Here is a 52,500-nt window from a genome sequence, read left to right as displayed (position 1 = left end):
GCACAGACACTAGATCAAATAGTGAAATGGGTCAGTTATGAAGGACAGTAGAGTAGAGAAGACTTTCCAAGAAAATAGAAAGGACAGACACTATCTGTGTCTGACAGCATTTGACCAGCAGTGACCAGAAGGACGGCTGGAAGACAAACTAATGATTGCAGCGAATTGAAGCAGTGTGTGTGTGTGTGTGTGTGTGTGTGTGTGTGTGTGTGTGTGTGTGTGTGCATGCTTGCGTGCGTGCGTGTGTGTGTGTGTGTCAGTGGGGGGTGGCTTGGTTTTGCTTTAATCTCACGATGTAATGACAGTTTAAGGTTTTGGTATTTTGATGAATTCTGGGATTGGGTTTAAAACTGCTTTCATTTTGTTTGCTGGTCGGTAATCTCCTAACCCTGGTGGTTCTTAATCAAAACTGGCGAGCAGGTTTTTAATCTGGCATGAATGAGGCCGCGGATTACGCTCCCCTGACCTTGCCACGCTGCACAGCTGCCTCTGTCTCCGATCAGTCCTTACTCTTCCTGTGTGTGTGTGTGTGTGTGTGTGTGCGCGCGTGCACGCTTGCGTGTCTCTGTGTATATGTGCGTGCATGCTTCTGTATGTGTTTGATAGTTTTCATGTAAAAGTGTGTTTGAGTGCTTGCATGCGTGTGTGTGTGTGTGTGTGTGTGTGCGCGCGCACGTCTGTCTCTGTGTGCATGTGTGTGCATGCGTGTGTGAGAGAGAGCTGTCTGTATGTGTGTGCTTATGTGTGTGTGTTTGCATGCTTGCTTGTGTGTGTGTGTGCTGCATTGACATCGATCAGAATACATCAGTCAAGCTGAATCAGACTTCACTGCAAATGTATTTTACAGTGCCACTTGTGTCATGCTTAATAATGTTATACACAGGTGTATGAGCACAGTATAAACAATGTGATACAAACAACTCCCTCTGAAAAGGATTATACTTGTTTAGCCACTGTTCTCCACCACCAGTTCTCATTCTACAGTACAGTAGGCCCTACAACTGAGCTTGAGATATATTCATAACACGAGTCACTTGGGGTTAAGTGAAGATTTGTATAAAATCCTTATAAGAGATGGAATTTAAGGCACACAGGTAAACAATGAAAAAACAGTTCTTTTTGTGTGTCCGCCATGTACTAAAATACATCGTACATATATTGTACACTGCATGATAATTCCTGTATCGTCAGTGCTGATGGTTGTATACAGACCAAATGGGAGACTATAAAAACCTCCACAAATGAAGACCACACTACTGTATGTAATTGCAAATGTGAATACATGGCAATGGGGGCAGCCATGGGCTAATGTTTAGGGTGTTGGCCTATCAATCTGGGGGTTTTAGGTTCAAATCCCACCTGACCTCTCCCTCTACCTCCACCAATGGCTGAAGTTTCCTTGGGCAAGGCACCAAAGCCCACATTACTCCAGGCACTGTAACCAATAACCTGAAAAATAATATCTGTAAGTTGCTTTGGATAAAAGCATCAGCTACTAAGTGTAATGTAATGTCATGATGGAATTCCAGCCGCCCCACAGTACTGAATGTCCTCAAACCCCCCGTCCCACATACATACAAACCACCTCTAGGGGGTGCAAGAACCTCAGCAGTGACCTGTGTAACTGTGCTCAACTCTGAACATTGCATGCGTCCCTATTGCTCATATAGACATTTCACTGCTGATTGCGCTTTCAATTGTGAGCCATGCAATATAATCAAATAGCAGCAGATCATTTTGTAATCTATGATTTTTCTAATGTTTGCTTTAGTACAATGATTGCCAATACCAATATGCCTACAAATGCAAAGGAAATGTGTTTTGATAAGACTTCCACTTTTTAAGTTGAGTAATATTTGGTAAAAATCACAAAATGGTGTCATATTCATTTGTCAATACCCATTACCCAATGCCCATATGTCCAACAGCTCTTTCACTTATAGTTCCCTGTAGACAACATGGATAATTGAGGACAAATACCATGGCTTGAGTGCCCTCATGTGGATCATTCCAGTCATGACACTTCACACTATACAAGCACTAAGTACCAGACATGTATGTTTCTTTGATGATGTAGAGAGATATACTACATAAGTATAACTATTTTATTAAATTTCCCCATGTGCTGTTCCTGTATGATTGATGATGCTATATAACAGTCGGGCGTGAGAAAAAAAAACAAAAACAAAAAGAGGCTATAATATTCCCCTTAAGAACTGCGTTATAATAAACTATTACATCTCTGATGGAGGATGCAACTTTCTTGTTTGCAATGTATTCTTAATGTTTCCTGTTGCCCTTTGGTGGGTTTTGGGATGCACCAACTCCATAGAGTTTTGACAGGAGTGCACAGAAAAAATAGTGTGAAACGGCACAGGTCAGGAAGGCCTTGGCTAGAATCTACCGGTATATGGTGGGGCCTTGTCATGGTTAAGTTTGGGAAACCCTGGTATACAAGTATAAACATTCGACGGCATCAGGCCAAGGTTTTCTTTTGCAAATGTTTCCATGGCTTTTTGTGTGGTGAAGCTCTTTACTTCTATTCGGAACTACTACTACAGTACTGCTACTCCATTTACTAACACAACTACGGCACTCGGTAATCACCTTTTTCACCTGTGGGAGGTATGCGAATGTCAAAGTGAACCTGACGAAGCGCAATGCGAAACACGTTGTTCACCTAAATAAAAACAACAAAAACTAAGTCCACCAGTGTGCGGTGATCCTTCTTTTTTTTTTTTACCATGGACTGATAACTGCACTTCACCAGCACCTGGAACCTGGCTGTGCATAGGAGTTCCAGATCCTTAACAACTACGGCACTGCTTATAACAACAAGCTAAAGCACCTGCTCCGTTGCAAAAAAATGACAAAATGCCTGTTTTTAAAGTTCCTTTTTTGTATTTTGTCACAATGTACTTTGATCCATGTTGACATGATCATCTTCTAATGGTTGACAATCAAAAGCATGTGACAGTAATTCCTGGATATGGCATAGTCTCTATAGCTTAGTAAGGCAGCCAGAAATTCCACATATCCCTGGCAACCCCTCGAGCACCTGTCCGCTAAATGTGCACGCCACTGGTGGGCACTGGTAGGGCCTACTACCGGCACTACGCAACCACAACTACTACACTGTTTATTACAATGGCACTTTCCCTTCAGACCTAAAAAAAGGCAAGACTGACATATCTGAATCACTAGAGAATGAAATGTCACAATACTGTCTTTGATCGGATTAGACTTCACGAGTCAACACACTAGTGAAAACTTAGTGCACAATTATAAGCCTTTCCATGGATATACGAGGTAAGTGATTTTGACAGGCAGTGTCATCTGTGATATTACAGGAATCTAGAGAGACCGCGTTCCAATTCAAGGACTTAAATTCTCTCTCCCCTGAGCCATTAGAGACACTGAATGCTCAATCAATTAAGATGCCTCAAAGCTAATCTCTCTTGTTGTCAAATATGCAACACCAGACACCAATTTAAGTTCAGTATTACAAAACTCTGAAGGGCAAGTTCTACAGGGTCTAAGAGTAATGCACCTGAAATGTTCACTTCAACGTTCAGTGTGCACATAGACCATGTAGTGAGTTAAACACATAAAAAAGTGTCTCAACATACTCAACGTATCATCCTGTAAATATATTGCTATGTTGTAAGGTGTCTGCTGATGTTGCACATCATTTGGGATAATATTTGGACCATGTCAAGGCATTTAAAAACATGTCCTGATTAGAATGGTTAGGATTTCAGAAAGGGCTTAACAAAACAAGACAAAACAAGCAAACAAGGTAGGCTATTGACAAGTTAAGGCTAGTGTAATACAACTGCATTTGGAAATTGGCAGGAATTCTCCCTTAATCCATTGTACAAAGTATAATTTAGATAATAGAAATGACTGCTCCTGCCTCAGCAGCATCAGATGCCTGGCAGAGGTACTTTCCCTCCTCCTCCATGTAAACGAATGCAACCATGGTGATGTGGCTAATGTCAGGGTTAACACTGCCACTTGTGTTAAGCACTCGCTGTACTCTACATAAGTATTTTAATTTGTACAAACTCGGCACACTGCAGGAAGTGGAAGTGTTATGCGTTATAATTTTAAATTTATTTTTTAAAATTTAGAGCAGCACCACATCCATCAGTGCAGTAGAGCACAGCAAAGCCCTTACTGCCTTCTGAAGGACCCCACAGGATTACAGTCTACAGCCAGAGACCCTTATCTGCACCATGGGAGTCAACACCACCACTGGCGCAAGGCTTGGCTATTTCCCCTCAATCCCAAAGTACAACTGGAAAATCTCCCCGCATCCCTTCTCGCTGAGGAACTGGTACAGCTGCCCAAGGTCCATGTGATTTCCCCGGTTTCCATGGGGATCAAACATAGCCTCCTCGAACCCGGTGAACTTGCGGAGCGAGGCAATGCTCTCGTCTGGGCTGTCACAATGGCCGGTGTCCAGAGGAATATCCTCTCGATGGCGAATCATTATCCGCTTCCATGTCAGCACTTTCACTCTGGAGGGAATGAAGAGGAGTGTGACACGCTGATAAGAACGAGTGATTCAAATAAGAGTGACATACCATAAAGTAAATAGTGGACAGGGCTATATTTCTTTCTTTTTTTTCAAACAGCATATTTGGTCAAATATTCACTTTAACTCTGAAGGAATAAAGAGCAGTGTGACAGACTGATAACAGTCTGATTCAAATAAGTGTGACATAAGCGGTGGACAGGGGCTATTTATTCTTGTGTGTGTGTGTGTGTGTGTGTGTGTGTGTGTGTGTGTGTGTGTGTGTGTGTGTGTGTGTGTGTGTGTTTTTAAACAACAGAATAAGCCGTTTTCACAGAGATTCAACTTAAGTGCAAATTGAAGGCAATTCACATGCCATGACAAGTGAACTCTGCACAAGTTTGTTTCCCTATTGAGCAAGGCACTGAACCATTAGCCTGATTATCATCGACTTTCAAATCTCTTCGAGACTTGGTCTGACAAAGACCATAACAATTAGCATTTCCTAAATTGCATGGTTGACCTGCCTCCCTTGGTTTGCTAATGAAGGTATGCTTCCCGACAAAGTGGGAGGAGTTCCCGATTTTTCGGGAGCTTAGAAACTATGTTGTATTGCTCTTGGCCTGACTTGATGCAACACTGAAGGTGTTGCATCACTAGGAGGGCACGACCTGGCCACTGAACCATAACCCTGTGCCTCACAAAGTGGCTTTAGACAAAATCTAAGTACAATATTGTGAATTGTGACAGAATATCTGGCCTTCTACTAGGGAAGTAGAATACTACTACAACACGTTTGATGTGCACTATGGTATCTCTTAAAAACATACAGATTCCTTTGTGAGGCAGAACCAAGAAATGAAACAATTTCCGCAAACAACCGGGCAGATGGTTCTTTTTCACATTTGGTGTATCTGATACGGTTGTCATTACCACACATGACATTCAGTACAAGGCTCTGTATTATTTCAGACATACCTGCCCCAAAACTCGTCACAAAGTGTCCTTAGGCCCTCCACACAGACAACCCCAGGCTTGCCTGGCATGCAGAATCCCGTCAGCTTGAGTTCCTTAGACCATTCTAGAATGTTCTTCCTCTTGACCTTGTTGTAGATGTGATGGCTGTAGATCCACAGGCGAGTGAACATCTCCTGCGTGGGAACTGCTGCTGTGTCTCTCTTGGGAGGCAGTGTGGCTTGCGTGCTCCTGTCAATGTACTGGCCGGCGTTGTCTTTGACCCATTCCAATGCAGGTAACAAACACACCTCTCCACAGCAGTTCTCCAGCAGGTAGGCCTGGAGGTCGGCGTGCAGCTGCGTTTGCTGAGCTCGACTAAGCTGTGCACACCTGTCAGGTGAGAGGGTAATATGCTGAGGAAAAATTGGGAGGACACTGTAACAACTTGATAGTAACTAACTACTGTCTTCCAAAGTCAAGCCAATGTGTTCATTGCCAAATTAATTATATATTTGATATAATTTAAATATAAAGGTCTAGACAGTACACATATGCCATCATTATATCACCATATGATTATTATCAGAGTGTAACATCACACCAAGGTAGCATAAGCATTTCCATGCATTATAATTACTTGACTGTAGCCCAACACAAGATGAAACACATGACCTATTGGAATACACACCTGACAGAAATCTCAGGAAGGACTTTGGGGTAGTCTGACAAATAGGTGCACGAAATGGTCACATCCACCTGGGGACAAGGGACATACTCCATTAGGTTAAAAAATGATACCACTATAGTCAGCCTATTATCTTGCATATTGCTACAGCATGCTGTGTGCAGCATTCACCTCCTTTGTGCTTTCAGTGTCCATTCTGTGTTTGATTAAAAAGTCAGGTCTTGACTGTGGGGGTACACTGGACACCCCCTCAACATAGTCCCTGAGTTCTGCAAAAGCCAGTTGATCTGTGACAACAAATTCTTCTTCACTGGGAAACATGCTGGTCAGAAGTTCAAGCTCGGCGAGCTGTGCCTCTGCTTCTTCCAAAGCCATTTCTTCAGCGCACACAATGTACAATTGAAAGAAAATGTCTATCACACAGGCTGCAATTAGACAGTGTACAAAGTGCACATATATGCCACGACTGCATGTCCCAGTAGTGTGCTAACACCTATCATGTTTACAACTACACACCAGAAGCATGGTTTGCAATGCATTGCTATCAATGGCAACGTCAATATCAAAGCCGCATCTTATAAGTGAAATAGAGCGACACACTGCATTTGCTAGCTGTGGACATAAAATCCCAAAGTTTGAGGCAGCTGTCTTCTTCCACGAGTGTACAGTAGCCTACGATATCCAAAGAGACTTGTTGTGATCGGTAAAATATATGTTCAATATACTGCTGCAGACCATGAAAGACAGTCGATTGATCCAGATTGCATAGAAATCTGCAAAAAAATAGATCAGGAAGTAGTTCCGGTTCAAAGGGAAGTGAATTGTATCCGCGAGCCGAGCATCTGGTGATTTCACGTTAGTTACATTTCTGATTTAGTTTTTTCTTAAAATGTGTTGATTCAAGGATTTGTGAGTTCTCACACCACGTCGTGTTGTTAAAGTTAATAATATCATCCCCACGGACATGGCTAAACGCATAGAATGATGATGATCGGTCGGCAATACGCAAGTTTTGTTCAGTTTAGGCACTCACATCCACGCTTTTGACTTCAGGTAAACTGTTAGCACTACATATGACAGCAGTTCATAACATCATCAAACTGATGTTCATTGTATGATGTGCTTTGCCAGCAGAGTTGTTGGATGATATTGTTTAACCTCAAAACAATTGATTACAGCCTGTCAATTTCCCAACCATGTGAATATTTCCTCGGAAGTAGCTATTGTTGGCAGATGGTTTTTACCGGTATTTGATAACGTGATGGTAATAAAAGTCAGATAGCTACCTTACTCAGTTGACAGCTGTAAGTCGATGTTGATGTTTGCAGTGTCTGAGAGATATGATAACATATGTGATATGAATTGAAACTAAAGAGGTCCTATCCAGTGACAGAAAGTTAATTCATCAATTAAATGTTGTTAATCTAGATTTTCTCGCGAATCTGCCATTCGCGATGGGTAAGAAGAAAGGAAGAGACAGAAGTTCCAAGGAGGAGAACATCATCGATTTGACAGGTAAATAGGCCTAACTGATTAACTGAATGCGAAGATACACTAGGGATGTGAGGATGAGAATATGCCATGCTGTGCTGTAGGCCTATGGATTTAAAAAGAGCCCTGTCATTCTGTCCGTCAAGGCCCATCCTGTTCCCACATCCGCAAGGGAATAGACCACATCTTGTTCAAGAAGACCTCGCCAGAGGTCGACTGGAGCTCGTGTCAAGACTGCCAGGAGGCACCCAGCACCAATTCTGAAGATGGCATGAGCACAGAGCCACAAGTCATATGGATGTGCCTCAAGTGTGGACACAGGGTATGCATTTCTATAGCTTGACACATGTACCTACCTATGCAGTGTGCCTGAGAGTGGTACCCTGTTCTATAATCGTGATGACATGCATGTGAATGTTGTAAAATGCATTTCAGATACCTTTTCAGTTTCAACCTCAATGACATCACCTAAGAATACCCTGGTGGTATTTTATAGATCAAGTTGTGTTGTGCAATATATGTTTTTTTGCCATTTGTTAAGGGCTGTGGGAGATACTCTGAAGACCAACATGCAGTGAAGCACTATGACAAGCCTCGTTCAGATCCCCATTGCCTGGTGCTAAATTTAGACAACTGGAGTGTATGGTTAGTGATGTCTCCTCTTGTCTCACTCCCACACACATTCATAATACACTTATGGGTCTTGTGCCCGTATGATTATTGCACTGCCCCCCTCCACCCTCTGCACTTATGCACTGGTCCACTTTATACACACACACACACACACACACACACACACACACACACACACACACACACACACACACACACACACACACACACACACACACACACACACACACACACAGAGAGAGAGTACAGGTGAACATTTCTAATTTCACAACAGGTCCTAGTTTTTAGTATGCATATGACAAATAAAAACTCCCTGTACACTTGTATGATGATCTGCTCTCCCTTTTGCAGGTGTTACATCTGCGACGACAGTGTGCAGTTCTCAAGTACAGGGCAGCTCGCACAGCTGGTCACAAACCTCAAAAAGCAAGCAGGGGCAGTCGACGGAAAAAAGGGCTCCAAAACAAGTATGTCGCCTACAGTATGTCTGTGATGAAAGACATGTTTGACACACTAAAACAGTGGTTTAATCCCATGCTTTTTAGTTAGGACGACATGACTGTTAAGATTTTGTACCTGCTGAAAAGGGTGTTGAATGAGAGAGAGAGGCTTAAAATACTGTTTTATTTTATTATTATTTTTAAAGGTTGAATTGTTTAAAGATAGCATTTTTAAAAGATTGGATTTTTCACCTCATCTGGCTTTAGCCTCTTGTAAGCTTCCACTCCAATATAATTTCCCCATACCCATCACACTGGCTACGTTTGTGATGAGAGACATGTGACACACACAAATTGTGTTACAGTCATGTGCATAAAGATAAAAATCAAGGCTTCTTGTGACATGAAGTTTTTCCACCTGCTTAAAATATGCTGAATGAGAGAGAAATGTAAAAGATATGTTGGTTTTGTAACTCGTGTTGTATTTCTGAAAGTAGGAGAAAAGTAAACCGCATTATAGCATTATACTCCCGATCTCAAGCCCCTACCCAACCCTGACCAACACAATTTTTTGCTGTCACCTACACATCAGATTGAACCAAAAGAAAACAAGGAGAAAGAAACAGACCAATACAATGAAATAAAAGTATAAATAAAAATAAAAGATTGAAGGTGACCATTTTTCACCAAGTGTGGCCTTAGCTCGCTGCAGGACAAATAAAACTAATCTTGAATCTTGAAGATTCCATTCAATTGCATTTCCCTGTACCTGGTCTCCTGATCTCATATTTGTGTTTTACAGGGGCACCTGCAGAAGAGCATAGTCCCAGATGTAACGGTCCTAAGGTGGAGAAAGAAGCCAACAATGTGGTGGATGAAGAGGAGGAAGACAAGGAGAACAAGGGCAGCGGAAAGAAAAGAAATGCAAAGAAGGACGCCAGTCCTGTTGGGAAGAAGACTGAGGTGGTGGACAACACGGGTGCTGTGACAGTCAGAGGTCTCAGCAACCTGGGGAACACTTGTTTCTTCAATGCCGTTGTACAGGTAAGGGGTGGGCTCTTTCCATCATGCACTTTATAGGATTTGACTGGTTTTAGCATGAATGCATGCATCTTTATTGTTCACAAATGTGGAAACTTGTCATAGTCTGTTGCTGTGATTGTTATGGCATGCTCGAGAAAGCATGTGTGCAGTTTGAATTGTTTAAATGTACAAAATGAATATGTGACCTTGCTGAGATTCCTAATCTGCACAATAAAGGGGTTGATTTTAAGGATGCAACAAAAGGTTGTAATGAGGATGGTAATTTCTCATTTCATCTCTGAAATTGGATCCTTGAAATCTTAGTAAAAGATTGCTGGAGGACAGGATTGCTGGAGGACTCATTTTCTGGAGTTTGGGTTGGGGTGGGGAATTTATTTAGTGCATTTACAGGTATTTTTTGGCATAGTGCTGTCACAGTGCAGTGACATACATGTACTTAATAGGTGTTTTTCTGTGATACTTGAGTCCAAGTCAAAGAGATGGGGCAGTTTGTTTGTTGCTAGATATCAGGGCCTTAAATGCACAGAATAAGATGTAGTAGCTGTAGTGCCCATCAAGGAAATATGATGAACAGAGAAACACAAAATACGAGGCTATTTCCTTGACGCAAAGAAAATAAAAGGCATCCATCATCATTATGATTATATGCGAAGCATCAAGGTAATGCTCTGTCGTGGCCCGAATATAATACCACTGTCACTTCTGGGGAATTTGTATAATCTACCAATCACATTTCTGTTTTGTGAACAAATGTTTTTTTTTTTAAACAAAGAGGAGAGAGAAGGACAGGGGAGACAAGACACAATAGACACCCAAACAAACATAACAGACAAAAAAGGCTCTAGGACTCCAGCATACCAATCACATTGTTAGTGCTGAAGAAATACTAACCTTACCAATAATGTGTCTCCATAGAACCTGTCCCAGACCCAGCTCCTGCGGCAGATTCTTTGCAGTGTCACAAAGGAGAAAAGGACAGCGACTCTAACGCCCAACGTCGCCTCTGGACTGGTGAGTGAACTGAGCCTGAGAAAATGCCTCTTTCATTATAGTGTCTTAGCGGTATTGTTTCACCAGCAATATTACTTTTAAGGAAGTGTGCATGAGAATCGTCCCACTCTTCTTCAAGACGGGGTCTTCGGGGTACCAAATTTTCCCACTGACCACTACAATAAAGAGCCAGGCTTGTTGGTATGACTGTGTACAAAATCCTTACTGGGTGTGGAAAGCATGAAAGGCCAACACACCAATTATTTTACTAGTATTTTGAATGGTGTGGGATAAGGTGGTGTTTCTTGAAACCTCTGAATATCGACTTCTCTGTGTTCTCGTAAATAATTAACATCTGGAATGATCCAAACATACTGTATGTGCAATTAACAATCTGCTGTGAATGTGCAGGGCAATTGGGAACTCATTGCATTTTTAACTCTGAGTAAGTCAAGCTGACTCATGTTCGAATGTAATTTGAATGAAGCTGTCCAAGTCTTTACGGCACTAATTACTTTGGTGTGTTTCTCAGCGATGAACTCATCTGTACTGATCAATAAAACAGGGGTGACCTGCTGTTCTGTCTGTTGGAGAAAGCCCTCGTATAAACAACCCCCTTCTCCTTTCCCTTCCTCTCTTCTTCCTCTCCCTCTCCGTCTCCTTCTTCTTACATTCTCTCTATGGGGTGTTAACAAACAAATAATTCTCCTACAAGTGAAGGCACACCATCCCTTGGCACTATTATTTTCATTTCATCGAGTTTAGGTTCTTTGATTACGGTAAATCATGTATACAGTGCCCTCCATAATTATTGGCACCCCTGGTTGAGATGTGTTTTTTAGCTTCCAATTATTTTATTTTTTTTCTAAATAATATGGGACCTTAATGGAAAAAAAGAGAAAAATCCAACCTTCAGTGCATTTATTCAGTGGGGAAAAAATCCCAAATAAAGAAATAATTATTTGACATCAAATAATGTGTGTCACAATTATTAGCACCCCTGGTGTTAATATTTTGTACAACCCCCTTTTGCCAACAAAACAGCACCTAATCTTCTCCTATAATGTTTCACAAGATGGGAAAAGACAGAAAGAGGGATCTTCAGCCATTCCTCTTTGCAGAATCTCTCTAAATCATCCAGAGACCTGGGTCCTCTCCTCTGTACTCTCCTCTTCAGCTCACCCCACAGGTTCTCAATGGGGTTGAGGTCAGGGGACTGAGATGCCCATGGGAGGAGCTTGATTTTGTGTCTGGTGAACCATTTCTGTGTAGATTTGGCCATATGTTTAGGGTCATTGTCTTGCTGAAAGACCCAGTGACGACCCAGCTTCAGCTTTCGGGCAGAGGGCAACAGATTTTGATTTAAAATGTCCTGGTATTTCAAAGCATTCATGATGCCATGCACCCTAACAAGGTTCCCAGGGCCTTTGGAAGCGAAACAGCCACACAGCATCACTGACCCACCCCCATACTTCACAGTGGGTATGAGGTGCTTTTCAGCATGCGCATCTTTCGTGGTACGCCAGACCCACTTAGAGTGTTTGTTGCCAAAAAGCTCAATCTTGGTCTCATCTGACCAAAGCACACGGTCCCAGTTGAAGCCCCAATACCGCTTGGCGAACTCCAGACGCTTGCGTTTATGATTGTGAGTGAGGAAAGGTTTTCTCCGTGCATGCCTCCCAAACAGCTTGTTCAAGTCAAGTCAAGTCAAGTAGGTTTATTGTCAATTTCTTTACATGCACTGGTCATACAAAGAATTTGAAATTACATTTCTTGCTTTCCCATACAGACATAGACTAATCTAGGTAAGGACATAGACAGTATAGACATAGACAGTACTTATACATGGACTTAAGACAGTATGGACATAGACAGTGCTCATACAGACATTTAAAGTGCAAGACTGGACAACAGAAGACTTGTAGAGGACATACATTAAGAGGTATTTGTTGTGCTTTTGTGCTTTTCCTAAAAAGTCCTTTATAGCGTTCTGACATGGTAATAGTAGCATTTTGAAGAAAAATAAATATTAAAAGGTCTGTCAAGTACACCAGCAGCAGTGTGTGTGTGTGTGTGTGTGTGTGTGTGTGTGTGTGTGTGTATGTGTGTGTATGTGTGTGTATGTGTTTAGTGCAGGTAGAAGGTGCGTTGTGCGTCTTGTGTGTGTGTTCGTGTGTCTGTGTGTGTGTGTGTGTGTGTGTGTCAGTGTGTGTATGTTTGGGTTTAGTGCAGAAAGTGCAGTGTGCTTGTGTGTGTGTGTGTGTGTGTGTGTGTGTGTGTGTGTGTGTGTGTGTGTGTGTGTGTGTGTGTGTGTGTGTGTGTGTGTGTGTGTGTGTGTGTGTGTGTGTGTGTGCATGTTGTGAGTTAGTGCAGGTTGAAAGTTCAGTCACAAGTATAGTACTGCAGGTGGAATGTTCAGTCGCAGATATGGTGGTGGGGGATGGGGGGGGGGTTGTCAGTGGCCTTGCTGGCTAGAGGCTGACATTGGAGGGAGAGTGGGTTGAGTGTTCAGCATCTTGATCGCTTGGTGCATTGTGCTGCTCGCCAGCCTGGTGGTACGGGAACGGAGGCGCCTGTACCTCTTTCCAGAGGGCAGGAGGCTGAACAGTTTGTGTGCAGGGTGGCTTGTGTCTTTGATGATCATCAGTGCTTTCCGGGTGAGGCGTGTGGTGTAAATGTCCTGCAGGGAGGGGAGTGGTACTTGTTGGCGTGTAGACAGCGCCTGATGGTTGATTTGGAGACTTTGTGACCCCAGGATGCTACCATTTGGTGTAATTCTGTAACAGTGAGCTTTGGAGATCTTTTGATTTCTCTTACCATCCTCCTCACTGTGCGTGGTGGCAAAATAAACTTGGGTCCTCGTCCAGGCTTGTTTACCACTGTTCCAGTTGTTTTGAACTTCTTAATTATTCCTCTCACAGTGGATATGGGCAGCTGCAGTTGAGTGGCAATCTTCTTGTAGCCTCTGCCTGACCTGTGAAGGTCGACGCACATCTGCCTCACTTGTATGCTGTGTTCCTTTGTCTTTCCCATGTTTAAGAGTGGATAAGAGAAATGGCCTCGGTGTCACGTCATATTTATACCCCAGGGAAACAGGAAGTGATGAATTACTAATTAAATGTTCCTACATACTCTGGTAAACTTTGTAAACTACTGTAGAAATGACAGAAATGCTTAAATTATATTTATTTCCTGGGAATTGTTAAGGGTGCCAATAATTGTGGAACAGGTGATTTAATGAAAAATAATTATTTTTTAGTCAGGGATTTTTTTATTTTCTTACAATTCATTTGAGTTGAAGGCTACATTTTCCTACAATGTTCAGTGTGACAGTATTCTTCTGCAATAAACACTGAATTTATTTTAAGGCTTTTAACACATCTCAACCAGGGGTGCCAATAATTATGGAGGGCACTGTATGTTTGGGCTTTTTGCCTTTATTGTAATAGGATAGTTAAGAGTCGGCGCCGGGTGTAAATGATCCAGCTTGGACTTTGTTTCTTTCTTGTGCACATCCACCCACTATACAGGGACCTGTAGTGGTGTAACAAGGTCGTAGACGTACATCTGACCCTGGGTTTTTGGGTTCAAAGCATCCCCAGCCACTGTTCTGTTGGATTGAATAAAAATACCTGCATGTTTTTCAACAGCCCATTCAACCCCACAGAGAGCCTACAGTTCTTTTGAATCGAATGAATTGACTTTTTGCTCATCCGCCCCACTATACGGGAGACTATGGATGGGTGCTGTTCTGTTGAGTTGAATCAGTTGACTTTTAGACTACGTTTATATGATTTATATGACGACGCAAAAGTGGCGACATTGGAAGTGTCTTTAGTTTACACGGCAACTACGCCGTCAGGTTGTGAAAACAATGTGAAGAAGTGTGATGTAACAGATGTATGTGACGTGAACATGTTTTGCTTTTTTTGCTGTTTACAAGTAGACGGAGACGCAACCGCCATTGACTTCTAATCCCCGCACTGTGCAAGGAGTCCGATAAAATATTTTGTCATATTTTGTCATTTTCACTCGCTACTGTCCCCATTTAAATATCTTGGAGTTTGCTCTATACAGGAGCATACAGGTGTAGACATATGGACACTTTTCTGTTGCATTGAACTATTTGACTTTTGGCCCATTCGCCCAACCATACAGGGAGCCTGTGAAGATGTCAATGTAAACTCGCTGTCACTGCAAACTCTGATACACATAATGTGCTCTGCATATTAGATGTACAATGTTCATTATGTCTAACTGTTAAATCAATTAAGATTTTTCGTTTGTTTCAGACATGTTAAAGTTTTATTCTTTACCTGACTTGTTTCCACGGTGTAACATCCTTCTTCATCAGAGGGTCACATGGACATTGATGTGTGACATGCTCTGTATATTTCCCTGCTGTTTTGGCCATTTATCAGTCACACCCATGTGGAATTAATTGACTTTTGCCCCATTCATCCATCCACCCACCCCACCTTACAGGAGCCCATGGAGGTGCATCTGGCTCAGCCTGGCTCCCTCACGCTGTCCATGTGGCAGCTGCTTAACGAGATCCAGGAAACCAAGAAAGGGGTCGTCACGCCACGCGAGCTGTTCACTCAAGTGTGTAAAAAGTAAGTCGGACTAAACTGCACTGGACTGACAAGAGCCTCAAGATCACTCCCCACTCCAAATGTATGCATGCCTATACAAGCACACACACACACACACACACACACACACACACACACACACACACACACACACACACACACACACACACACACACACACACACACACACACACACACACACAGACAGACCCATACAAAAAGGCAATGAAAGTGTTGCATTCTGTCCTGACGGTCCTGATGACCTCTTCCTTCACTGTAGACACACACACACACACACACACACACACACACACACACACACACACACACACACACACACACACACACACACACACACACACACACACACACACACACACACACACACACACACACACACACAGACCCATACAAAAAGGAAATGAAAGTGTTGTATTCTGTCCTGACGGTCCTGATGACCTCTTCCTTCACTGTAGACACACACACACACACACACACACACACACACACACACACACACACACACACAAACACACACACACACAGACCCATACAAAAAGGAAATGAAAGTGTTGTATTCTGTCCTGACGGTCCTGATGACCTCTTCCTTCACTGTAGGGCTGCTCGGTTCAAAGGCTTCCAGCAGCAGGACAGCCAGGAGCTGCTCAGGTACCTGCTGGACGGGATGAGGGCAGAAGAAATGACAGTAAGCGCCTCACTTTTGTACTGAGGGGATAAGTGAGACTTTGCAGGCCTTGATTTGATGACGTGATATATTTTGATGAGGCGAAGGAAGTATGACCTTGTGTGTTAAAGACCAGCAATGATTTATTGATTATTGTCCAAACAAATATTCCTCTCCTACGTGAAAGAATAAATATATTTATTTTTCTTACTTTTGTCTTACTTTACAGAGATTTAAGTGTGGCATTACAGAGGCCTGGAAAAGTTCGGGAAAGAATGCAGAGTCTGAGGAATCCAAGACACTAATGAGAAGTAGGCAACAATCCTTAATTACTGTTTATGTAGTCTTGTGTGAACCTGTCATCCTCTCAATATGCCTGCCTTGTTTTCAGACTATGAGAGAAATGGAGCCCTCCGAAACTTTGTTGACCATGTGTTTGGGGGTGAGATGACCAGCACAGTGATGTGTAAAGAATGCAAAACGGTATGCAGCACACGCACACGCACACGCACACGCACACGCACACGCACACGCACACGCGCACACGCACACACGCACACACGCACACACGCACACACACACACACGCACACACACACACACACACACACACTCCAGTGTGAGGGTAGATATGGGCAAATAAATGGTCTTACAATGTTTTTTCCATGCACTTCCAGGTTTCAGTTGTGACAGAAATGTTCCTGGACTTGTCACTTCCTGTTTCAGATGAGGTAATATTTCATGTTTTTCTGTGTGTTTTTAAAGGCAGATTGTACCCTTAATTGTGCATTTTGTGCACTCTATCATCATACACAGGTAATGACAAGGCAAGGCAAGTTTATATAGCGCATTTCATACACAGGTGCAACTCAATGTGCTTCACAAAGTTAACAAATGTAAATGAAAGGAAACAGGGAAGAAAGAAGGAAATTAATTAGAGTCAAAAACATTTAAAACAGAGATTAATCTAATCTAATATTTTGAGGTGTGGAAATGTAACACGTTCTATTCCATACAGGCATTCAGGAAAAAGAACCAGAAGAAAGGTGCAGGTGCTCAGAGGAGTAGCATCAGTGATGACGCACGGGACAGCAGTCCCCCTCCTCTGTTGACCAATGGGAAAGAAGATATGCCTACGGGGGCGGGCTCTAAGTACCAGCAGAAGAAGGCTAAGAAGCAGGCCAAAAAACAAGGAAAGGTAATCCAATGCACAACAGGCATACCCCCATGTCACATTAATAATCTCACGAAATGCTAAATCAATTCAAAAGGTCACTTTTTTGTCATAATCCATCCTTTCTGTATAATCAGATGGGTATCAAATCAGTTGGCTGCAGCTCTGCATTAATGTTTCGTTTCATCATTGTATCTGGATATCAAAAACGTTTGTGTTGTGAAATCGCAAATGTGGTGCCCATTCAAAAGTCAGTCTGATTCATTGTAAAACATCACGTGTAAAGGTCATACACGGGGTTTTAAATTGCATTGTTCCCTTGGCACACAGTTTTGATCCATATTAATGGCAAATTTTAATCCATCTTAATAATGCATTTATACATATTTCAAATCTTTTTTTTTTGTTGGAAAAAAGTATACAATTGTACTAATAGTTACAGTTTTTTAGTTTTTAATTAAGAACCAACAAACAAACAGAATGACATGTAACAAGTAGCATCCCCCTTACCAACTCCCTCCCCAGGATATCCGTATTGATGACACAGCTGAGGCAATCACTTTTATTATAAATCAACACAATCTGATCAATTAGTATAGTGTAAAAGGGGATCAACAGAGGTCAGAGAAGCAGTCTAAAGCGGGGGTTCCCAAACTTTACCTTGACAAGGACCCCCATATACCGGTAGATTCCAGCCGAGGCCCCTCTGACATGGGCCACACTATTTGTTTGCTGTGCACCTAGTTTCAACTCAAACTCATCAAAAAAGATGGTGCATTCCTAAACCCGTTGAATTTCTACAGAAAGAACAATACATTTTAATACAAAAATATTTTTGGCTGATTTTAAGTTATTCAATTTATAAAATTATTAATGTTATTTGCCTATATTTTTCCTGCCAACATGCCACGGCCCTCTGGCATCCCCTCGCGGCTAACACTTTGAAAACCACTAGTCTAAAGGTCACAACAAGGATTTAGAATCGCTACCTTGGCCCGCAGTCTGCTTGACAGGTAAATATTGTCATCCATCTTAAAATGTTGCGTTTTTGTATGTCCAGAATCAGCGGCGGTCACAGAAGCAGGACGGGAAGGGCACGTTGGATGATATGAGGAGTCAAGAGGAGGAGGATGAGGAAGAAAGCGGAGGTGGGGGAGGTGGAGGTGATGCTCCAGAGGAGTCGCCCCTACAGCCACAGGGCCTGCCGGGTGCCAAGGAGGAGGAAAGGGTGAAGGAGGAGGAGGAATCTCCGATGGACACGGACCAACTGTCAGCCATAGATCACTCCGAGCAGGGCCAGGAGAAACGGGGCCATCAGTCGTCCAAGGGCGTGGAGGAAGGTCAGCAACAGGAGTGTGAGGATGGAGAGCAAGATGGAGAGAAGAAGCAGCAGGAGGAGAAGGAAGAGGAGGAGGATGAAGAGGAGGAAGACTCCAGCGCAGACGTCTCCGCAGTCAGCAATCGATTCACAGCGCTGGCTGACGACCAGAGCTCCGAGACGGAGAAGAATAATAATGATGATGATGATGATGCCGGCGGCTCCAAGGAGAGACTTGAGAAGGCAGACGAAGACATGGAGAAGGAGAAGCAGGAGGAGGAGGAGGAGGAGAAGGAGGAGGAGGAGAAGTTGGCCGAGAAGATAAACCACTTGACCTTGAACGGAACCACGGAGTCTGGCGAGACCGATGCTGCTGGTGCCGAGAACACAAACGGAGACGCGCGTTCTAGTGAGTCTGATGGTGCTGGTAACGAGACCCAGAACGGGGATAGAGGGGACGGCACCGAGACCCAGGACGAAAAGGAGGAGGAGGAGGAGGAGAGCCCCGAGTACACGGTGGTGCACCAGGACCCTGAGACTGCCTTCCACACCCTGGCTCCCAGGACGGCGCCCGACAAGCAGGAGTGCTCGGTGCAGTCCTGCCTCTTCCAGTTCACCGAGGTGGAGCAGCTGACGCAGAGCAACAGCCTGCTGTGCGTCACCTGCACCAAACGCCAGCGAGCGCCCAAAGACTCCCAAGGTACAGAAATATAATGTAGTGCGCCATGTGTTGCCAACTATTCACTTCATCATGGCCTACTGTGTCACCTGCCCCAAATGCCAGTGGGCGTCCAAGGATGGATGTAGTAGTGTGTTTTTCATAATCATTCAGTTAGTAAGGTTGTTGTGACTGTCGTACGGCATGCTTTGTGTCACCTTTAGGTTCAGTAGCCATGTGTTAACCACTATTCACTTAATGAGTTAATAATTGTAACTGTCACACAGCCTACTGTGTGCCACCTGCACAAAACGTCAGCGGGCGCCCAAAGATGCTCAAGGTGTACAGTACAACGTCATGGCTTGTTAACCACCATTCACTTTATCAGTTTGTAATAGTAACTGTCACACAGCTTACTGTATGCCAACGAGTGCCAAAGTTATAGCAAAGATTCTTTAATTCTAATTAGACCGTTTCTGGTTATAGTAGTAGTAGTACTAATATAGGGTCTCAAAGGCGCAGAAAATTTCCATGGAAAGTTTGGTACTAGCCTGAGTATCATCCTCCGTAGTGACCGCGCTAGCTCAATACTTTCGCTTGCTGACCACGGCAGCAAGCGAAAGTATTGAGCTAGCGCGGTCACTACGGAGGATGATACTCAGGCTAGTTTGGTACAGGAATTTTGAGAATTTTCAAATTGGAAACTTTACATAGGAATTACAGGAATTTGGTCATTTATGGGAATTACTTGAACTGTTGCTAGCTACATACCTTACATTTCAGCATATCTGGTTTAGGTGCAGCACTTGGACATTGAACATTTTGCACAAACTAACTGAGGTCTTTAACCTTCACCTTTAACCTTCATGTTTATTCCTGTTATTTCCCCTAGATGCCTGAATATTCACATGGAAAGTTTCCACCTTTGCAACCCTTGTAGTATAGCATGCCATGTGTTAACCACCATTCACTTAATCAGTTTGTCATTGCAACTGTCACACAGCATACTGTGTGTCACCTGCACCAAATGCTAGATGGTTCCCAAGGATACCTTGCCACGTGTTGTTAACCATTCACTTAATCAGTTTGTCATTGTTAGACAGTCTGTTGTGTGTGTGTCACCTGCTCTAAAGCCAGGTGGTGTCAAAGGATGCTTTAAGTAGACAATGGCATGTGTTGTTTACAACCATTCACTGCACAAGGTTATTGTAAATGCCATTGTAATTGCCACCCAGCCTGCGTTGTCAACTGCACCAAATGCCATGTGGCACCAATAGATGCCTTCCGACTCCCTTACATACCCCCTGTCTGGTCCTGTGTTTGTATGTATGTGTCGTCTATTTTTGTATGTTGAATGTGTGATACTGCTGCGACACATGAATTTCTCTGTGTGGGATAATGAAGGGCATACTGTACTTACTTACTCATGCCCACGGTACAGTAGTATTCCACTATTTTGCACTATTTCTAGAAATGGTGCAGTATATCGCTTTAGCAAGCATGTCCCATTTTATGTCTTGCTTAAAAAAATCAGGTGACTGTACACATAAGCACCACAACTCTTTAGAAAGGCTGAGCCAAAGATGCATATGGTAGAGAATGCTACCTGTCGTTAACAGGTAGCTGGCGTCTAGTTACTAGGCACCCAGTTGGTCCTTAGATCAGAGGGTTACAGGTTTAAATCCTGCCATTCCTTGAACTGTCCATGAACAAGGCAACTAACCATGCATTGCCCCTTTATTAGGATAGGTTAGGATTCTTTATCAGTCTCCACCAAGGAGAAATTTGTCAGGTCGTCTACGAGTGATTTGGTACTAAGCCCTTCACGAACATGCAGTAGTGTCAGGACAGGTGTGGCCGGTCTAACACATTTGCTATAACCAATACCCTGTAATATCTGTTACTCGCTGAGTTTAATGTAATGTAATTTTAACAATTAACTTAATTGTGTTGTTGCCGGGAACAGTAAATGCCTTTGTAATTTCCACAACAGGCCTTTAATAATAGGGAGTAATCATGTTGAAGCCTGAGGGTAGAGTACCTTCATATGTACGTATTAAACCAGGGAGGCATAATCACAGAAAAATACAGACCTAGACAGTTGGTAAAAACACCTCTTGTATTAATGTTGCAATACCCTACATCCCATTATCTCGTATAATAACAACAAAAAGTCTGAGGTCTACAGAATTATATCTGACTATAATGTCTGAGCCTGGGGACTACACTAATTTCGCGAGTAACAAAGTTTTGATGGTGTTTGTTTGTGTGTCCTAGGTGCCAAGAAGAACGTGTACAGAGACGCTCTGAAACAGATGCTGATCTCCGCTCCTCCACCTGTGCTGACACTTCACCTGAAGAGGTTTCAACAGGTAATCCACCCTAACGCCACAACGACGTCCTTCAGTGATGCGGCTCGGAAGACACCAGGCTTAATTATTGGCTGCTACCACTAGGGAGACGCTTTGAAATGAGGGGGATGCGATACACACACGACTGCTATTCAAACACAATCAGTTTCAAGGACTCTTGGTGTGCACTTCATTGGTGCCGGCAGTCGATGAAGATATTCTGATGGACTGTTATCTTCTGTAATGGTTACATAATGTTAGGCAGACACTTCTCAGAATATTTGTGGCAGAGGCCTCTTTTATATAGAGTTGTGGAACAACATTCGTCCTTACATGACTGATCCAGATGCACAATTGCACTCAATATTGCACATATACCACTCGTTGTATTTACCACGAGTATTTGCTCTATTTTCTGCTCTTCTCCACCTTAAATGGGCTATAATGAGACAATGAAGCTGTGTGTGGTCTTGCAGTATGTATTCATTGTTGGAGGAGTGTTATTTGGGCATTGTCATCGATTGTGTTGTACTTTATGATTTACAAGCTTTGATGTGAAGACAACATTTGCGTCTTTTTGAGTATTTTGTTGTGATCCTTATTATTTGGCAATACTAGAAGTTGATTTGTATGTACATTAAATTTTTCTATGTATTGTGTCTTATAATGCGTTTTTAGTAAACAACCATCTAATCTAATTTAATCTAAGGTATTCCTCCTGTCCCCTAGGTGGCCTACAGTGTATGCAAGGTGAACCGTCATGTCCAGTTTCCTCAGCTTCTGGATTTGGCGCCATACTGCTCCGTCAGTTGCAAGGTAGGCAGATTTCTTATGAAATGAGTCGTGTTTTGTCGACCAAGTGCTTTTCTCTCTTTTATACGGCGTCCCCTGTGGAGTCTGTACTGGGGGTCACTGCATCAAGGAAAAGAGGGTTAGGGGAAAAAAAATAATAATTTTGGTTTTGTTTCATTTGATCGATAGTTGTTTTTCCTAATTTGTGGTGTTCCTGGGATTGTTTCTCTGGAACATTTCTCAGATTGGATATATATTTGTTTCACGCCAACAGAACGTGTCGGAGGGAATGACCCAGGTGCTGTACGGCCTCTATGGGATTGTCGAACACAGCGGCACAATGAGATCAGGCCACTACACGGCCTACGTCAAGGCTCGGCCCTCATGTCAAAGCATGACACCCAACGGGGTAGCCGCCACCACACCAGGTAAGACGGTTAAAAAAAAGCGTTTTGTTACTGTGTGGTCAAAACATTTGCAGCATACTGTGGCTTTATTATTGCAAGTAAGCCCAACAGGGAAATGGTTCACTTAATAATCATCTGTATGTGTGTTGCGACAAAAATTCTGCAGAAAGTAGTGTGTGTTCAGCACTTCTAGGGTAACTTTGGGCCAGTGAGCTGCAGCCATCAAGTGCTGTGCACGGTGAAACTTTTCCTGCGAGTTTCTGATTGGCAAAGATGGGAGCGAGTCTGAGTTTTTGTCGTCGCTGATTACAAATAAACCAGAGAGAGGAAGTCACTGAGACAAATTCATATCCGTGATGGCTTGTCACAATGTAAAAGACAGGTAACTTAAGTATTTGGGAACAGGGGGTCTTGCTCACCGTAGCTTGAATATTCTGACACATTGACATTCTATTAAAAATATGTCAAGTCAGAGCAAGCTTGGCATTTCATAGCGGCAGCTGGGTACAGTATGCGGTGGTATATGACATTCTCCACTCTTCCTCTATCAGCTCTTTTTTTATCAGTTGTGTCAGAGAGGTGCCAGGCTATGCTACACTAGGCGACATTACCTCCCACTCAGTATGGTTTCTGTATAACCTATCTACCTGTAACCTTTCTCTTCCAATCAGGTCACGGTGAGCCGCCAAAAGGATCCTGGTTCTACATCAGTGACTCCAGTGTACAGCCGGTCTCGGAAGCCAAAGTGCAAAGCTCGCAAGCCTACCTCCTGTTCTACGAGAGGATCTCCTAATACATAAGCTTACAATCTCCTCTTCGACAGTGCCCAAAGCCAGAACAAGAACTACTGCTGCTGCTTTTGCCACACTATCTCGGGCGAACAGACAGACAGACAGACAGACAGACAGACAGACAGACAGACAGACAGACAGACAGACACAGACACAGACACAGACACAGACACAGACACAGACACAGACACACACACACACACACACACACACACACACACACACACACACACACACACACACACACACACACACACACACACACACACACACACACACACAGAAACTATTGACCCTGTAGTAAACTGGAAGTTTCAGTGGAGCGAAAGAAAAAAAAAAAAACAGCCCAACATGGGATATGTTGTGTGGCATCACAAGACTGCTGTGTGGTGGGCAGAGGTGTAGTTCATTTGGCTGGTTTGTTATGCATTAGAACAAATTAAACTGTTTTGCTTGGGTCACCTGGTCCAAAAAAACAGCAAGGGAATTTGATTGTTCATTTAACACATGCCTGTTAAATGAAGTGAATTGCTCCTCCTTCTTGCTGAGTCTTGGTCTGTTTTATTTACAGTCCTGGTTACGCAAACAGGAACTGCTAATGCATTTACATGCACTGTGAAGACAAAAAAGAAACTGTGTACCCAGCTAAAACTGGACATGCTACATGTTACTGTGGCTGAGATTAGCACACCTTAAGAGTCTGGCAATACAACTTGAAGTCAGTTCCATGTGCACCACATGCACCAATGGCATTGACCGTAGAGGCCTCCAGGTGAAATGCAGTGCCTAAGAGAACTCGTTATTACCACAGCGTATAAAGGTCTGTTCATAGCTTTCTCTAACCTGAAACTAAATATTTTATACAGATGTAATTTATCAAATAATTAATCTTATCAGTAGATGATATTTTGGCAGAATTGCAAAAAAAAAGGTCTGACGGAGGGTATATATTGTTTTTCTTGACAATGATCACTGCATAACTGAAATGAATGACTGGTTTATTTTGGTGCATTTAATTTTGTGAGGAGACTTGGTGGGCTATGCACCCCCAATGCCTTCCTAGATATTTCTCATTTGTATGTGATTTTATCTAAAATACAGAGGAGCCATTGCAGCCTTGTGTGAAGCAGTGACTGTAAGTGTACAGTCTGTGATGTGAACAGACATTCATTTAATGTTATGGTATAACCCCAGCAGAAGGTTGCCTGGGAACAGGAAGGAGGCCAGCTGAAATGATAGAACATGTTTTGTTTCTTTTTTTTAAACAAGCAAGCTAGAGGAAACTTTCTAGTCCTTTACAGAAGGATGTCAAAAACTAATATTTGATCTAATTTTTGGCAGTTTTTTCTTATTTGTTTTGCTGTTTGCTATTGGCTTTGGCAAGGAATTTGCTGCTACGACCTTTCCTCTTTCTTTTTGCTGGAGCATCCTTTTTGCTCCTTTTACCTTTGACTTGACAAAACTGTGGAATCACTTGAATCGATGTCTTGCACCCCAGCAAGTATTTCTGCCAATAAGTCAGGATTTTTATGTGTTTGACATAGAAAGTGAGATACGCTTTAGAAATCTTGTGGAAAAAGCGGTTTTATTTTTGTTAAAAGGTCTGACATTCTCCATTCTTACATGCCTGCACCCTCATGATTCTTCTTGGAAATGAATGGTTCCTTTTGCAAGTCCAATAAAAGCCATAAGGTATTGTTTACCAAGTCCTGTTGGTGAGGCGACTGGTATTTCCACCTCTTCTCTCACAAAGACTACCAGAATGTTTCCCTACAACATGTCAGGCATTGAACATACCTGTGGTGGTTGTGTAAATCAGCAACATGCTGTATAATGGCACTTCAGTAAGATGGTTCTATTGGTAGTGCTTGGGATTTTGTGAAATATTTATTCATGTATATTGTATTTTGTATTGTTTTTTTTTGCCTTGCCTAATGCAAGTAGGCTACAACAATAATAAAAAGTTATTAATCATGGTAAAAAGGTCTTCTAATTTTAATGACTTGGTGAATGTGAAATGAAGAAAAGATATTGACTTTTTTATATAATAATAATAATGAAACCTCTTAAGCAATCATGACTAACATAGGCAGAAATGGTTGTAATAGCTACCTGTTGCTAACATTGAAATGGAGAAAAACAACTTGAGGTTTTGCCAATGTTGCTGACATGCAGAAATTGGCACATGCGCAGTATGCTAGACTACAATATTTCTGTCTTGCGCAGCCTCACATCGTCCTAGACTTTCGACACACGAATGGCTGGCAGAACTTTGCCAAATATCACATGATTATATGACCGTCAACATTTCCTCTTAACACTTTTACAATCACCATTCGGCATGAAAATGGCTAGACGTGAACGTTTGTCTTCAAGGTGATATGACAGGTTAGTGTCATTTTGGTGGTTACAACGCCGTGCATTTTACTTGTGGGAACCTGTGGAAACGCTGAAATTTGGAATATGATAAAATTAGCTACATAGCTATCCGCTATGTGCCAAATATGAAGTGCTAAATGTATTGGCACGGCAGATATTCTTGCAAGATTTTCGACAGTTGTTGTTACGACATTGTGCAGTTAAATGCCATAAGAACATAACAGTTACTACGCAGTTGTAACTCTTGAATCAACGTTGGGACTTTTGGCAAAAAGCATCCCCATAGCTTCAGTCAGCTGTTCAGCTAACTAGCCTATTGCTAATCAGCGTACCCAGCACAATGCCATGGTGGACATCCAGAACCGTAAACAAATGGCCTGTCAGATGTGTCGAAAAGCGTGCAACAATGTATATTTTGGCCGAACAGGAAATTAATAACAAACAGTGAATCTCTTAAATCACCTTTGACATACTGTCAAGTAAGTTCTAGCCAACGAAATGAGTCAGTTCGACCAGAACAGTGTCAATATTGATAAGAGGTCTACAAATGGATGCCATTGCATGTACCTGTGCTTCTTCCAGTGCCAAAACTGGCATTGACGTTAGCACTCAATGTTTGAAAACCCCACCTCTTATCCAAACACCTGTATCATAATGGAATTATCAGAAGAGTGCAATGATTATTCAGCCTTTCTTCTGCTTTGGGTAACACTTTCAGGAACACTTGTTATGCAGCAGGCTAGTCAGCTAGTGAACCTGTTCCAGGCTGCCAGAGGTGGGCAAACTTAGGCCCAGGTGTCCCAAAGATGGTGGCTTAGTTGGTAGAGGAGTCGCTCGGCAACCAGAAGGTTACAGGTTCGACCCCCGCTCTGCCTGACCCCATCGATGTGTCCTTGACTAAGATACTTAACCCCAAGTCGCTCCTGGTGGCAGGGTGGTGCCCTGCGTGGCAGCCACTGTCACCGGTGTGTGAATGTGAATGTGAATCGGTGGACGTGAGGCATACCTGTACATTGTAAAGCGCTTTGAGTGCTCGAAGGAATGGAAAGGCGCTATATAAATGCAGTCCATTTACCATTTACAGAGCCTTTACCAGACTTTAAAATCCAAATTGATATGGTCACCAGGCAGTTTGCCTGTGACATCTGGCCCTTCATCCTATATTCTAAACCTTCAATGTTGGCCAAAATAATTTTGAACTCTTGTCCTGTCCTATACCCTTTTTTCATCTAGGCTGTGCCACGCAGCATCATGTCTGTGGATGGCCACCGGACGTCTGTTTTCACCTTCCAGTCAGCCGAGCACAGCTGCCATGTCCTGCGCTGCCTGGACGAACAGCGCCAGAATGACGTGCTGTGCGATGTGACAGTCCTCGTGGAGAACCGCAGCTACCGCGCTCACTGCTCGGTGCTGGCCTCCTGCAGTGACTTCTTCCGTTCCAGATTCACCGGATTCGTCAGTCAGAACCAAGTCATCACTCTACCTGACAGTGTATGTCCGAATATAGATCCATAACACACACACATTATGTATTCCATAACAAACTGCATGTTATTTCACATTACTGCATTCTGCATGTTGATGCAGCGACTTTGCATGTTAAGTTTTGCTTTACAACGCTGCATGCAAGCAGTTTTGTCATGTGACCAGACTTGCACGAAAATGCCAAGCTGTGCCCAGAACAAAACCATCCCATATATATAACCCTAACCAGAAATGGCAAAATAATCTAGGAAAATTGTGGCCAAACCAAAACCAACCCTAACTTGTCACAGGGCATTGTAGAGAATGAGTTAACATGCAAAGTCGTAGTGCAGACACACGATAGACTGTTCAAGTCGGCGTGTTATTAAAATGCAGTGGCATTATGCCATGTTTAACTTATGTATCCAGTTTGTTCTTATGTTATTACAATTACACACACACACACACACACACACACACACACACACACACACACACACACACACACACACACACACACACACACACACACACACACCATTATATTCCATAAACGTATGTATCCAGTTTTTTTCTCATGTGATCTTACATGCATGTGTGGGATCTGCCATGCCTATTTGCATGTAAATATACTGTCAGCATGTTGTGCTTGTCATACTATTTACATTTAAATCAGCATGTGTGGGAAACAAATAAACAATAGAGTTCATGTTATTTTATTCATTGCTTATGGTAAACCTGCTGCAGAATTCACTTTGTCATGAAATCATGAGTTTTTTGCTTTCCTGAACCCTGCAGGTGACGGTGGAAGGCTTCGATCCACTGCTGCAGTTTGCCTACACTGCAAAGCTTAGCTTCACCAAAGACAACATCTTGGAGATCCACCGATGCGCTGAGTTCCTGGGCTTTCACAACCTAGACCAGGCTTGCTTTGAGTTTTTCATCCCCAAGTTCCAGAAGGATGCCGGCGTTCCAAACGAGGTCCAGAAAGCCAAAAGTAAACGCAACAGTAGTGAGGAACGGGAACATGGAGCGTGTAGTGGCGCAGTCACAGGCGATCAAGTCCAGCAAGTCCCAGGTGGTGCTATGTCCCAGGTGGAGATGTCCCCCCAGACCCCAGCAGAGCACAGTGGTGGAGTAGTGGGCATTGCAGGACAATGCCTAGACACCAGCTATGTCAGTCAGCCCTCCCAAAACCACCACAGCTCTTCCCCACTGCCAGACACTGCACTGCCCGAGGGAGGAGACCTAGCCCTGGGGTTCACATCACCAAAGAGCCCCGTGTTCCCCGCGGGCCACGACCAACACCAGTTCTGCCTGCAGAACTGCGGCCCCGAACTCCAGCCCTCCCTGTCCACGGCACCGGAGCAGGTGTGCCCGTTCCTCAAGATGGTGGGCTCGAGCGTAGACCTGGATCAGGAGCTGGGAGACGAGGCCATGACTGATGAGGCTGTGTTGCTCGGTTTAACCGACGGCGACGGTTGTCCGGACGGCGTCATCTCGACCTCCGTGGAGACGTGTCCCATTTTGGACCAGCCGCCGCAGTTGCAGTCTCCGTTCCCCCACCCGATCGCCATGCCCGAGGCCTCTGAACAACAAGCCGTTGCGAGTCCCATGCTAACCCCCACTCACGACAGGCGGCAGCCAAAGTCAAAGTCAGCAGGGCACTTAGAAACGGGCATCATGGGTAGCAGCAGCGACACCGACTCTGGCCTCAGTCTCGACACCTCCGCCGGGCACACACCGACACCGTCCTCCAATAAAACGCCCTCGCTGGAAACATCCAGCGACAACCGCAGCAGCGTGGAAAGGGAAGTGGCTGAGCACCTAGCCCGAGGCTTCTGGTCCGACCTGGGCTCGTCTTTGTCCTCATCTGACCCCCTGCCCCCGCTGGACGAGGTGGTGGTGGATGGGCAGTCGGCCTCCGAGAACGCAGCCAGTGTCACTGGCTCTGTCTCGGCCACTGCCGTGGTGGCGTCGGACTTCCATTGGCTGAAGCACCTGGATCTGAGCTCTGGCGCAGGGGAGTGCCCCTTCCTGAGGAACCTGGGGGGCTCGGAGGAGGCGCAGACGCCGGTGGGGGACTGCTCCAGTCTGCCGCAGGAGGAGGAGAGGAGCCCAGGGCCTGGAGGAGAAGGAGGAGGAGGAGGAGGAGGAGGAGGCGGCAGTGGTGTTGGGGGTCTGCCTCCTGTGGACTCGGAGGAGGAGGAGGAGGAGGAAGAGGAGGAGGAGGATGACCTGATGCAATCGGACACGGAGGGGGAAAGGGAGGGGCGCCGCGAGAGGGCTGAGGAGGTGAGTGTTTGTGGTAGAGGCGAGTGTGAGGAGAGTGTTTTTCGGGTGGAACAATTCCAAGCTCTGAACATTAACACACTAGGGGCCAGAGGATGGGAGGGAGGGAGGGAGGGGCACTGGGAAAGGGCTGAGGAGGTCAGTGTGTGGGGAGTTGTTCTTGGAGGAGAGAAATGCACCATGCTCGGAACACATACAATAAGAGGGAGGTACACCGGGAGAGGGCCAAGGAGGTGAATGTTTGTGGCGGAGGTGAGTGTGTTGAGAGTTATTTTGGGAGGAGAGAAAGGTACCTTGCTCGAACACTAACACACCAAGGGGGAAGGGGAGAGAGGAAGGTGCAGAGGGAAAGGGTGAGTCGTTTTTGGAGGAGAGAAATGTACCACACTTGGAACACAAACACACTGAGGGGAAGAGGGAGGTGCACAGGGAGAGGGCCGAGAATGTGAGTATTTAGGCTCATTTGGGGAAAGTGTGGGGAGTTGTTGTGGGAGGAGGGAAATTCATTACGCTCGGAACACAAGCAGGTGGAGGGAGAGAGGGAGGTACATGGGGAGAGGGACAAGGAGGTGAGTGTCTGTGGCGGAGGTGAGTGTGTGGAGAGTTAATGTTGGGAGGAAAGAAAGATACCGTTCTCAGAACACTTAACACACTAAGGGAGATGTACGGAGGGGAGGGGAGATGCACAGGTAGAGGGCCAAGGAGATCTGAGTGTGGGGAGTTGTTTTTTCGGATTAGAGAAATGTACCACCCTTGGAACAGTAACAGACGGAGGGTAGATGGGCTAAGGAAGTGAGAGTCGGCCAGTGTGTGTGGAAGTGTGCAGATTCGTTTTGGGAGGAGATAAATTGACCACGCTCGGAACACTAATGGCACAAAGGCCAAAAGTGACTAGGGCAACAACGGCGACAGAAGTAATTGGCTTTGTGTAGAGGAGCTGGTGACGTTAAAATCAATGTGTGCGACAAGAGGCGATTTGAGTGGCATGAGGGCAGTTTGCAGTTGAACTTCTGCAAATATTATAGTAATAATGAGCTATGATGCGGTTTGGTAGCAGCCGCTGCAGCCAATTGGAATGTTGGAATGCTTGCATTCTGCTCTATTGCTTTTATCGCTCGTGTCGTTTTTTGCTATCAAAAACGGTCCAGCTACTCTTTAGCTTTTGTCTTTCCTGCTGTGTTCGTGTGGTAACATGCTAAGTGGGAGAGGGTGGTGGACAGCGAGTGGACCAAGGTGTGTGGGGGGATTTATTTTTTTTCAAGGAGAGGAATATTGCACATCTGGGGTACATTTCTCGAAAGCGTACAGTAGTTGTTAGCCAGTAACTTTGATAGTTACCAATGGGAAATTGCATCGCAAACAACAAAGTAGCTAATGTTGTTAGCAACTATGTTTTTTAGAAATGCACCCCTGCACTGAAATATGACGATCCTTGGTCCAGTGCTATGAAGAAGACCACCCTACTGTATTAGAAGTTATCTATCTCTCAAAGACACAAACATGCAAATGCAGACACATATTGTACATGCAAAGAAGGTGAGTTTTTGTTTGTTTTGGGAGAGTGAAGCGAAATATCATTCATGAACCGTAATGATGAATGAGACAAGCCCAGGTTCTATTCTGGTAGGGGAGAGAAATGTCGCTACTCAGCACTAATTGCAGCAGAGCAGTTCAGGATTCTCAGTTCAGTGTCAGGAAATGGATCAACCTCTATCAGAACCTCTGTTTGAAATAGAACACCAAGATGGCACAGACCCACACAGAAACACGCATAGAAGGTGAGCGGGACATGCCCCGGGAGCGGGTCAAGGTTTGTTTTTTAGGAACGAGAAGTTGTGAGAGATGGGCGCTCTGGATGCTAATAATGCATCAGCAGCAGCACAGCATTCTCTCTCCAGGAAAAGACAGACGTCCATTAGATGTCCTTTATTTGAAGTAGAACAATAGTATCACACACGCACGCACGTGTTTTGTTCAGGGCTTAAAATTCATGTGTGAGGACATACGTGCAGACACCCACCAGAAGCACACACACACACACACACACACACACACACACACACACACACACACACCTTACATTTGGTTCACAGCTGTGATTAATTACATCAAACAGTTGGCTACAAGGCAGTGACACACACAATGCATACATTGCTCACACTGTTCATTGATTTTGGTAAAGGCTGGTAAATTAACCAAATAGGAAAAATGCAAATTTCCATGAAGATGCCAGATTGGCTATTTGTCCAGGAGGCTTTCATGCAAGTTATAATGTGACGATTTCATGTCATATGACAAAAAACCCAAATACTCCACGAAGGCGTTGTATATAACCAAAAGATAGACTTTCGAGAGTGCAAATATGGCGTATTTCCCTGTCTGCTCAGTATTCGGTACCAACCATAAGCGTAGCATTGTGCTCGCACTGCTAACGAGTTAAACTTTTTAAGTCGCATTAATAATGAATGACACTCCCCAACACCTTTACTTCCTTGTTATTTATTCAGTGAGGCAAGGCAGTGAAACACTCAAGGCCATCATCCTCGTTAAAACCCTGAAATGCCACCCACTTGCATCACATTCTCAGATCCGCCAAAAACTACAGGCCAGCCAACCTGTGATAAAATATTATTAAGGCTCCTTTGGCATATTCATAACTACGCCAGGGTAATCGCCAGCTGTAATGTCATCGTTAGAGGGTCATTTGGAAGATGTAGATGTTCTCGCTCTCACTATGCGCAAGAATGCTTCACATAGCAGTTTGGCTGGCATAAGGGTTGTCTTTTTTTCTTCCAAAGGTTTCATTAGCTTTTAGTTTAACAGTTACATGAGATGCTTTAAACCCTTTTGCCTTTGTCTCACGTAATCCTCACTTTATCATTTTCTTTATTATTGCCCTTATCTCCTCCTGAGTGTTAAAAATGAGAATCCTCAGTATTTGCATGTACAATTAAAGAGAATTAACATAGAGTGTGTGACTGTATCCTTTCGAGGTTTAGATTCTATCCTAGCCTGAACTTGGAAGCGCTCAGGTTCTTGAGATCTATTATTTTTTTGTATTTGACAAGACAAAATGGCTTATGTCACACTGACTAAGCACGTATATTTGTGTTGATATCGTTTGTTATATTTTTTGATGGAGTGTTCCCTCTTGAAGCACTATTGTGTTATGTCATTGGTGAAGTCAACTGTGACTTGCAGAGTCTTGATTTCCTGGTCAGGATATTTTGTTCGTATCATTACAGAGGTACTGTTGGTGAAAATATCTAAAAATAAATAAATAAAGTATCCCTTTGCTTTTCCTTAAGTTAGATACAGTGCTGCTATAGTGTTTTTTAACAGGTGCTGTTACCATCTGCAAGTGAGAATGTCTGCCATCCATCCACCTTGCGGCTGTTGAACTCTTTCTGTGCGTTGAAACAATGACTGGTGGTGTTTTGTTTTGTTGTTCTTGCTGTTGGCAGAAACAGAGGAAGCTAATGGTCTGAAACAGGAAACTTAAAGGCATGGAATGCACAGCAAACACGTTGCTTTCAACATCTGTTCCAAGGTCTGTTTTTAGCTTGTGAGAGCTGGGCCACCCACAAGTTCTTTTAAATTGCTCTGTATGGTTGTTGTTGTTTTTTTTTATCTTGTATGCTTCGTTGAAGTGCATTGTGTATCAAAGGCAAGAAGAATGTGCCCCTGTGTTTTTCTAAAGTGGACCACTTTTAACGCCAGTATTTGTGTAATAATACCAAGTGGGCTAGTACCCGTCATTGATTCTGTTCCGTGTCAGGTGTAAAAAGAAAAGGTAGCTGTATAGAGGCAGCTCAGCCCAGTGTTTACGTAAGGGTTAAAGTGGAAATGAAGCAGTGACCTAATATAGGGGTCTATAACACCAGTAAGATAAGCCAGCAAATATATATATATTTTTGAAGTCTGAAATTTAAGCCGTTAATAAAAAAATAAAGCACAAACACGTAACGTTTCTGTTAACGTTTCCAGCCAACAGCGGGTGACGTCACGCGAATGGTAGTCTCCTATTCTAATGCTGTTATGATAGTAGTGAATTAAACATTTGGGACTTGCGTGGCTGATTATGAGCTTATTTGCTTAACCCAAATGAAGCAAGAATACGTGTTTGGGTGGGACAGAACAAATATGAGGCATGAAGGCAGACAAGACATCCCATCACATGAACCACAGGTAAACAAGCAGCTTTTTTTTTTTTGCTAAGGTGACAAGTCGCTAACACATTTTGGTATTGAGCCAACATGATCACTATTCATGCGATGTCGTGCAATGTTGCAGTTCCCTACCTTCATCTTCCGATGATTTCGCCAACATTTTCCAAGCACCTGAATTAGGCTACTTTGACATCTCCGTGCCCACGTTGGTGTTATCCAGTCAACAATAATCCAAGGCAACAACGCTATTCCAGCCAGTTTGAGGATGCATCCGCGACTTCAATAACATAATAGTGTACTACAATAGATGCAGCTACTTTAAGCATGCCATAACTTAATGTAGGCCATGATAGTTTAACGTGTCATTTCCCGTGGCATCAACTTCAAATCCCCAAAGCTCCTCCAACTCCGAGAGCGAGACGAGAGAGGGGATGGGATAGCCACACACACAGGCTGCGTCCCTTCCCTTCACAAAGCTTTCCAAACTTCCGCCAATTTTGCAAGTTATTTTCTATTACTGAATTGAACCACATAGCCAACTTAAAGACATGGGCTTTCAGATTAGCGTCCAACAATGCAGGAAAAAGACGTTATTGGTGACGGTCTGTCACTACCAACCTATGAGATCGAGCAGCCCCAGTCCTGACTCCTGTCCTATGGTGGATGCAATGGGTGGATGGCTGCAGCTATCCCACCATGCTCGTAGCAAAGGCTTTTTGACACAAAGTGATAATGACACTTGACATTTCTCTTTCATCTGATAGTAGGTATATAACATAGAAAACCCAGGGACAATGTAAAATGAACCCCTCGTCCTTCTTCAATTTTACTGCCACGATTAGAGTCAGTTAGCGCTGTAGTTAGCACACGCTAACGTTAAGTGAATGGAAGGCTACATTAGCCACCAAGTTCTACCATTCGCGTTACGTAGGCGGCGAACATGGCTGCGCCCTTGTGGCGAAACTCGGTAATAACATGTCATTTTTCAGCAAAACTACTTAAAAGTGCAGTTCAATGAACATCCATTCGTTTATGAAAATAAATAAGCCGCCAAAAAATGATAATAGTTGTCAGTGCTTCATTTCCACTTTAACGTTCGGCGAGAAGGTCGCTACCGTGGAATAGCAGCACGACAGAGAGAATCTTTAGACCCCGACGCGGAGCGGAGGGGTCTTGTTCTCTCTGAAGTGCTGCTATTCCACAAAGCGACCGACTCGCCGAAAGTTAACCCGCTTATTATATGGATATACTTAAATGATTCACACATGCGGGTCATTTCTTTAGACCTATTTAATGTTCAGATTGTTGCTGCGCAAAACAAAACAGTGCCGTTGTGGAACACCGCTAGGCAACAGCTAGGTAGGCTAGCCAGGACAGGTGTTGTCTATCACAGCAGCTGATTAGAGTGACAAAAGACCGGACCCCCTGCGGAGTGATATGAAACATTCGCTTTAGCCACTGACTTGTATACAAGCCAGTGGCTTTAGCAGTGAACGTCTTGTTGCCATTGACAGCGGTAGCCAGGACAACGGGTGCTGTCTATCACAGCAGCTGATTAGAGTCTTGTTGAAAAGTCGCTTTAGCAGTGAAAAGTCTTGTTGCCATTGACAGCGGTCTGTTATAGACCAACCCGTCCGTTATCGAAAAATAACAGACGTCCGAACGTTGGGGAGCCCCGTTGAAATGAATGGAGCATTCGACAGATGACGTCACAACCATATAATAAATAATAATAATAATATCCTGTGCAGTCCCCACCATTGATTTTATTCTTGTCGGGTGTGTAGAGACTTAGCGTAGCTGTATAGAGCAGGTTCAGCCCAGTGTCATAATGCCAGAGATGGTGAAAAGGCAGACAAAACCCAGAACATCTTTGCGAATACTATGCTCTGCACATTGTTTTCCCCAGATACAGAGTATGGCTGTACAGATCCGGTTCAGCCCAGTGTAGCAGTACTAACCTTATAGGCATACTAATGTATGCATTTTGTGGCTTTGTTTTTGAATGCTGGTTCTACCCAGTGTGATGAGTCTATGCTGTGTACTTTGACTGTGTTTTTTCTCTGGAATAGAGACTTAGTGTAGGTATAGAGCCAGGTCACCTGTGTGTGTCTATCCATGGGCGTATTTTATGGGGTGGATGGTGGGGACATGTTCATACCCACTTTAAACTGTCTTGACCACTTTTTCCACTAATTTAATGAAAAATGATTTTTCCTCACCACTTTCCAAACCAAACCTAATAATGTCTGTCTGCCTGACTGCCTGACTGGTAGCAGTAGAGGTCCTTGGTCTCGTGGCAGGCCACCTCTGCTTGACAATATGAGGTTGATTGATGGCCCGTGCTACTTGTCTGGCCTCACAAGGTCACCTACTTGTGTCAGCTGGCTCTCATACTGTGCGTGTGTATGTGTGTGCGTGTGTGCGTGTAAGACTGTGCTTCTCAATGTATGTGTCTTTTTGTGTGTGCACGTCTTTGTGTGTGTGTGTGTGTGTGTGTGTGTGTGTGTGTCTGTGTGTGCTTCTCATAATGTGTGTGTGTTTGTGTGTCTCTGCCTGTCTGGTCCAGATTCAGCTGCCCTTCCCCGTGGAACAGATCCCGGCCATGACCCGCAGCGCGTTCCAGCAGATGCTACGGCAACAGAAGCTGACCCCGGAACAGCTGGAGTTCGTCCACGACGTCCGCCGCCGCAGCAAGAACCGCGTGGCCGCCCAGCGCTCGCGAAAGAGGAAGCTCGACTGCATACGAAAACTGGAGTGTGAGATCAAGAAATTGGTAAGTTGTGGGTGTGTGTGTGTGGGTGTGTAATTTTGTGTTTGTGTGTGTGTGTGTGTGTTTCACTGTAAACATGTGCACACAACACATGGTAAAGGTCACCGCAGTGAAATGTATCTTTCCTTGCACACGTTCCTGACCTGCTTTTGCGAAACTGTTTAATTACACAGAAGACAGAAAAAAAATGCATATTCTATTTGAGTCCAACTTCATGGTCGTGACTTTCTTTTTAAATCAATAGAATGATGACTTGCTCTCTCTGTTCTCCTCGTTCCCCTTACTTAATCATTTAGGCTATTGAGGGTGATGAACAGTAGAGTGTGTTAAGTACATTTTGTTTCTCTCATGCTTTTTTTTTTTTTTTAACTTTCGCAAGGTTGGTGGTGCTGAAAGAACATTAGCAGAAGTCAATGCCACCTCGTGACAGTCAAATTGGATTTTTTACCCTCTGGGCGTTTTGTATTGAAGGCTTTACGGGGGGGCACAATACACCCATGACAGTCAAGCGCTTTCTGCTGATGAGGTTAAGGAATGATATTAAGTGGTTAGGCATGAAGTGACTGTGGTGAGGTGGTGTTTCAAGTGTAGCCATTGTGGAAGGCTTTGGCCTTTTGAGAGACTTAGCCCTCCTTTTCATCACATCAGGAAATCTTTGGATTAATCTGTGTTAATAATCTCCCTCTGTTTTGCCTGGGGGAAAAATATGAATGGCATTCATCTTTTTCGACCAGTTAACAGGTTTATCTTCTTAAGAAAGTTCTGCAAAGCTTCAAAATCGTAATGGCTTGATTGAAACAAGATAAAAATCCTGTTTCATTTAGTGTCTTAATACATCATTTTAAATGCATATGAAAATTAATTCTAGTTTTTAGGTGGTAGTTATTGCAACTTTCCCAATCAGAGGTAAGCTTAAAGCTGAAATTCTACAACGGTGTGCCAGCATAAAGCCACAGTAAGTAAAACCAGTCCGTTTGGATGGTTATGTGCAGTCGTCAAGGGTCTGTTGCGTGGTTTATTTCTGGCTTTTGCCTTCAAAGCACAAATTTCTCTGGCCCGACATTTCGCCTGCACTTAATGGTGCAATTTGAGGACATTAGCCGCCAATACCCGATGGTGGCTGCTTGCATAATGTTTCTTTCTTTTGTCCATTTGGGCAAGGGGCCGGGGCCAGCACTCGGCACTCAGCACTCCACACACTCTACACTCGGTAACTGTAGCAAGTTTCAAGTTTTCTTTTTCTTTTTTGGCGAACTGGTAGTCTACTTTCAACCATAGCTCCTCTTCTCTCACCATCACCTCCACCACCCTGCCAACCCTCTCATCCCTCTCTTTTTCTCCTTGTCCTCCTCTTCCTCACCATCCATTTTGGCTGCCAGGGGTTAGCCAAGGCCTATGAAGGCCATTAGTGCTCATGTGAGATTGTGCCTAATGGCTTCTTAATGGTTTTGCGTGTCCGTCTTCCCCCCCTTCTCTCTACCTCCTTCTCTTCCTTTCTCTTCCCCATCTCTCTCCCCTCTCTTCTCCTCCATCTCCCTTCCTCCCTCCTTTCCCTCTGTTGTTCTCCCTCTGTCTATTCTCTTCCTCCATCTCTCCTTCATCCCTGCTCCATCTGCTCCATTTTTCCTCCGCTTGTCCTTCTTCTCTCCCATCCCCTATCCATCTCTGCTCCCTCTCTCCTCCTCTACCTTCCATCTCTCTCATCTAAACTCCCATTTTCTTTCTGCACACCACTTTCCTCTCCATTCCATTTTTCCCTCCATTCTACTGTATCTGTCCCCGACCCTTCTCTGTCCCTCATCTCCTCTTTTTCGCTCCCCTCCTCTCCATCTCATCTCTCATCTTGTCCCCCTCCTCTCCTCTCCTCTCCCTCCCTCTTCCACCTCCTCTTCTCTCCCCTTCCTCTTCTCTCGCTCCCTCCTCCATCTCTACCCTCACTCCCTCCTCCTCCTCCTCCTCCTCCTCCTCCTCCTCCTCATCTCCTCTCTTCTCTTCTCTCCTCTCCAGCGGGGCCAGAAGGAGAAGCTGCTGCATGAGCGTAGCCACCTGAAGCTCAGCATGGGCCAGACGCTGCAGGGCCTGTCTGGTCTGTGCCAGACTGTATGTGGAGACGGTGGGCCTCAACCAGATCAGCTGCAGCTACTAGCCCAGCACCTCTCCTCCGCCATCCCCAACACTAACACCTCCCCCTCTCCCAACGCCACCATCGCAATCGGAACCGGAACCATCAACACCATTGGATCCGGAACCTCTGCTAGCAGCATCGCGGGCAGTGCCCCCACAAACGCCACCATCGCTGGCATCATTGCAGGCTTCGCTAGCAGCATCTCTACCAACAACAACAACAGCAACAACAACACCAGCACCACCGCCGCCGCCTCTTTAGCAGCAGACTGCTGTGCCCCCTCCTCCGTCCTCCTCACGCCCATGGCGTCCCCCAGCCTGGCAGGCCAGGAACGGGACGCGGATGGAACCGCCGGAATCGGAACCACCGGCATCGGAACCGCCGGAAGGGGTTCAGGAACGGAAGGAAGTGGCAGTGGCAACAGTGGCCTCGGCCTCACCAAGGAGCCGAGCGGCGTGGAGGCAGCCACCCCCTGCCCACAGGCGGAGCCTGCCATGCCCGAGCAGAACGGCGGAGAGGAGAGAGGATGAAGGGAGTGATGGCCGGATCCCAGACCCTAATGCCAACGCCACCGCCACCGCCACTGCATCACCCTGAGGGATCCGAAAGAGTTTTTAAAAAAGTCCGAACGGAGGACAGGAACTTCCGCTGGAGGACGCATGACCACATGGACTACCAACAAACGACTCAAGATAGGGACTCCAAAACGGGTAGATTAATAAGCCTGTTTTTTTTTTCATTCGCCATTGGATCCCATATTCAGGTCATGATTCAAATCGTGTTATCTCTATTAAAAAAAGAAGTACATAGACGGAAAATCTAATCAAGTTGCATGCCTTATATTTGTCATAGGATGAGTTCGGAGACTGCTGTGCTGCTCCGACATATTTGTTCAGGACTCCCAGTCTCTGTGGACTTCTCTTTTTCTATGCTCTCTACGGGGAGTAGCCCGCTCTCTCCCACTTCTATTTGGACTCAGCAAATACAGAAACAGACTTTAAGACATTCCTGTTCTTTTTTTGTACACAGTATGAAATATTTCTTACTTTTGGCATTAAATGCAAACTGAAAATATATGCACAATGGACAGAAAAAAATGTGAAAAGAAAAAAGAATTTGACCCCTTTGACCGTTAATACTGTATACTATGCATTAATTTGAATTTGTCAGATGACAAAGGGTCAGGTGTCTGGGACACCAGGTTTTGATGAAACCCGAAAGACATTATCAGCCTAGAGCTGATCTACAAGCCCCAACTCTGATGAAGTTGGGACACAAACAAAATGTTGCCATTTGCCTTTTATTGACCCTGTTCTAACGTTGTTGAGAAATGTTGCGTTTATCAAATCTGAAATGAGCACAAATCAAGTCTCCCAACACAATGATTTTACTCTATTTTAACAGTTGATCTGTCGTCTTCTCACTATTGTCCCTCTAACATGAATTGAATGTTTTGAAAATAAGGGTTTTGTTTTTATTCACGATTTACCAAGTGTCCCAACTTCAGATTTGGGGTCTGTATTATCCTCTCGCGTTACTACTACAGGATTAGTTGTTACTGTTTTACTATGCATGATGATGTTAATGGCCTGAATGATGCAAATAAGAGGAATTCTTCAATATTACTGATGGACTTGACCTTTTGCTTTTGCTCCACTGAATCCCATTTTAAGTCATCTTTTTTTGTGTGTCGTCTGTAAGCCCTATATAATCCGTCAATCGTAAGGCTCCGTTATTGTGTCCTAATTTTCATTGTGTGCGTCGCTTTCAATCTAATGGGTTATGCTAATCTATGCCAGGTACACATTCTGTGCCTCATGCACAACTCACTGCATGTGGATTCAACATGGTGTGCTATATATTATGGGCATCGTCCAATATCTTGCTTGGGAGAATTTGCAGGCTTACTAACCTTAAGCATGCATTCTACAGTGTGAAGGTTCCATGCATGTGTTCATTTTTTTACCCCCTTCATCTGGAAAGATCAATTTTGGCAAGAGATGCTAGCAGTCTTTTGAAGTTCAAATTCAAAGAAAAACAACAAACATTGGCTGATCTTCTGCTTTTTGGCTTGGTTGACCAGCAAGGTTGTTAGAAATTGGACTCATCTCAAAGAGATTTTGCGTTTGTTACATGGGTCTGAAGATATACTGTAAGGCCAAAGTGAACCAATGACCATTGGTCATGTCACTGATGCAGCCTTTTTTTGTTGCCAAAATGTACCATGTCTTTGCCTTAAAGTTGGAATAGCCTTGTTTTTTGTTGTTCTCTGTGAGAGCAGCCAGCAAGACACCCAGAGAAAAAATAGCACGTCTTTCAAGAATGTTATCTTGGCCCTCTAAACTAAATAACACTTGCCTTGATCGATTTATCAAAAAAAGATTTTTAGGAAGCCGAGTTTCACTGGATTGTGTTTCTCAGGAGTTTACTTTGACAAGTTTGACATGGAGAGCTGACATGACTGAATTCAAAGCGTGTCTTTCAAAACTTGTTTATTTTGAAGAAAAGATCAAAAGCGGCTCTATGCAAGATCTTGTTTGTCTCTGTGAGACAGTCAAAACAGTTCCTACATGGGAATGTTTTCCCTGTGAGCAGAATCCATGTTTGACAAGGCGAGTGAGGAGAAATTAAACCAATTCATGAAATTAATTTAGATTTTTTTTTTTTTTAAACCAACTCTAGCGATAACTGCCTCTGAACTCTGTGGACCAAAGTGTTGATTATCGGGAGCCCTCGTGCGTATGTTTTTCCCTCTATTTTTTCCTCCTGCATTTTGTTGTTGCCACCAGTTTGGCAGAGCATCGCCACCACCACCACCACCACCACCACATATGCCCCGTTGCATGGCTGAGCATGTGCACATCTTATCTCACCGCACTCCGTGCAAGAGCAAACCTCTCCGGCCTCCCTTCCCTTTGCTTCCCTTCTCCCTGCCCGCGCCCCATTTTGCATGCAGACGCCAGCTCGGTTTAGATTGGAAATGCATGAGCTAAGGCCCAGGCATGCTGCACAAACACAAGACCCCTTCTTTTCACTTTTAATTAGAAATGCATTCCAGTTGCTCTTGATAAGAGTGTTTACAAAAATCAATAAATGGAAATTAACAGTTGTGAAGTTGTATAACTCCTGAAAACTTTGGGTTTTCATTTGCCGAGTGTGGAAAGGAATCCTGGCGAAAAAGGGGGATACAGAGCATGCAATAAAGACAATGGAAAGAACTCTGACACTCAAGACTTATGACTGTGTTCTAGTGTGTAGACAGCCAAGACTTATGACTATGTGTTTGAGTGTGTGTGTAGACTATATTGGTCTAATCTTTGTGCTTTGTGTTAAGCGTGATTCACTCAGGCCTGAAACCAGACAAGCAAACTAGGCAATTGCCTGGGGCACCGGGTACGACTAGCTCTTTTAGAGCAGTTTAAAGAAATGCACAGGAGACCTGGCTATGGACCAAAAAATAAATAAATAAATAATTTAAAAATAATAATAATAATAAATTCAAAAATATATATTTTTAAAAAAATGTAAATATACTGTATATGTAATGACTTATATCCATTTTGGAACATTGTATTGGGCATTCCAATGCATTGCATTAATGCAATGCTTATTATTTGCATGCATATAATGTACGTATATTATATAAAAGTGCTCTTGTTTGTGTGTTTTCAAAAAGGCTGCCACTTACCTTTCTAAGCTGGTCCACGAGTCAAACTCCCACTAGATTTATCAACAGTACTGTAATTCCATGCCTTTTGCCAGCAAAGGATTTATTATTTCTTATTATTTTTCTCTCTTTTATGCCTTTTTTAAAACAAGAGTTTGGCTTTTGAGCACTATCCTAATTCTGTGTCTCTATTGAGGTGTGTGATGCATATAATTGACTGAGTTATTAAGGTCATGGTTAGGTTGGTAAACACAGGGATTTCACCATGTTCCTGTGGTTTTCTGGCATGCAGGCACTCCTGTTTGCACTTCAAGTGATTTACTGTTTTCATCATCCTTGGGGGAAAAAATCCTTTGTATGTATGCAGAACTTTTTTTTCCTCCCTATCCCCCTGTTGGAATTCGAGAGTGCCATGTATGAACAGTCATACGACGGAGCAGCACGCAGCAGGCTATGCAAGTCTTGCAATTATTTTACCCCACAAAAGCCTTGCAAACGATGTCTCCACCTTTCATCTCCTCCATGGCATTTTCTCAACTGATTAATATTACATGGACGAATTGCTTGCTTTATTTGCGGGGAGCTATCCATCATTAATATGGAATATTATTTATGTGTTGGGGTGCACAGAGGGCACTCGCCTTTCTCTCTTTCCCTCTTTCCACCTTTCCCTCTGTCTGTCTGTCTGTCTGTCTGTCTGGCTGGCTCTCTCTCTCTCTCTCTCTCTCTCTCTTTCTCCCCCTCTCTCCCCTCTTGCACGTTATTTTCCTACATCATCATAAAATCGGAAATCGTGCTTCAGCCACGCTTATTGTAATATGCATTACTCTTTCTTGGTATGAAGCAACAGTGTGCATTCTTCTTTCGAGGATAGAAAGCGTTATTCCTTATTCTACCTTCCACCCCCCTCACAAACCCAGACACACAACCCCCCCCACCCCCCTTACACACAAACACGCACACACACACCTCAACACTAGGACTGGCAGTGTTTGTTAGTCTCTGGCCGATACAAGGCGAGCGCTGCCTGGACCCATTCTGCCTCGCCGTAGCGCTGGCATATAAATTAGTGTTGTGTGGCCCGTGAGATAAATGCACTCCTCCTCCCGCTGTGCAGATGGTAGCAGCACTCGTTCTGGTAGCTTATTAAAATGATAAAGTGTTTTTTTGTTCGTTTTTTTTTTTAGTTTACCCCCACAACCCACCCCAACCTTCCCCATCCGAGCTTTGTGTCTCAACAAACATGCTCACACAAACACAAATCACACACACACACACACACACACAGGTCTTAGAAGTGCAATTAACTGGCCTTAATGGAGTATATTGGGTATTTTCAATTACACTCAAATGAACTAGATTCTTATCGCCTGTCTGAAAACTCAATCAGTTATCTTTAAAAGTTATAATTATTAGACTTGGCCCTGGGGGCCTTGCAGGACTAAAGCCCTTTCGTTTCCTTTTTTCCTCTCTCTCTCTCTCTCTCTCTCTCTCTCTCTCTCTCTCTCTCTCTCGCCCTTTATTTTTTTTCTTAGTTGACCCGTCAAGGTGATCTCTCGTAGGCATACCCCCCTGTTCCATGAATACCAAATGTGAGAGGATTAGTCATTTTCAGAGTCCCCCTCTAAAGTACTTAATCAGTGTAGTCCTACACTCCCGCCGTCCGTCTGTCTGCTGCCTCTTCTTCTACCACCTCCTCTTCTTTTCTTCTTCTTCTTCTTCTTCTTCTTCTTCTTCTTCTTCTTCTTCTTCTTCTTCTTCTCATCCTTCTTCTTCCTCTTCTTCTTCCTTAATCCCCTGGGCTGTGGATGTCACAGCGACAAACTCTCAGACAGACCAACCGGCCATCAAAAAGATGATGCGATGCCACCACACTCTGAGAGGCAGCAATTAGCATATCCTCTGTGGCGTTTACAAGACCTTGTTCTCTCAATGAGGTCTGCGTCCCTAAGTAAGCAGACTCAGAAAAAGTAGGCCTTATCCCCCCACACACATTAAGTGGAAGCCCACTAACCGCGCCAGGACTGGTAATCTGGCATGCCCAGGCATTTCCTAGTGGCCCAACAGACTGATGCTGTAGTGTTTTTGCATTTTCTTATGCCTCTTTTCCACTGCCGTTTTTCTGGTAGGCCTACAGCCCGACACAGCACGCCTCGGTCGCCACTTTTTGCTTCTCGAATAGGCACGACACTGTTCAATCGAAAGCAAAAAGTGGTGGCCGAGTCGTGCTGTGTCGAGCTGTAGGCCTTCCAGAAAAACGGAAGTGGAAAAGAGGCATTAGAGGCCTATGAAAACAATCATTCCGATCTGAAAGACAGCATGGATTATATCCCTCAGTGACTAGTGAGGGTTCCAGATCTTGGGCTCCAATCAGAGAGCGGGAGGGGTGGAAAGGGGGTGGCTGCAGTTTGTTTGAATAGATACAACTAACAAGATTGGCTATGACATATTCCAACACCCAATAAACAGCCATAGGCTGTTCACAACGTGCCTTTCAACTTGCTGCTGCTCCAGCAATCAAATCAAACACACAATTTTTTATTCAGTCTTTCTTGCTGTACTGCAGGGGCGGAGTAAACCACACCTTTCCTACCAGAAATGGAATCGGTAGATCGTCTGGTGTTAACCAGGCAACAATTTAGAGGGGGCTGTGCAAAAATGACCACTCCTTTTTCGTGATCCCAGTCAAGCCACTAACTAGAATGGCCACAGGAGTTTCATTAGAATACTAGAATGGTCACCAAAGTTTCAAGATGACAGACTTGAAGGTTTAAAATAGTAAAGAAAAACCTGCTCCACCATTTCGCAGCCTTGACACTGCTCACTGCCCAATTTCCATTGGTCATATTTCGGTGAGCTTGAAATCAATTATGAAAGAAGAGCGAGTGGTCCTCCTCCTACCATGCTTTCCATGAGCGGCCGCGGGAGCAGCACTCCAACTTGACGCTGGACCAGAGTTATACTAATCACCATCATTCCTGTCTGTGTCTGTGTCTGTGTCTGTGTCTGTGTCTGTCTCTCTCTCTCTCTCTCTCTCTCTCTCTCTCTCTCTCTCTCTCTCTCTCTCTCTCTCTCTCTCTCTATTTTTATTATTATTTTAACCCGAGGAGAGACAATTTCATTTTAATTAAGTCTCCCATGATCACATTGGGGGAAATGATGCACAGCTACAAACAGATGGTGCGTCTTTTTTTTGTTCTGTTTTTTTCCCCCTCTCCTTTCCTCCACTGTGTTCTCATGCCACAGGTTCTACCGCTTTTAGTCATCCATTTATGTATTACTTTTCCTTCCTTCTTCCTTCTTTTTCGCCATCCACGTTTCACTTCCCTCCCTCCATCCCCTTGTGGTGCCTGAGAGAGTAGTAGTAGTCGTCGTATTCTTTATTTTTTCCTTTTTTTCCGAGCGAGTAAGCCTGAGGCCGCTCCGCTCCGCTTGTGTGTGGTGAATTTTTAATTAACCTGAAACATGGCCCCAGGAGAGCGGTGCATTTTTAGATGCATCAAGCTTGAATAATTATGACTGACTTTGAATAAACAAAGACGCAAGAAAAAAAAGGAGGCAGTCGCAATGTAGCGGGATAAAATGTGGGCGCTGGATGAGAGAGCGAGAGCGTGTGTGGAAGACCGAGTTCTTGGCTCTCGCGAAAAGCATATCAATAGAGGGTTAATTTAGGATGACCCCTGTGAAGGACATGCATGCCAAGCAGGTCTTTCACAACGCAAGGCAAGCGCTTCTTTCCCTTGTTCCCTCCTTTAGTTTATGCTCCAAAGAATCAAATCAAAACGTGCCTTTCAACTTGCTGCTGTTCCAGCAATCAAATCAAAACACCATTTTTAATGCAGTCAAAGGGTGGGGGTGGTGTGGGTGCAGGATATTGGCCAATGGGCCCAGGGTCCTCCCATATTGGTGGTGGGGGCCCTATTATGACCATTGCAGTCGGCCGCGGGGCACCGTATTAGTGTTTTGCCTTTGGGGCCTATGTGCAATTGTTCTGCCACTACTGTACAATTGTTTTAGGTACGCCAGCAAAACCTGTTGGAACGTTTCTAGGAACTCAAGGCAGAGAAGAATATGAATGAATTACCTCTTGGTGATCTATATTCTCTCTACGTACCTACCTGCCTTACATCTCCTTGGTGAAGAGGGTGTGTGACCTGCTCTGAAGAGCGTCTCCGCTGCTGTCACATGCCACATACCGTACAATAGGTCTTAGCTGAAGAGCACGGGATCAAGAGGGATGACCACCTGAGAGCAACTTAAACTCCTTGAGCAGAACCTTGGCTCACTGCTCGAAGCACACACTGTAGGCCTTGGCTCTCGGAAAAGACGAGTGTGGTAATTATTCTCAATGACGCTCGCACACACACACATACGTGAACGCGCGCACACACACACACACACACACACGCACACACACACACACACACACGTACGGACGCACACACACACACTCTCATCGCATGTCTCACACCTCACCATGAAAGGCCAATAGTCAATACTGGCGAATAAGTCTCCTTTAGTCGTGCCGTCTCCCCGAGTTGTCCTCACTAAGATGTATTTATGTGTGACTACACGCTGCCAAGCCAGAAACCCCTGTGTACCATTGATGTGGCCTTGGCCGCGGCTGAGTGGGTGGTAGTAGTGGTGGTGGTGGTGTGTGTGTGTGTGTATGTGGGGGGTGATGTTCATTACTACAACACAGCATGTCGCCCCTACACACACACACACCCACACACTCCCATATGCTGTTGTGTTTGTGTGTTGCTGTGTGTGCGTGCGTGCGTGAGTGTAACTACAACCGTGTCTCTGTGGGGAATCGGGGCGTGTTAATGTCGTCGGGATTTGCCGACTAAACAAATCACAGCTACCGGCGGCGGAGCGCTGACACAGGTGATTTACAGGAGGTGGCAACGTGACCCGTACGAGGAACGCAGCTGGGCAAACGTGTGTGTGTGTGTCTGTGTCTGTGTATGTGTGTGTGTGAGCAATAAATGCGTGTTTATGTGCTTCATTTACAAACAGCGCCACATCGTTTCCTGCCCGTGTCATTGACCTTACAGCGCCGCTATTGATTGGACGGAAATAGCCTGACCTTTCGCCTCACCGCAGATCGTCTCAGCTCGGACGCAGAGAGTGGCGAGCTCTCATCTCAAACTGCACGTCTGAGGAAGGACAAGAGGAATAATAACACATATATACACGTATGTGTAAGCACGCGTGCACACACACACACACACACACACACACACACACACACACACACACACACACACACACACACACACACACACACACACACACACACACACACACACACACGCACCTCCTTAAGGACTTGAATAGCGTGGGCCCTGTGATTTAACACCTCCCACGCACAAACAAACAACACACACACACACACACACGCACACACACACACACACACACACACACACACACACACACACACACACACACACACACACACACACACACACACACACACACACACACACACACACACACTTAATCCTTGGGGACTTCAATTGCATGGGGCCCATGATTTGTGAACTGGAAGACCCCTAACCCCACACACCACACACACACTTTATTGTACAGTGCATACACACATACCGTTTGTAGTCATACGTCTGATATAAGTCGCAGCCATCTAATGGAGCATGCGATTTGTGAGCTTGGAGGCCCCACTGCTGTAGTAGGCTGCAATGGGGTGGGGGCCCAAGAAGGATCCTGCCTAGTAAGACATGAGGGTTCTACGGCCTCAGAAGGCTCCTAGTAAGACATCATCATAATAAGGTCTCTCCTTCAGCTTTATCTTTTGCTTTTGAGCCTGGATTTCCAGGTCAGATCACATGCACGCTGGCTGGCCTAATTTAGCTTTAACCATCCTGTATTATCTTCAAAGTACCCCACCCCAGATAAGCGCAACATAGATTATTTAACACAATTATCATGCTTGGGGAAAAAGTACAAAGAAGAGGGATTTATTTAGTCTCTTTGAGATTATGACAAATCTTCTATTGACTTAACTACTTGACAGGAGGGAACATGTTTATATCGTAAATACCAGGGGAAAAAAGAAGATATTTATCTTTAGCCCATTACATCCACCTCACTAATTCCTTTCACTTCAAAAAAATTAAGTCATCGGAAAGGGGGGAAATATCACATTACATTTTAACTAATAAGCAATTAAGTTTGGCAACCAATGATGTTTATCAAAAAAAGAGTATTCATATTTTATATGGATGAGGTCATTGGTTATACATCAGCAAGTAGGCCTAAATCACTGGCTTTAGTCTAGCTACAATACTAAGGGATGTGAAGTATGAATTAACAAGTACGTTCAAGAGAATACTTACATTCATTCAGTTTGAATGTAGAACCTTCCTTAATGATGCATGTTAGTGTTCTTTCAGGGAAAAAATAAATGTATAAATGTAGGCCTACAGCAATGAAATCTTATATAAATCTCAACATTACCACATTGTGTACATTATTACATTACATTTAGCTGATGCTTTTATCCAAAGTGACTTACAGTTACTTTAAGTTCAGGGTATTGGTTTAAGTCCCTGGAGCAGTGTGGAGTTAGGTGACTTGCTTAAGGGCACTTCAGTCATGGAGTGAGATAGGGAGTGAAAGGGTGGGATTCAAGTCTGCAGCCCTCTGATTTCCTTAACCACTAGGCCAAGGCTGCCCATAACGTACTGTAGCTTCACATTTCATACCATTAGTGTGAGTTGTACATGACCAACATGCGCTGGCTGCTTACAGTACAGTATGATCACACATCATACTTGTTTACGAGTGATCGTCGATGATGACAGTGTGATCACCATGAAAATCCACAGTGCTGTACACGTGGTAACAGAGTTAACAAGTCATAATGGCTGCCTCGGGGATAAATAGGCAATGTATTTACAACCAAGCTGATTCTGTTTGTATACTTAGCGACACATAATCTAAGTTGTGTTCATTTTTTGTGTGCAGATTCACAGCTAACTGTGAGAGTGTTATATCCCTCTACGCTTTTAAAACTCAATTTTCCGCCTGTGATTTCGTTGATAGGCTCAGAATATATCCTATTCGTGTACCAGACCATCAACGCTCTATTAAAACCTCATCCTGGGAAAGAAAGCAGCAACTTTTGAACAAAATAGCAGGAACCTTTTTCCATCACATTACACACCCAGAGAGACAGGGGGGATAAAAACCAGCCAGAGATGTCAGGAAAGAGCGTATTTGACACAAACACACATGGACAGGACATATTTTCAATGGATAAGAAGATCATCATGGAGACAGTTATTAATTAAAATAAAGCATGTACACCAGCATGTGTGCGAAAATGAAGAGAGCAGACAGGCGGTTGTGCATATTTTACTCACTTCCTCACTTTTCCCTTTTCTTACAGAGAGAGGCATTGTTTGAAAAATGGATATATTTAATAACTTGGAAAAACAAAACAAAAAAGCAAACCTTTCACAATTTGTCCCAAAAACAAAAGAAGAAGCAAAACAAGACAGCAAAAAAGCAAATGTTGTAGAAAACTGTGTCAGAAGAGGACTGACCTATAGGAGCGATGTGTGTAGTATAGGCTATCAACAGGATCAATATGTATCAATGAGAGATGCAAAAAGGGCTAGACTGGCCGCCCCATGAGTGGGGAGGTCAGAGGAGTTCTGCTATCAACACAAAGGCAATAATGGTGATTGGTGTACTGATATATATCTTACAAATAATAATAATCATAATAATAATAATAACAATAATAGTAATTCAGTACTCATTTGTTGGCATATTTCCTTACTCAGGCTAAATCTACTGACAATTTCAAAATTTCAATCGGTAATTTTTGTAAATCATGGAAAGAAAACATAAGCAAAGCAACAATCGATCTACATGTTTGACTGAATTTAATAGTTACACAGTATGTACATGCCGTGTGTTAAACCACTTGCTCCTTGTGAATGTGAAATTGAAAAGATGTATGGAACACTTTAAATAGCTATATTGTCTAATATACAAATCTTAATACATGTGGGACCCATATTGGAACAATATTTTTTCACCATTATCACGTTAGCAAAATAATGTACAGCAGTATTAACAAGGGGGGGCTTAAATACTGTAAACAAAACAACTTTTTCCACACTATATTTTTTCCACTTGATATGTTTAAAGGTATGAACATGAAAAGTTTTTTTTCTTTTCTTTTTTTTCTCTTTTTCTTTTTTTTTTTTTTTACATTTTTGATTTCTCATTCTTCATAATCGGTCAAAAGTTACAGAGTCCAACGGGAAGTTCATTTGTTTAAATAAGAAAGAAAAGAGAACAGAACTTCACTCAGTTGTAATCCTGAGACTGACTGTCTGACAATGTGTACCTTTTTTTCTACTTTGTGCTTTTTATGTTCAGATAGTTTTGGAGAAAGGGCAAAAGGCATAATAAACTCATCAGTGCGATAATATACAGACAGGGATGATGGAACATGGAAATAAAATACTTTCTAAAATCTTTTTAAAAGGAATTCTCAATGTATAATTTCACTACGTAACACTTATTAATTTAATTGTGCTTAACGTTTTTTTTTTCCTTTGCTCTTTTTTTCATGTAAGCATTATTTGGTGTCCATTTATGTACAACAATTTTCCATTCTCTCCACTTGATGTACACTCTGAGTACAATGCCACAATGTAACATTTGAAATAATAATAATAATGATAATAATAATGATAATATAATAATGGTAATAATGTTAATAATAACGAAAAACACATTAAACATACATGTGATTCACATTCAGAACATTAATGCATTTTACATATTCTTCTCTTAAAGCGTAATTATTGGCAAAGCCAAGGTTTTCCGACTTGAGATGAACCACATTTCTTGCCTCTTCCTGGTAATATCTGCAAAAAGTATATAACAGACACTGTGAGGGTAACAGAGAACATTGTATTCGGATGAAAAATAAGTCATTTCTACAGTTTAACACAGGAAAGTACAAAAACATGTCTGAATATATATATATTTATAATTTTTTATATTTATATATTATTGGCACTGCAATGACACCAGATCCAAACAAATATATATGGTCTTGTGTTTATGTAAATTGATGTTCTGGAGAAGATTTAAGATTGCGTGGTTTTGAGGGGGCTGGGAGTGAAATGAGTGTATGGTCTGTTTAATTCAATTTAACAGTTCATAGCAGTACAAAAGGCATCATTTTTCTGCAGCAAGTGGCTTGTAAAAAGTGGCCTCTTCTCAAATGAAAGGGGAAATGTTTGTTTGTTTTTTGTTTTGTTTTTCTTTTCTGTTTTTTTTTTGTCTTTCGTTGTATGTTGTTTTGTTTTGTTTTTCTTTTCTGTGTGCAGGGATGACAGAAGAGACGAAAAAAATGCCAGCACTTCAAGTGGGGCTCTGGGAGTTCACATTTTTTAGGAGCCCCCATCCCCCTGTCCTCCACCTCCAAACTCCGCTCCCCTTTCCATACTCATAGTAGTAGTAGTAGTAGTAGGGACGGTAGGTAGGTAAGAAAAAAAGAAGAGAGAGATAGAGGCAGCAAAAAAAGACAAAAAAAAACAAAAAAAGAAAATCAGAGGTTCTTAAATGAAGTACTCTTTCTTTTCCTCTGCGTGTGCGTGGTGTCCCTCGGCATTGATGATGGCTGTGTCAGCATCGGGCGCGTCCTCTGCTCCCTTCGCCTCATTGGTTAAGTAAGTCCCTGTCCACACAGTCCCACAGGTGACACACACGTCAACACACAGGCACTGGCATCTGGCTTTACATAGGATAGGATAGGATAGGATAGGATACTGTAGGCTAGGACAGGCATGCTAGCATTTTTTTTGCACACTCTCTCTCTCCATGCTTGTTTTTTTTTTCTCTGTTTCGCTAGCTATGTGTTTTTTTTGCTGCGGCTGTAGCCGTCCACTGTAGAGAGCGTGAGGTCCCTACCTTTATGCCGGGCCAGGTAGCGGCCCAGGACGATGATGAAGCAGAGGGTGATGAAGACCACCACGGCCACCACGCCCCCGATCAGCGCGTGGTCCGGGCTGTGCTGCGCCAGCGCGTTGGGGTCTGCCGTGTTGCG

The 52,500-nt window shown here is 43.7% G+C and overlaps 4 protein-coding genes across 7 annotated transcripts in view; 2 read left to right on the top strand and 2 right to left on the bottom strand.

The window, feature by feature from the left end:
- Positions 1 to 4,086: 4,086 nt before the first annotated feature.
- rwdd2b (RWD domain containing 2B) lies at positions 4,087 to 6,928 on the bottom strand. Its single transcript, XM_063204817.1, has 4 exons — positions 6,333 to 6,928; positions 6,165 to 6,232; positions 5,498 to 5,866; positions 4,087 to 4,523 (listed from the first exon to the last, which is right to left on the bottom strand). Exons 1-4 carry the CDS (start codon positions 6,534 to 6,536, stop codon positions 4,274 to 4,276), a joined length of 891 nt encoding a protein of 296 aa, XP_063060887.1. The 5' UTR covers positions 6,537 to 6,928; the 3' UTR covers positions 4,087 to 4,273.
- Positions 6,929 to 6,986: 58 nt separating this feature from the next.
- usp16 (ubiquitin specific peptidase 16) lies at positions 6,987 to 25,497 on the top strand. 2 transcript variants are annotated; one of them, XM_063204815.1, is made up of 18 exons: positions 6,987 to 7,214; positions 7,590 to 7,676; positions 7,799 to 7,974; positions 8,194 to 8,297; positions 8,637 to 8,752; positions 9,528 to 9,769; positions 10,685 to 10,780; positions 15,245 to 15,375; positions 15,973 to 16,060; positions 16,269 to 16,350; positions 16,431 to 16,522; positions 16,716 to 16,769; positions 17,057 to 17,236; positions 18,273 to 19,230; positions 21,466 to 21,560; positions 22,269 to 22,355; positions 22,606 to 22,759; positions 23,410 to 25,497. In XM_063204815.1, exons 2-18 carry the CDS (start codon positions 7,616 to 7,618, stop codon positions 23,529 to 23,531), a joined length of 2,838 nt encoding a protein of 945 aa, XP_063060885.1. In that variant the 5' UTR covers positions 6,987 to 7,214; positions 7,590 to 7,615; the 3' UTR covers positions 23,532 to 25,497. The 2 variants fall into 2 exon arrangements, with proteins under 2 accessions (XP_063060885.1, XP_063060886.1); XM_063204816.1 differs by having other exon boundaries at positions 7,012 to 7,016.
- A 279-nt stretch (positions 25,498 to 25,776) lies between these two features.
- Positions 25,777 to 41,396, top strand: LOC134454056 (transcription regulator protein BACH1-like). The gene is made up of 5 exons (XM_063204814.1): positions 25,777 to 25,917; positions 27,142 to 27,399; positions 28,171 to 29,667; positions 36,403 to 36,609; positions 38,614 to 41,396. Exons 2-5 carry the CDS (start codon positions 27,160 to 27,162, stop codon positions 39,259 to 39,261), a joined length of 2,592 nt encoding a protein of 863 aa, XP_063060884.1. The 5' UTR covers positions 25,777 to 25,917; positions 27,142 to 27,159; the 3' UTR covers positions 39,262 to 41,396.
- Positions 41,397 to 49,775: 8,379 nt separating this feature from the next.
- Positions 49,776 to 52,500, bottom strand: part of cadm2b (cell adhesion molecule 2b) — a 345,952-nt gene continuing 343,227 nt past the window's right edge. For 2 of the 3 annotated variants that reach the window (XM_063204812.1, XM_063204813.1), the window contains 2 exons: positions 52,365 to 52,487; positions 49,776 to 51,313 (listed from right to left, as the gene is read on the bottom strand). In XM_063204812.1, coding sequence (XP_063060882.1) covers positions 51,237 to 51,313; positions 52,365 to 52,487 — 200 coding nt within the window. In that variant the 3' untranslated portion in view covers positions 49,776 to 51,236. Of the gene's footprint in view, positions 51,314 to 51,348; positions 52,132 to 52,364; positions 52,488 to 52,500 lie in introns of those variants that run through there. The other variant, XM_063204811.1, reaches the window with a different exon arrangement.

The sequence above is a fragment of the Engraulis encrasicolus genome, chromosome 8, assembly GCF_034702125.1.
Source record: "Engraulis encrasicolus isolate BLACKSEA-1 chromosome 8, IST_EnEncr_1.0, whole genome shotgun sequence".
In the NCBI taxonomy this organism is placed as follows: Eukaryota; Metazoa; Chordata; class Actinopteri; order Clupeiformes; family Engraulidae; genus Engraulis; species Engraulis encrasicolus.
This window is presented reverse-complemented; position numbering and strand designations above follow the sequence as displayed.

Excerpts from the sequence above, each read along its gene's own strand:
- LOC134454056 (XM_063204814.1), top strand. The coding sequence starts at position 27,160 with ATGTCTGTGGATGGCCACCGGACGTCTGTTTTCACCTTCCAGTCAGCC. Across the intron at positions 27,400-28,170 it reads TCATCACTCTACCTGACAGT|GTGACGGTGGAAGGCTTCGA; the intron begins GTATGTCCGAAT and ends TGAACCCTGCAG. Across the intron at positions 36,610-38,613 it reads AGTGTGAGATCAAGAAATTG|CGGGGCCAGAAGGAGAAGCT; the intron begins GTAAGTTGTGGG and ends TCTCCTCTCCAG.
- usp16 (XM_063204815.1), top strand. The coding sequence starts at position 7,616 with ATGGGTAAGAAGAAAGGAAGAGACAGAAGTTCCAAGGAGGAGAACATC. Across the intron at positions 7,677-7,798 it reads GAACATCATCGATTTGACAG|GCCCATCCTGTTCCCACATC; the intron begins GTAAATAGGCCT and ends CTGTCCGTCAAG. Across the intron at positions 16,351-16,430 it reads ATCCAAGACACTAATGAGAA|ACTATGAGAGAAATGGAGCC; the intron begins GTAGGCAACAAT and ends CCTTGTTTTCAG.
- rwdd2b (XM_063204817.1), bottom strand. The coding sequence starts at position 6,536 with ATGGCTTTGGAAGAAGCAGAGGCACAGCTCGCCGAGCTTGAACTTCTG. Across the intron at positions 5,867-6,164 it reads CTTCCTGAGATTTCTGTCAG|GTGTGCACAGCTTAGTCGAG; the intron begins GTGTGTATTCCA and ends CTCACCTGACAG. Across the intron at positions 4,524-5,497 it reads TGTGACGAGTTTTGGGGCAG|AGTGAAAGTGCTGACATGGA; the intron begins GTATGTCTGAAA and ends CATTCCCTCCAG.